Source organism: Lolium rigidum, unplaced genomic scaffold, assembly GCF_022539505.1.
Source record: "Lolium rigidum isolate FL_2022 unplaced genomic scaffold, APGP_CSIRO_Lrig_0.1 contig_10342_1, whole genome shotgun sequence".
Lineage (NCBI taxonomy): Eukaryota > Viridiplantae > Streptophyta > Magnoliopsida > Poales > Poaceae > Lolium > Lolium rigidum.
Genome location: NW_025899792.1, coordinates 7,213 through 79,301, shown reverse-complemented (window position 1 = coordinate 79,301; position 72,089 = coordinate 7,213). Strand labels below are relative to the sequence as shown.

At 46.3% G+C, this 72,089-nt stretch overlaps 3 protein-coding genes across 14 annotated transcripts; 1 reads left to right on the top strand and 2 right to left on the bottom strand.

Annotated features, from left to right (window-relative positions):
* The first annotated feature begins 38,490 nt into the window (after positions 1–38,490).
* Positions 38,491–39,337, top strand: LOC124680219. Its single transcript, XM_047215311.1, has one exon. The coding sequence runs from the start codon at positions 38,545–38,547 to the stop codon at positions 39,085–39,087; it is 543 nt and encodes a 180-aa protein (XP_047071267.1). The 5' UTR covers positions 38,491–38,544; the 3' UTR covers positions 39,088–39,337.
* Positions 39,338–42,434: 3,097 nt separating this feature from the next.
* LOC124680227 (pentatricopeptide repeat-containing protein At1g09820-like) lies at positions 42,435–56,878 on the bottom strand. 12 transcript variants are annotated; one of them, XR_006995445.1, is made up of 6 exons: positions 55,141–56,878; positions 53,899–53,973; positions 53,212–53,383; positions 52,809–52,862; positions 42,973–43,013; positions 42,435–42,819 (listed from the first exon to the last, which is right to left on the bottom strand). XR_006995445.1 is itself a non-coding variant. In XM_047215320.1 (3 exons), the coding sequence occupies exon 1, from the start codon at positions 56,876–56,878 to the stop codon at positions 55,148–55,150; it is 1,731 nt and encodes a 576-aa protein (XP_047071276.1). In that variant the 3' UTR covers positions 42,435–42,819; positions 42,973–43,013; positions 55,141–55,147. The 12 variants fall into 12 exon arrangements, 2 of the variants coding, with proteins under 2 accessions (XP_047071276.1, XP_047071275.1); XR_006995446.1 differs by lacking the exon at positions 53,899–53,973 and adding an exon at positions 50,791–52,199; XR_006995443.1 differs by lacking the exon at positions 53,899–53,973 and having other exon boundaries at positions 53,212–53,458.
* A 1,250-nt stretch (positions 56,879–58,128) lies between these two features.
* Positions 58,129–60,133, bottom strand: LOC124680223. Its single transcript, XM_047215315.1, has 2 exons — positions 59,111–60,133; positions 58,129–58,638 (listed from the first exon to the last, which is right to left on the bottom strand). Exons 1-2 carry the CDS (start codon positions 60,017–60,019, stop codon positions 58,600–58,602), a joined length of 948 nt encoding a protein of 315 aa, XP_047071271.1. The 5' UTR covers positions 60,020–60,133; the 3' UTR covers positions 58,129–58,599.
* Positions 60,134–72,089: the final 11,956 nt, after the last annotated feature.

Below are 72,089 nucleotides of genomic sequence, written 5' to 3'. Positions count from 1 at the left end.
TTGCCCTCTTGTAATAACACACCTCCCAAACCAATTCCACTAGCATCACATTCAAGCTCAAAAGTCTTATTGAAATCAAGAAGTTGGAGTAATGGAGCATGTGTTAACTTATCTTTCAGAATCATGAAGGCGTCTTGTTGTGCATCGTCCCACACAAAGGGCACATCCTTCTTTGTAAGCTCATTTAGCGGCGCAGCAATGGATCCAAAATCTTTCACAAAGCGCCTATAGAAACCAGCGAGGCCAAGAAAACTCCCCACTTGTGTGACCGTCTTTGGCTGCGGCCAACTCTCAATTGCCTCAATCTTGGCTGGATCAACTTCAATTCCCTGCGCAGTAACAACATAGCCAAGAAACGCAACTCGATTGGTGCAAAAGGTGCACTTCTCAAGATTACCATACAAACGTGCATCACGTAAAGCATTGAAAACAGCACGTAAATGATCCAAATGTTCCTCCAAAGATTTGCTATAAATCAGAATATCATCAAAGTATACCACCACAAAACATCCAATAAAAGCACGTAAAACTTCGTTCATCAGTCTCATGAAAGTACTAGGTGCATTAGTTAAACCAAAAGGCATTACTAACCACTCATATAAACCGAACTTAGTTTTAAACGCTGTTTTCCATTCATCTCCTAATTGCATACGAATCTGGTGGTAACCACTACGCAAATCAACTTTAGAGAAGATAATAGAACTACTCAATTCATCAAGCATATCATCTAAACGAGGTATAGGATGACGGTAACGAATGGTAATATTATTAATAGCTCTACAATCAGTACACATGCGTGAAGAACCATCCTTCTTAGGTACCAAGATAATAGGGACAGCACATGGACTAAGAGACTCACGAATGTAACCTTTATCTTGGAGAACCTGAATTTGTCGCTGGATCTCTTTGATCTCTTCAGGATTGGTACGATATGGTGCACGGTTGGGCAGCGAAACTCCTGGAATCAAGTCAATTTGGTGTTCTATCCCACGAATAGGTGGTAATCCAGGTGGAACATCTTGTGGGAACACATCAATGAATTCCTGCAAAAGGTTAGCAACCACAGGTGGCAAAGAAGGAGGCATATCCTCAAATGAAAACAGAACTTCTTTGCAAATAATAGCATAGCATTGAGTAGTGTTCACATAAAGTTCAGCAATATCAGATTTGCTAGCAAGCAAACAAGGATTTTTCAAATGAATTTCAGTAGCATGGTTTAAATCAGATTTAGTATTAGTCTTATGTGGCACAAAATCTGCATCAACAATCTGATTTTCACTCTTATGTTTCTCCTCGTTTTTTACTCTACTAGCTCTAGCAAGATCATCTTTTACTATTTGTTCAGGAGTCATAGGTTTGAGACCAATTTTGTTTCCATCATGCATAAGAGAATACTGATTAGTTCTACCATTATGAACAGATTCTCTATCAAATTGCCAAGGTCTACCAAGTAACAAAGAACAAGTTTGCATAGGTACAACATCACAATCAACAAAATCAGAATATGTACCAATAGTAAAATGCACACGTGTACTTCTTGTTACCTTGAGCATCCGAGAGCTCTCAAACCATTGAATGTAGTATGGATGTGTGCGCTGTCTTGTAGGGAGAGAAAGCTTCTCCACCATGTCAACGCTAGCCAGGTTATTGCAGCTCCCTCCATCAATGATGATCCGTATAGCTCGCTCTTTTACAACGCCTCTTGTTTGGAATAGGTTGTGGCGTTGATCATGCTCAGCTTTGCTCAATTGCACGCTCAACACATGCTGTGCGCAACTAAGCTCCTGTACTGATCAGCAGTGTCAGCTTCCATTACCTCCATCTCTCTCTCGTAGATCGAATTGGCACCATCACGTGCAGCAATAAGGGCCAATGTATCTTCATCAAAGTCGCTTGCAGAATCATATTCGCCATCGTCACGCACCAACATCACAGGCTTGGTTCTGCATTCTCTCTCTATGTGTCCAAATCCCAAGCATTTGCGACATTGTATGTCGCGGTCTTCCCCGTGGAGGCCATCGAAGAGGAACTCCGAGGAGGACCAGTAGATGGTGGTGGCGTAGCAGCAGGTGGTGCTCATGATGCAGGCGCGGTGTACTTGGAGGTAGTAGGAGCTGGTGCAGTACCACGAGATGGTGGCGCTGATTGTCGCGGAGACCACGACGATGTACGACCTGCTGAAATATTAGCTCTTCTCCATGGTGGTTGACGATCCTGCACTTCACGTTCAGCTTTGCAAGCAAGATGAAACAAGCGAGTAATAGTGTTGTACTCCTTATAATCTAAAATATGCTGAATCTCTTTATTCAAACCACCAAAGAAACGTGCAAGCATAGCCTCATTATCCTCTACAATACCACAGCGAATCATGCCGGTTTGCAATTCTTGATAATAGTCTTCTACAGAATTTTTTCCTTGTTCTAAGCGAGACAATTTTTTCAGCAAATCACGTTGATAATGTGGAGGAACAAAACGAGTACGCATAGCAAGTTTTAACCCAACCCATGTAGCAGGAATATTTCGTTGGATGTGCTCTACAATATTCAGACCACAAAATAGAAGCAAAATCTTTGAACTCACAAGTAGCAGCACTAACACGCAAGTGATCAGGGTATTTTAAACATGCAAAACGTTGTTCTACCTCCAATTCCCATGTAAGATATGCATCAGGATTATATCTACCCTTAAATGGCGGAATATTCAGTTTCAGCATAGCAACATGATCATTATCATTACGTATCGGACGTGGAGGTGGGCGAGCGTTGCGGTTCAGTTGTCGTGGACGACCAAGTGCAGGTTGTTCGACTTCCTCGCCATCCAGCACGTTCTCCTCGACCTGCTCGTCCCCGTCCCCGTCATAGTCTTCGTATCCTTCATCAGAAGGCGCGTCAGGTGCGGCTGCTGCAGAAGGAGCGGTACCCGCAGGCACATCCACACGAGGAACGCGGCGTGCGTGTCGCTGCACGTTGTCGCGAGGTGGCGGCAACCGAGTCAAGAGCTCCTGGAACTTGGCGTCGAGCTTGAAGTTGAAAGCTGTCTCGAGGCCATCCAGCTTGTCCAGCGCGTCGGTGAGTTTGGCGTCAACATCGCCAATGCGCGCATCGACGTCGCGTGCGTGTCCGTCCAAAAGGTGGGTGAAGTGAGCATGCAACTGCTCACTAGTCATCTTGGCCGGGTCAACAGCGGCCGGATCAACTGGTCCTGACATGGTTAGTACACAAAGCACAAATGTATATGCCTAGAAACTACGGAATATGGTGGTTCACGCGCAATTCGTCAAGCAAAATACAAAGCTCTTACAAGTTCTTACCAAACTGGAGAAAGGCGATGTAACAACCAGCAAGGATCAGCATCTCCAAAGATTGCCAAAGCGATTACCAGGTGTCGACACAGTGCACGTGGAGACAATATGTAGAGTTGTAGGAAGGCTAATATGGTAGCAAAACAGTAATTGTCAAAACAGAAATGCAGTATTCAAAGTATGCTCAACGACGGTACTGTGCTGGTCCTAGGCTAGACCGTACTAGAGACGCGAGCCTAGAACACTAACGTGGTCACGGCGCGGCACACAAGCAACAAGCAGTGATGAGGTGGCGATGATGTGGCGATGCGAGGTGCGAAAAATCACTATGATGGCAAGTGTCTCAAACTGATCCCCGAGGTCTAAAAACAGTATAGCCTCAGATTTTTTTTTGTGAAATTTCGGAGGTGCTCCGGAAAACGCGCAGGCGCAAAAAAAATGTCGCTATAACAACCAGTGGCGAAAAGTGATCGCCAAAGTGAAAAACCAATGTAGCCAGAAATATTTTTTTTTGCTCTCCTTGCAATTCTTTACTGGCGGCCGAAACTTATCTCACGGAAATTTTTCTACAACACAGGATGAAATTAGAAGGCAATAGCTATTAAGGAAAACAATAAAACCTAATTCTACACGGACTCTGTCGCGGCAGAGAAACAGCACGAATCTGTGTCACGGTAGGAAACAGGGTATATGGCAGATGTATATGTCTGTGGCAGAAACGATCTGGTGGGTGTATATGGTGGGTGTATATGGAAGTGGCGGAAGTATATGGTGGGTGTATATGGCAGTGACAGAAGTATATGGTGGGTGTATATGGCAGTGGCGGAAGTAAATGGTGGGTGTATATGGTGGCGATCTGCGTATGGTGCGAGCGGCCGACGGCGGCGTGACTAATATGACCAGAACTCGAAACTCTAAAAGAACTAGACGCTAAGACCAGCAACTCGACACGAAGATGCAGACACAAATTCAACTATGCAAACTGAAAAGACAATGCAAGGCGTGGCAGGGGGTTTATGGGACGATATGATCTAAACCCTAACTGTATTTTTTTTTTTGTCTTTTTCGTGGTTTATGGGTATGATGGCAAATGCAATCTACACTAGAAAAACTGTAAATTCTCACCGAGCAACCTGAAATTTGATACCACTTGATAGGGAAAAGGTGTCCGATCTTTCGATGAGAGTATGATAGCGTCGATTTGTTGGTGGAGTTTGTGCTTGACGACCGACTACACGTGCAAAGCTCGTGCGCCAATGCAATCGCTAGGACAATCTCCGGGAGTTACTGATCTTGCGGTTGCGCGATCAGCCTGACCAGCGAGGGTCTTAATTCCTACCTGAAATCGAGAACAAGTAAGAACTAAAGATGCAATCAGAATATTGCGAATATAGATGAAAGCTTTATTGAAAAGGTGGGATTCCGAATAGTCGGTCTTGTTCTGGGCGTTGGCCTCAAAAGAAGTACACGAGAGTTGCAACAATGGCTAACTTTTAATCTAATCAAAATCCGAGTCTAAACATGACGGCTATGGGGTATTTAAAGGAGGAAAAGGTGGGGTTTCGGCCAGCCATACGTATGGTGGCCGAACCAAACCCTAGAAGGCCTTTCCCCCTTCAATACGGACTCTAAAAAGTGGCTGACTTAATTCCTGCGAAAATAACATGGGCCTGGCCCAAAACTAAAGGTGACGCAGCACCATAACATGCTATGGACAAAATTATGAAGTGGGAAACTCTATATTTCGTCCATGTCTTCATCTCTTCTCATGGTGGCTTCAAAGTTCTGAAATCTCCACTTGCGGCGTCATCTTCAATCCTCAAATGCTTGCTGCCATCTCCTCCATGCGTGATCATGCTCCAATGCTTGTCCTCCTCATCCATGCTTGGTCCATCATTCCTAAGAGTAACAAACATATCTGATTTAGGCAGCATCATATTCTCATGTATGCGAGGAATAGTTCCAAGAAACGAAAGTACCTGATAGTTAAGTTGTTTGGCACGAGCTCGAGTGATTGATCCTTGTATTTGTGTGGCTGTAGGTACAACGGTTGTATCAAGAGATGGGATGTCCTCATCAGATGAACTGCTTATGCAGTGTTGATTATATGCATTGTTGTGCATGATTTGATATCTCCATGGTCAATTTGGAGATAATTAAAGTCTGAATCCATTTCTCGATGATGATGACTTATAGTTTTGGTTTAAATGGATGGATTTGTGGTTGATGTGACCACAGTAGCCTTGCTACTGCTTGGTTGCTCACACAGTTTGACTAGTTCTTGTGGGCTACTCATCTCTGCTTGCACAGTAGGAAATCATACATGCTATGAATGCCACTGTGTTTGCCTGTGAAGAAATAAAGGGTTAATCTGATGGTTTATTGGCTAGGATCTTATTAGGTGGTCTTGGTAGCTTCTAGTACCTGTATATCGGTATATCCTCTACTGGTTGCTATCTGTGCATTTATACCTGTCTATTTCACATGAATAGTATCTAGATGATTCGGGATCTAGCTGCTCCTCCTCTGCCAGGAATCCTTGGTCAACACCAACTGATGACAACCCCATGAGCATCTGCTCATGCCTATGCTTTGTGTCATGCAATAAAATGGATTGGATCCACTTGATCCTCTCCAGGTACTTATTATACTTTGTTCCAGCTCCTAGATGGTTATGCTCAGGTTCTATTGAGTTGTTGCTTGATGATTTGATTACTTGCCCTGCTCCTCCTAGCTCCTGGTGATCTTGCTTAAGTTCCCATCTTCCTAACTGGTTTTGGTTGGTGGGTTTTGGATGAATGGATGGTTTCTCTGGTAGTTCTTGGTGTTCTTGAGCAAGAACTGAGATGAACTATGCATTGTTCATTGTTGGTTCTTGGTGAATGCTTATCTGGTCGACTTGTGAATTGTTTCTGATGGTTTCTACCCTTTTATATTGCCTGTTGGTTTGCCTAGGCTGTGACACATAGGCCTGGCCAAACTTGGTGACTAAGCCATGGTCTTGGCTTGGTTTGGATGCACAACAGCTATGTGAGTTGTGTGTGTGCTTTGGTGAAACTTGAGCCCATGATTGGCTTCAGGTTTGGTCTATTGGTGTCTATCTTGGTTCTGGCCAAGTTTTGGACAGTGACAAGTGTCCTGGACACTTGGTTTAACCCCATGTCTAGTTCTTCTTCTTATTTGCAGGTTTCCAAGACAATATGATCCAGGGACAAAGCATTACAAGGCATTTAGTTTAGGTTTTAGTATAGAATCCAATTCTTGTAATCTTCTTTTATTTTGGTTTATTATTCCATCCAATTCTTGTATAATAAATGTTGTAAAGACAATGTATTATGTGTGTATGATCAATAAAGCTCAAGTTTTGCTTATGAGCTCTTGTGTAATATTAATATTTACTTATGAATTCTTTGTGTATGTGTGATGTGAATTGAATTATCTGTGTATAAATGATGTGATTTGAATTATGAATTCATAATTAATTTATATATTGTTTATCTATTACTTCTTGTGTTTTAAATCAAATATGAATTGTCAATTCAAATCATCTCCCAAAATCAACAAGTTACAAAAGAGATCATGTCAAAATTCTTAACACTCACATTACTAACCCTAATTGCAATGAGAGAGAACCTCGATCCCTCTTAGGTTTTTATGCAACAAGGCGCGAAAATTTCCCTCGTTTTGCGATGAAATGCACATCCCAATTCTAAATACCCTTCGATGATCCTATGTTCTGGGTTATTACAACCTTGCCTTTTCCGGCCTTGATGGCCTCTTTCAGCTCGGTGTCATGACACAACCGGAGCTGGATCAGTTCTTCTTTCAGCCGGGCGGTCTCGTCCTTCTGGGCCCGCAAGTCAGCTTGATGATGGAGGGAGAGGTTCTCTTTCTTGCCTAAACCGGAATGGCAGAAGTTAGCAAGATACAAAATGAGGAGTGCAAACACAAAGCACAACAAAAGAAACCTTGGAGAGCTGCAACGTGGCTGATAAGTTCGTCCAAGGGAGAGGAATCCGGCAGCTTGGCTCAAGAAAGGGGAAACCGGAAGAGAAGAATAAGTAAAGACAAAGCCGGTGCGGAAGAAGCCAGCCAAAGAAGGGAACATAAGTAAAAAAACAAACCGTGGCATTGACTGTGCGTGACTTGGAGTGCCTTGAAGGTGTCGAAACAGCCCGGTGCTCCCATAGCAGATCTTCATACAGTTTCTTCTGGGCCTCCAGCACCTCCTGCAGAAGTCAAAGCAAAAAAATGAATTATGCCGGTTTTTTGAAGAGTTCCGCGCTAAGCATTGCATACTTAACCCGAAACTTGGGGACTATGTATGCCGATTTTTTGAAGAGTTCCGCGCTAAGCATTGCATACTTAACCCGAAACTCGGGGACTATGTATGCCGTTTTTTGAAGAGTTCCGCGCTAAGCATTGCATACTTAACCCGAAACTCGGGGACTATGTATGCCGGTTTTTTGAAAAGATTCACGTCAAGTGTTACTCACTTAACCCGAAACTCGGGGACTATGTATGCCGGTTTTTTGAAGAGTTCCGCGCTAAGCATTGCATACTTAACCCGAAACTCGGGGACTATGTATGCCGGTTTTTTGAAAAGATTCACGTCAAGTGTTACTCACTTAACTCGAATCTCGGGGACTAGGGGAATATGCATATCACAAATAAGTTGGAAATTAATTAACTGTGTGGGAAAGATAACTCGGAACAGAGGCTTATGGGGACGCTCTTATCCACGTCATACCAGGCCATGTCGGTGTCGCGCATGTAACGCTTCAACCGGGAAAGATGCTTCATAATTGGCAGACGCCCGCGAGGGTCAATTACCGCTTGGCCATCTTTACCGAACCCGGAAGTGACATCAGTCATATCCGCGTTGTTCCAGGCATCAGCGTATTGCTCAAGGGAGACAAGGCTGTCTTCACTCCGAGTCCTCTCCGTGATCCTGCCGGTATGCAACACCAGTTTGTCGTTGATGGAGGTCGCGGCCTTGCTGACATGAAGTGTCATGGATTTGGAGCCGGAAGGAGGAGCCATAGAGGTCTGTGGGGCGCCGGAAAGTTGCGACGGTGTAATCTGAGTTGTCCTGCGTGTAGCAACCTTCTTGGTCGACCTTCTGGAACCTGGAGCAACCGGAGGTTTGCGTGGAGAGGAGAGCTTGTTGTTGAGCGGCTTGGTTGGTGGAACGGGAGGACTCGCTGTCGGCTTAGAAGTTGTCGGCGAAGGTGAAGGAGGAATCATAGTAGAAGATTTCGTAGGAATCTCGGAGGTCTTGTCATCATGGACCGGCGGAACCACAAAGGGTTCCGACGATCCGACTTCTTTCGAACCGGCGCCCATGTTGCAGGCGTCGGGATCTTCGTCTCTTTCCGGCGGTGGAATGAAGTCCGCCCCATCACGGTGATCGTCGTTGTTTGGGGCCATGTTCCCCTCACATGTAGTGGGCTTGTCGGGAGTGGAGCGGGCCCTGCCGGCATCAGATGCTAGTGAGAGGACCCGCCGGTTTGGCGTCTGGCCTTGGAGGGGCTTGGTACAGTCAAAGAGGCTTCATCTTCATCTTCAGGAGTGGAGCTGGTTATCTTGGGAGGCAGTGGGGATCTTCTAGGCGCGCTCCGGTTAAGTTCGAGCCCAGCGCTGCGAGTAAGAAAAGATGTTTAGCAGAAGAACAAAATCTATATCGGAAAAAAGAACGGTAGCTTTTCGGGTTGGGTTCTTATCCTCTAGAAGTCGGGATGCCCCTGGCTCTCTTTCGGGCTGGACCGGTACTTGAAGTTTTCCGGCGATTGGTGGTAGTTGGAGCGCTGGAACCGGCATCTTGGGCTTGTTTGCCACGGGAGGACTTGGCAGTCGCCGACTTCTCAGAGACGAGAGGGGTGGCATCCTCCACCACCTGGTCATCCGGATCAGCTGAAACCGGTTCGCGGGGTACGCAAAGGAGATTGGCATAGGATCAAGTACCTCTAAAAAAATGCAATCGTCATCGCTGTCGGAATCATCGGCACGAGCTCTCGGTGAAGAAGGTGCTGAGGGCTTACCGGAGCCCGAGTCGGGGAGGGCTTCCATCTCGTGAACCGGCATGTTCTGCACAGAGTCTGGATCCTCAAGGTCCCACTCGGTCCGATCCGGAGTAAATTCGGCAGGCTCTTCCCGGTGTTGGCGCCTAAAGTTCTGAAATAGAACAAGTCAAACATTAGAAAAAGTATAAGTGAACATTCCGGAAGTATTATTCCGGAGTTCCCCAAAGCCTTACTTGGGGTGGAGGGTTCTCGCGACAAAAGGGCTTTATACCCCATTTCCATTCAACCGGCATGTGACTCTTGGCGATGGCCTTGACCTTGGCCAGAACATCCCGTTTGGAGAGCTTGAAGGTGGTAATCTGGGTGGGGTCCAATTGCCCACTCATCTGGCAAATCTTGTGAACACGCTGCTGAAGAGGAAGAACCCGGCGCGTGATAAAAGTGTGCACGATATCATCAGTTGTGAGCTCTTTGTACTTTTGGAGCTCCACAATGTATTTCATAATCCAGACAGTTTCCTTGTGCTCCTCCTTGGGATTATATAACCAGTTCTTTCGGGAGGGGTCGCCGGGAACATAAGCCGGGAGGTTAATCATGTCCTCCTCGCCGCTATTCTTCACGTAGAAGAAAGTCCTTTGCCACTTCTGGCAATATTCTAAACCGACCATCTTGACGTGAGGGCTCTTCTGGCAGGGGCAAACTATGCACGCACTGCATTGCACTATCGGTTTCGGGAGCGGCACTTCTGGATCCTAAATAGAATTAATCCGGAGGTTGTAGAGCCGCACCCAGAGCTCCAGGGAGAGCGAGAGGCCGACATAAGTTTCATAGAATGTGATGAAGGACAATAAGAGGAAGACCGCGTTGCCGGGGAGGTGGTGCGGTTTCAGTTCATAAAAGTCCAAGAAGGACCAGAAGAATTTAGAGGCCGGAAGACCTAAACCGCGGACGAAGTGCGCGGTAAAGACCACAACCTCACCGGGTTCCGGTATAGGCACCCTCTCTTCCTTGGGAATCCGGCAAACGACCTACTCCGGTATACGCTTTGACCGGTATAACCATTCAAACTCGGCTTCCGAGACATCTGAACCGTCCAAGCGGCCGCGGGAGTGTAATCCGCAGCGCTTGGTCCGGTACCAATGTACTCGGAGGTGACTATCTCTTGTTCGGCCAATTCCATAGTGTAGTCGGTATGCTAAAAACTAAATGCCCTCAAGTCTATGCGTAATGAAAGATCTAAGGAGCAGCAAAAAAGAAAAGAAATCCATAAGAAAATAGGTTCAAGAACTACCGTAAGATGCGAAGAACGCGATGAACACGATGGAAGAAAGGAGATCAGGACAAGTTCTACTGACCGCAAACGGGCGGTGGAGATTTCCTCGGTGGCGGCGTTGCGGTCGCCGGAGAAGACAAGGTCTGAGATGGGTGGCAGCGGAGGAGCGCTCGAGACGGTGCTCTGTGAGCGGCGAAGCGTCGGAGGAGAGAATGAGGAAGACGATGGGAGATGGGAACCGTCGCCCCTTAAATAGGGAGAGACGGTTCATGGGCCGCGAACCGCTCGGCCCACGACGCTTCACTGTCCTGGATGCCACGTGGAGGTTGAGTACACGAGCAGTTGAGAAGCCACACGGAGGGCCACAAGGATCTAGTGTGGCGCCATAACTGCGTGCGAGAAACGAGGGATTTGACCCTCGCTGACCACTGCAGCGTCAGGAACAGTGTGCATGTCTCTGACAGGCATAACTTCCGAGATATTCTCGACTTCGCTGAGGAAGTGTAGAAGCGAAGGAACCACCAGATAGGGGTCGGATAAGATTTAGGAGTTTTGTTTCATCGGACGACAGGATGAGTCCGGTGAGCAGCCAGATTGTTGATATAAATTGAAACCGGAATGATTAATCTTGTACGCATTGTGTAGGAACCTGGTGCGACCCGTCAGATGGCTCAGCTGGGCCAAGCCAGCTTCGGGGACTACTATCGGGGGAATGACCCCTGGTAGGTCAATACTATGGCAAATATGGCAAGATAAGATACTTATAAACCGGATCAAAAGGTAATCCGGATCGTGAAAGTTTGGCTTAAGAGAGTGCTGGGTGTTATGTTCCGGCATACCAGGAGGGGTATGTCGGAGTAAGGGGAACCGGCGATATCTAAGCCAGAGACTCTCCCAGGAAACCAAAGTCTAGAAACCTGAAACGATACCAGTCCGGTTTACTCCGGCTATATCAATTTGGATCCGGCATAACCTGAACGGCAGTATGTCGGCACCCTAGTCAAAGATTCCCTCTAGGGCCAAAGGACACGGAGGAGCTAAGCAGTTCAGCTTTAAACGAAGCTCGGAAGCCAAAGCAGCTTGATGACAAGCAAAGCAACCGTAGTCCGACCAAGGGGCGTCACCAGACAAGGGCAGCAGAAGGGAACGTCACACCTGAATCCAAAGAAGCTTTATAAAGTAGGCTTAGCTAGGCAAAGATTCCACTAGGGTTCCTTCCTTTGTAAGCCACCCCTCCCCTATATAAGGAGGGGGGCATTCCCCTTGTGCGGGAGGGACCTCGATTGGCTAGTTTTACCGTACGCTTCATCTTCAACCTCTAGCTCTAGGCTAAGTTCAAACCATGTAGCTCCCTGTGAGAATCGAATACAAAGAGTATGTTGGAGTAGAGCTTCTTGTTCATACTCTCCCTTACTTAATCTTCCCCTCATCCGGTCCCCTCGGTACACATCGGCCCCAAGATAAGCCTACCCATGGCATCTGTTGTATCACCATGAAGACACTCATGATGTTACCGTAGCCCTAGAGAATGTCCGCATAGTAGGGATTGGTACTACTATTCTGGGTACCGATGCCTATTCTGCAAACACGACATCGCGAGCGGTACCTGGCAGTACCACGGTACTACCGATGTCATGTAAGTAATTAAATGAATGGCATTTGAGCGGTCATATGGACAGCACTACCGCGATCCACGTAAAACGTGTCTTAACGATACTTCCACGCCAGGTGTCGGGTATTGGTCTGAGTTCTCGAAAAGGTAACTCCCGACTCCCGAGCGAAACCATGGCGATATCGCGGGTGGTACTACTGCTCCTAGAGGAGCATCAATAGTACCACAATAGTGATTCTAGTGTCTAGGTATCGGATGTCTGGGCACTGGTATTACAGCCTCCGTGGAGACAACTGTTCTCTCGGTGGACACACCGGTACTACTGGCCTGCGAAAAATTGTTGAAACAATTCAGACCAAGACTGAAATAACTTTTGGACCTGAACTCCGAATAAGATGAAACCAATCTTAAGAACAAGTAGGGTAGTTTTTTCTATGAATTTAGAGGTTAGAACCTCCTCTAAAGAAAACCGGTAAAAACTCCAATATCGAGAACACAATAAGTTCTTCATACGCAATCCTTTTTCGATGAACTAGAGCTTGTTATGGAAATAACCACAAGCTCTAAATCACCATATCGATAAGAACCAACTAACAACCAAGAAAGATGATGGCAATAATGCAAAGTTTGAGCTCTGTCTGAACGATGCGATCAAGTTACTCATTCGAGATCCCTCTAGAAAGTACGATAACCATCCTATAAATCAGTCTCCCAACTAGCACCATGAGACCGGTAAGAATGCGGATTTCTCCCACATAATCCACTATGGGAGAGCCTCTTCATCGCCATATATTCATATATCCATGAGAGCAAATGGAAGGCAAGTTTCAAGCATATGATCTCTTCTAGATAGCTCATATTGAACTTGCACCTCCTTTCTTATTTCTTCATCATGTTGATGTCTTGAGGATACACATGAGAGCTCACTCAATCTTCTTTTTCAAGACATACTTTACACGGGCTAAATTTCTCTGGTGGTCAATCTTTGGATCACTCCTTAAATAACGCCTTGTTCAACACTTATATTCTTCAATTTCTTATTCTTTTAACCTTGAAGCCAACATATGGTTCAAGAAATGGTTATGGACAAATCCTAAAAGTAAGGCTCAAAGCAAACATTAGTCTATAGAGATTTTCATCAATCACCAAAACCACACATCGGGGCTCCATGTACTTTCATTTGTGCATCTAAATCCCAACACAGACGACCATGCCACCCCTCGTGGTCATAACACTGCACCTGCCCCAGCAGAGTAATGAGGGCATCAAGGCCGCCTTTCTAAAGACGGTGGCCACCATAGGCAGTGGTCGCATAGGTGGTCACCATGGCTATAAAAAGCTAACCTCTCCCACGAGAGAGGAGGAGAATGATCATCTTTTCAACACAGCACACTCATAGAGATATCCATAGCTCACATTAAGTGAGGCTTGAATACATTTGTAGTTCCTAGATGACCCAAAGAGGCTTTCCCGGCTCACCAATCGCTCTTAGAGACTGTTCCATCATAGTTATAGTCCACCCACCATCGGCAACTTCACCTAGCAAGTGAGAAATATAGCGGGGTGGCCTAACCGATCTAGCCGGACATCACTCAAATCACACATCGAGTAGCTCGCCACACCATAATATAAATCTTGACTAGGATGTATGGATTTTTACGTGAATTCCCCGGGGCCTAGACCTATACACATAGTGTGTGTGTGTGTGTCAAAGTTGTTAGCCCATTAGATTGCTGCCACAAGCCCTGTCAACATATAAATTTACTACCAGGATTGGAAACCTTGGTGATTGGCACGCCATGTAGAAGCTTGGTGCGTCAGCTTCAAGGTTCTAGATGGGTTCATATTTCCCCTTCACCACCGGCTACAGGAATGTTGTCGAGGAAAACTTTCATTCCACTCACAAGAACTCTTAGGCCGACCCTGGTGGTTTCTCCGCTTTGGCAGCTTGAAGTTTACCTTGGGGTCCAGATCCGTGCGTGGGCGTTTCTGCCAAGAAGAGCCTCGACGCCGAAAGTGCCCGTTGCACCCAAGGGCTTCCCCAAACTCGTGAAGGAGGTGACATGTGCTAAGGGATACCTCCGCAGCAATCCAACATCAAGCTTTGATGCTAAAAAAGGTCATTGGAGCCGGAGTGGGACTCCCGCCCGTCGCTAGTACCGGCCAACGTAGTCACAGCGACTCCATGCAAGGGGCTACCCATGGTAGGCTTGGTATAGTAGGACCATACTGGTCCTGCCATGCAGTTTGGTCTCACCGATGAAGAAACAAGAGGGTGAATCCTCCGCCCTGCCTCAACATGGATATCGTGACGACTCGCCACCTCAACTGTCTAGAGACGAGGCCAGCGGTTGGGACGACCGAAGGGGGCAGAGCCAGGTCCGATAGCCGACTCACGGGCTGCACACCCAGTCGCAAGAAGCATACATCGGGTGACATGCGTGTTACCAACAAGCAGATCCTGGCGGGGGGGCACCCCTCAAGGACAAGCACTTCATCAACCTCGCTAGCAGGACATGCCCCGTGCATGGACGCGAAGTAGGCATAAACTTCTTGAAAGTTGTGCCCCAAGCGGCACAAAACCCAACGAGCATCCCCTATGGTCATCCCGGCCCTCTTAGTCTACACCAAAAAATGGGAAACAAGATCGGAATGTGAGCAGGATCACAAAAAGGCCGCCCATCTCTTACCACACCACCGTAAAGATCTCCCACTAAAGTAAACATAAAAGTGGAGTACCCCCTCCCGTGTTCTCAAACTACCATTTAAGAGATGGCAATAGATGCAAAAAAATGTTTGGGCTATGTGCACTATACTTAGCATCTAAAGTAGCTTTTCATAACTTGCCATCATCTTTGGAGTACCTTTTAAGCCAACGGCCAAGTAAACAAAGGTTTCCATTTGCTAAATCTGGAATTCCTAATCCCCAAATTATTTCTTCTCACAAATAAGTTTTCAATTGGCTAGATGGAGTTTCATGTACCTTCAAAATCATTCCAGAGGCAATTTTTGATCTAAAGCCTATTTTGGAAACTTAAAGAAGGACAAAAGGAAAATGGGGATGTCGGCAACGAGAGGCTTTGATCGGGGTAATTATGTCAGCATATGACAAAATCTTTCCTCTCTAGCCTGCAATCCTTTTGTGGATCTTATCAATGAGAGGTTGCAGATCTTCCCTTCTCAATTTATCATAATGTAAAGAAATGCCTAGGTATGTATTGGGAAAAATACCAACAGTACAACCCAAAATGTCAGCAAAAATAGGAACCTGCCACTCCTCTAAGCCAACGGCCAAGTAAACAAAGGTTTCCATTTGCTAAATCTGGAATTCCTAATCCCCAAATTATTTCTTCTCACAAATAAGTTTTCAATTGGCTAGATGGAGTTTCATGTACCTTCAAAATCATTCCAGAGGCAATTTTTGATCTAAAGCCTATTTTGGAAACTTAAAGAAGGACAAAAGGAAAATGGGGATGCTGGCAACAGAGGCTTTGATCAGGGTAATTATGTCAGTATATGACAAAATCTTTCCTCTCTAGCCTGCAATCCTTTTGTGGATCTTATCAATGAGAGGTTGCAGATCTTCCCTTCTCAATTTATCATAATGTAAAGAAATACCTAGGTATTTATTGGGAAAAATACCAACAGTACAACCCAAAATGTCAGCAAAAATAGGAACCTGCCACTCCTCTAAGCCTAAAGGAATAAGCTCACTCTTACTAAAATTAATCCTCATGCGAAAAACTTGTTCAAAACATGTCCGTTTGACATTGGTGGCAAGAAGAGCCGTCTTTCTGTTAAAGTTCCCTTGGTTCATTGAGGATTTGTTTTTTGCTCTAAAACTCCACTTTGACTGGAAAAAACGTCCAGTCAAGGTTCACCATTTTGTAAAGTGTGAAGAGCATGTCGTCTAGACTTCAATGCTGGCATTGGTGGAAGGAATCCATCAAATGATTTATACTTTCACCATACTATACAGAATACAAAATGAAATCTCCTTCCGGTCAGTGCACAACCGTAATTCCATCCCCGATGAACGAATGAATGCCTAGGTACAAGAAATTCCATCACCCAAATCATCATTTTGGCGTCGTGCATCACCGTACTATACACCACCATTAATAAGCACATCACTCTCAGTGCACAACCTTAATTCCATCACCCAAATCGTCAACAAAAGGATTTCATCCTCCTCTAAGCCTAAAGAATGAGCTCACTCTTGTTGTACATGCCACAAACCTTTTCAAAACAGGTGTGAACCTGTTAAGAGTCATCATTTCTATTAAAATTATCTTGATTCATCGAGAGTTTTGGGCACTAAAGCTCAGCTTCAACTAGAAAGAATTTTTAATTGAGTTTTCCCTTTTTACTAAATTATTATGTAAGAAGTATGAAGCACGTCATCTAAAACTCAACGTTGGCATCCATCTAGCGATTTATATTTTCACCGCACAATACATAACACAAAATGAAATTTCCATCGGATTCGGTGCACAACCATAATTCCATCCCCAAGTAGAACCATGGTACGTAGTCACCAGCTCGAAGAAAGAAAAAAATATCTCCTCTCGCCGTAAGCCATGATTCTACCTAGTCTAGGGTAAAAAGTAAAAATAAAAATCTAGGGTAAAATAACGGGCGACCATAGCGCGAGGCCAAAGCTAGGAGCAACACGTAGCACATTTCACACACTAGACGACGAGAGACGATAAAACCCTCCTCCGCGCGAAAGCGACGCCGAATCCCAGACTTTTCCACCAGCGTACGTAGGACGTAGCCTTTCTGCGCCGAATCCCGGATCTGCGTCGATTTCGAGAGGGATTGCGAAATCCGTAAAAAGCGTTCTCAGACACAAGTAAGAATTGACAAGTGGACGGCAGCAGCAGTACGATGCAGCCCGGCAGCTAGCGTGTGCGGCAGGGGAAAGAAAGACAGACGGGTACCCAAGATCTTTTGCTTTGGAGTGTTGTAACAGATGAGCAACAGAGCGACGGAGAAAGGTCAGAGAGCCCGTCGCGTGTGGTACGCGACTTTCTGTGCTCCACGACGCCAAGCCTCTTTTTTTTTTTGCGAGGACGCCCACCTGCAAAAGCTGAGAGTGATGTGCTTATTAAGGGTGGTCCGTAGTGGTAGCATCGTAGTAACATGAAGATGGACATTGTTTTGTCACCATCCATCTTAGGGCATATGTTTTACAAGTTTTTTTTTCGATATATTAATATCAAAAAGATACCACTTACACCCAGCCTCTGTAACAACGCACCATCCTAATGGCACTACAGATGCACACAACCAAAAAAGGAAAAGAAAACTAAGAAACAAAAGTCCTGTATCTCGGGTCTAACAACATCAATACATCCACCGCCAAGACAACACCTGAAATACAGACTCTCCAAAAACGACGCCTCCAAAAAGGGAACAGTGCTCTACCACCGTCGTCACCCGATTAAAGATCTTAGGTTTTCACCCGAAGATAGTCCCCGCTCTCAAAACAATGCCACCAACAAGGTCATTGCCAGACACAACTAGCTAAGGCCAGACCTTGGTTTTCACCCTGAAAGGACTCTGAACTTCACCTATGTTATCACCCTCACTTTCCTACCGCTGCTGTGAAGTCTGGAACACCAAGCAAGTCCCTCAACAGCGCGGAGACTTGAACCTCCCTTAGCTAGTCCTCCCCTCCGGCCTTCATGAACTTCTCTTCTTCCGACTTTCATCATGGATCCATAGTCACTTGGTGTCAACACAGAAAAAGAGTTTCGCGCCGCTCCCTCCGTAACCAATCGGTCGGAATAAAAGCATGGGTGCGCACGACCGAATACCACCGATCCAGCAAACTCCAGGCAAAAAACACTGTTACATTCGCCGGCGGAGCCTTCCGGAACTCAACACTCCGGCCAGATCACGAGTCCAGGCCTCCGGTAGGTCTTCCTCTTCACGCAAGAGAGACCCTAGGACCACCACCTTTATTCAGGTCGGATCCCCACGTCGGCGACCATCCCGGGCTGGCCACTCCAACCCTCCACCGGCGACACCGTCGCAGGCTTCCATGCTTCTCCATCTCGCCGCCAGAACGCGGTGATAGATCGATAGATCCACCACCACCAACCGCAGGTCGACCCTCTCCGGCGAAGAAGAGGGCCACCTTCACCGTCGTACCCAATGCTGCTGCCCTGGGCGACCTCGTGTCGCGGGTGAAGCCCGAGATCGCCTCCACTCACCGACGAGAGGCGGGAGGGGGGGAATTGGCGCAGGCCATGGGCCTGGCCGTCACCCACCACCAGCCCCTGCCGGAGTGCTACGGAGAGCCGACGGGAGGAGGGAGACCGCAGCGCAGGCCGCCACCACCCATCCCATCCGCGCCGGCCGGTCCACCAGGGGAGAACCTTTACAAGTACTCTGTATTATTTGTAAATGGAAACAAATCATACAAGAAATCAAATAATTCAAAGTTTAACTTGATCGAGCCGCAGGCACAATTGATACTTTGAATCTCCACATATGATCTATGAGATGATGAGTATTTATGTCACAAATTTATGCCTGCATGGTGAGAATATGAGCAAAATCCCTAGTACATGGTGATCAACATCCGCAAAAAGACACTAACACTCATATGGACCAACATGACCATTCATAGTCTTGCGGTCACTCTTCATGACCATAGTGTGCATGATTACACAACTATGCATCACCTCCCACATTTAATCTTGAGGCCGAACAATTGTAAATCAATTGTAGTACACAAAATGCCCGCTTGATATTCCTGCTTGCAACTATATATCCTGGTTGGTTGGGACGTTGGCATGTGTGGTACCCGCCCTGTTTTTACCTACATAGCGAGGGGCATGTCTTCCATCTGGAGCGACGTTGGCATGCCCTATGTCCTCATGATGTCGGACACGGTATTGAGCCGTGTTGGACGGAATAGGTCTTTGGAGCGTGCGGATGGACGTGACTTTCTTTTCGACGCATCGCAAGTCCTTTTGGATGACGGACAGAAGATGCACTTGGCTCTTAAATTAGGTCGTGCAGTTGGAAATGACAGGTTCAAAAGATCGGGAAGAGAAATATACGAAGCAAGTGAAAAGTTTAGATAGAAAAAAGAGACTGCAAAATGCTACGTAAAAATCCGTGTAATATGCGCTATGCATTGTTCGAGAACGTGGACCATCATCCGCAAGCAGGAAGGAAGCATGCGGCCAGTCGGATGATGGAGGCGAAGGGGAGCAGGATTTCTACGGATAGCTGTCACCTCCGCAAGACTAGGTATGCATGGCTCGCCCACTTGCTCTTGGTGTGCACCCTCGTGAAACAAATATCACGCCAACTTGCAGCGTGCGCGATCCTTCACACGTCAAAGGAAGCAGACACAGATCTTCATCAGAATCAAACAGATATTCCGAGCGACAGGATGATGATGGCGTCCGCGCGACCAGCTGGCAGCTCCATGCCATGTCGATCAGAGTCTCGTCGACCGTCGACGGGCACGGCCCACCCTACTCCGGCGCCGTGCCAACTTGTGCGCAGTGGTTGTATGAGATGGCTTTGCCAGCCGTACACATTGATCTATCGGCGTAGAGTATGAATATCGACGGACACTCGGTTGGAGAGAGCGGGGTATGCATGCAGGCCGATGCAGAAAGCAGCATGCCATGGGTATCACTGCCCCGAAAATATACTACTCCGTACCTCCATACCAGATTATAAAACGTTTAGACCATCTTCATCGGCGCACTCCAAATAGTTATCGGCATCTTTTATTTGGGATGCTGGCATAACATCTTTCATTTGGAGAGCTGCTCCCACACCGACGCTACCCATATGACAGCCTTGATACATGATTTGAATTAAAAAGTCAAACAAAAGCATAGAAATTAAATAAGTTTTCGAATTTAAAGTTTGAGCCAACACACTGCCACCAAATTCGAATAGGTTTTCGAATATGAAGTTTGGGCCAACATACAGCCAACGAATCGCCGTCTTCGACTGCAAAAAAACAATTTCGACTTCCAAGCCAACTAATCAGATGAACGGGGTCATGGGCGGCTCAACCTAGACGACTTCCCCATTATCGGCGAGCCCCTGCGGCAGCTCCGTCGCTGCAACAGGATCCACGGTTGCCGGGGGAGGTATGAACATCGACGGTGCCGGCGGAGACATGAACGTAGAGGGTGTCGGGGGAGACGCCGACGCAGCTCGCGCCGCCAACACCTCTTGGCCGATGCGCTCGCAGTACATCTCGTGCCACGCCTGCGCCAACGAGTCCATCTTCTCCATTTCGTCCATCAAGATCTTGGATTCTTGAGACATCTTGGCCAACGAAAGCTGCGTCGCTCCGTTTGTGGCCTTCATGACATCGGCGTGAGCTTCCATCTTCGCCGCCTCCACCTTCTCCCTCTCCAACTCGATCTTCATGTCTTGCTTGTCGACGATTGCCTTTCACATGACGGCGGCCCTATCCGCCGCTTCCTTGCTCTCCATTGAGAATGCAGTTATCATCTTCTCGAGGGAGGCGTCCATGGCGGCCAATGCCGGTGCCGCATTCCTCTCGTCCTTGGCCTTCTTGTTGCCAATGGGGCGCCCGATGGAGGCGCTGCCTGGATTGACCGGCCCTTTTGCCTCGTCCTTGTTTAGTGTGTGGCGGAGGTCGTCCCATTTCTTGCAACCTTGTAGCTTGTTGAAGCAATGCATGAATGGGAAGTCTTTGTCCGCGATTTTGTACTTGTACATCTCGAGGGCGTCGAGCATCTAACAATACATGATGCAATAACAAGATATAGAACAGGATGGATCATCAATTAGATACACTATAATGCATTATGAAATATACATCACCAAATGAGCGTAGATCATACCCAATCCACCATCGTCTTGTAGCTCTCATTCCGGCCCTCAATCTTCTCATAGTATCCATGGAACTTGTTACACGCCGCCTTCATGATGTTCAACGGTGGGAGAGGGCGCCATCGTTCCGGTTCATATTGATGGTGGCGTAGTCAGCATACTTCTTCTTCTCGTTGTAAGAATCGAAGATGCGCTTGTAGTACTTGCCTCCGGTTTGGTTGGCGCCGGTGATGGGGCAAAAGCTCACTTGCTTCCATGCCTCGATGAGACATTCATCCTCCAAAGACCTCCACCTCAGACCATGAGTGCCGCCGGAACATCTGCCTGTCGTTGTCCTCGTCGTGGTCACGCCGGTGTTGGTGTCGATTAGCTCCACCTGGACCTCCTCCTCACCTTCGTCCTCCTCGGCCTCTTCTTCATACTCGTCGACGGGGGTTCGTAGGCTTGGCCGCCTATGAAGCTGGTGAGGATCTCGTCCCCAGCGGCAATCGACGCAACAAGTTACCTACTTTGGGTCGCCGCCGGTGTCTACGATGCACATAACACATAAAAAGTAAGGAAACTCACCTCGTCCTCGCCCATAGACACGCCGGACGTGCTGCCTAACACCTGGTGGGTGCTCCTGCCCTCGTCGGGGAAGAGGTGGCAGGGAAGGCCGGTGCCGTCTGTCACGTGTCCGTTGATGCTTCCTGGGCAGCGCAGGTCCAACGAGGAGTTCAGGTCGACGGGAAAGCGGAAGGCGCCGCTGCCCCTCGGTGTCGAGCGCGTTAGGGTCGAAGGTCATGTCGCTATCCGCGTACTCGGGGGATTAGCGGGCGCGGCCGTCCATCTGCGACCGCCGCATCTGCGAGAGCGACGGCACCTCCGCGTAGTACCCCGGCGAAGACGGTGAGCTCGATAAGTTGCGGACGACGGGCTGCTGGCTCCATTTGGGTTGGCCACCGCCCAAGCTGAGGCACACTTCCGCAGCAGCCACCGCTTACGCTGCGTCGAGAGCAGCGACGCATCGCCTTTTGCGGTCGGCCGTCGCAAAGGAGCAGCGGCGTTTCTCCTCCTCCCACCCCTCCCGCGACATTTTCGCCGGTTTCTCCTTCGACGTCACGGCGCGCGGCTTCGGCGGCGCCTTCGTCGGCGCCTTCGCTGCCTTCGCCGGAGCCTTTTTCTTCGGCGGCTGACGTGGGCATTACCCTTCGGGTAACCAGTATTGCCCTATCTGGTATTGACAAATTGGAGGCCCATGAAGATACCTGAAGGCAAGATGGGCCACTAGGACGGCGCACTAGAAGATTCCTTAGCGGGCAAGACAAGGAAGCGAACAAACAAGGAAAGATTGGATTTAAACTGTTGTAAACCTAGTCGTACTCGGTTAGGACCCTTGAGACCTGGCCTCCTATATAAAGGCCAGGAGAGGGGCTGCCGAGGAACGGAATCGATCTTAGCAATCTTAGCCAGAAAAAGCTTAGAGCTAGGTCACCATAGCAATAGCCATCTCGACGAGATCTCAGCCGAACTATTCGGCACCCCATTGTAACCCATTATCAGCATAATCAAGAACAGACAGGCAGGACGTAAGGGTTTTACCTCATCGAGGGCCCCGAACCTGGGTAAATCGCTCTCCCCGCTTGTCTGTGAACCGATGTCTCGTGTCAGCTTGCGGCGGCGAGGGTTTTTTGGGTTGGAGGCTGGATGGAAGATGGAGCGGCGGGCGGGAGAAATGAGCGACGGGGGGATGAGGTTTTGGTGGAAAAGATGTATAATTTTGAGATGTGTGGCTGACAGACGGCTCCCACGCCAAAAAAAAATTGCCTCGCAAGGCGTCGGCGCGCCCGATTCACGCCCTTCGCCAAGGGGCTGACGCGGGGTTGCCGGCATTTCTATTGGACTCGAAAAAGCGCCAGCGCTATTTGGAACGCGAGGGTGTGAGCCTATTTTCGCTACCGACCCCCAAAACGCTATCAGAACCGTTATGGAACACGCCGGTGGAGATGCTCTTAAAACTGCTAAAACAATGTAAACGACGATCAGACGTCAACATAGAACCGGGGCTTCCCAACAAAACACAAAGAATCTGTGAGCACACGGTCGTAATATTGAAGCAAAGTTAGAGGAAACATATGTATCCAAGATATACGATGAAAAAAATACTCAACATGAATCTATGACAAGTCAGTAGTGCTCACAACACACTATTAGTACAAGTACTAACTCATTTTAGCAAGCAGTAAGTACTATGTACTCTCTGGCCAAAAGTGTACTAGTAGCAACATCAACTAGCTGGAAAGCCCTTAACTTGAAAAAACATGAGCCAAAGTCATCGAAATAGTTTTCTATTATTATAAATATTATAAAATGGGGGATACAAACAAATTTTCTCTAGTGAGCATAGAGACGCTCTTACATAAGGTTAGTGCTTTGTCAACCTGGGCCGTGGCCCGCCCTTTGGTTTGATTTTATCCAAATATCTAATATTCTTTTGGCCCAATACCAGAAAATAACCTACTATTTGTGCTCATTTGGCCCACCCTATGTGCACCGGCCCATGCTTATTTTTCTTCCTTTAACTTCTTCTCTTTCATTTCTCTCTTGGTTTTGTTTCTTTCTTTCTAAATGGAGGCAAAAATAAAAAAAAAGTTAATTCTTAATGGTGTAACACAACTACTTTGACTCGAACCTCCGTGTGCTAAAAAAGCACGTGATATACTGCATGTTTGGCAAATATATTTTGTACCACGGTAAGAAGATCTAATTCATTTTACGATTTGTACAAGGAGAGAAAGGAGAGGGACAATAGTTAATTAGACCCATTGTTATAAGGAGAGAAATTTTGGCATGTTACGCCACAATTTGCAGCACTTAACTCCAGAGGCGAACACCGAGCTGATTGAGTGGTGCCTCGAGTCCCTCGACATCATAGAAAGGGCTTCGATTTGCTTGTCCTTCTGATGGTGTGGTCATTGCGAAAGGAGCAAAACTCCAGCGTGTCTAACAAGGTTAGGTGGAGAGGGGTTAATTTGGAGATATGATGTTAGATTAGGACACAGTTGGGATCGGGGTTTTGTTTTCCTGTCTTGCCCAACCTACTATCCCGAACTTGTACAACATCAACATGATGCTGGACTCGTTGTACCCTCGTGTTTTTCTTCGTGTAATGCAATCAACACGTAGAGCTTTTGCATGTTTGGAAAAAAGGGTCATGTAATGGATGTCATTTTTAGAGATTTGAAATCACTCTGCTCATATTTACATTTTTGTTTATTTTGTGTAGCTCAAACTACACATTGTTTTCAATTGAAAATTTGCTCGTTTGTGAAGTACATTGCTGGCTACATCATAATTTTTTAGATCTTTTTAAAACCCAAAAATATTATTTTCATTTTTTAAAATAAAGAGATCACTAGTACCATGTGCACCAAATCTCCGTCCGTGCATTTCTCCTTGCAGTGATAGCAAAGATTGGCTGCCACGTTGATCTTGTTCGTATACTTCCTTCTTCGCCCAAATCCAGAATAGACATTATATAAGGGCATCTTCAGCGACGCAAACGGTCGCTGAGCGACCGTTTTTGTCCGTCGTGATCGAAAATGCGTCTGGGGCCTCTTCCAGCGGAGCGACGCAAAGTGAACGGGCCGTCCGCGGAGACGCAAACCTGGCCCAAATATGCGTCAGGTTTGCGTCTCCGCGGACGCTCGGCGGTCGCACCGAGTGTCCGCCGAAAAAGACGTAGGACCCACGCGTCAGTGGCTGGAGGGCGATATTATTCCCGCCACTGGCCACTCCCCTGATACGCGTACAACACGCGTCCGTTGGGAACCCCAAGAGGAAGGTGTGATGCGTACGGCGGCAAGTTTTCCCTCAGAAAGAAACCAAGGTTTATCGAACCAGGAGGAGCCAAGAAGCACGTTGAAGGTTGATGGCGGCGGGATGTAGTGCGGCGCAACACCAGAGATTCCGGCGCCAACGTGGAACCTGCACAACACAACCAAAGTACTTTGCCCCAACGAAACAGTGAGGTTGTCAATCTCACCGGCTTGATGTAACAAAGGATTAGATGTATAGTGTGGATGATGATTGTTTGCAAAGAACAGTAAAGAACAATAGCAGCAGATTTGTATTTCAGATGTAAAGAATGGACCGGGGTCCACAGTTCACTAGAGGTGTCTCTCCCATAAGATAAATAGCATGTTGGGTGAACAAATTACAGTCGGGCAATTTACAAATAAAGAGGGCATGACAATGCACATACATGATATGATGAATATTGTGAGATTTAATTGGGCATTACGATAAAGTACATAGACCGCTATCCAGCATGCATCTATGCCTAAAAAGTCCACCTTCAGGTTATCATCTGAACCCCTTTCAGTATTAAGTTGCAAAACAACAGACAATTGCATTAAGTATGGTGCGTAATGTAATCAATAACTACATCCTCGGACATAGCATCAATGTTTTATCCCTAGTGGCAACAAGACATCCACAACCTTAGAACTTTCTATCACCGTCACGGATTTAATGGAGGCATGAACCCACTATCGAGCATAAATACTCCCTCTTGGAGTTAAGAGTAAAAACTTGGCCGGAGCCTCTACTAATAACGGAGAGCATGCAAGATCATAAACAACACATAGGTAATAGATTGATAATCAACATAACATAGTATTCTCTATCCATCGGATCCCGACAAACACAACATATAGAATTACAGATAGATGATCTTGATCATGTTAGGCAGCTCACAAGATCCGACAATAAAGCACATGAGGAGAAGACAACCATCTAGCTACTGCTATGGACCCATAGTCCGGGGGTGAACTACTCACTCATCACTCCGGAGGCGACCATGGCGGTGAAGAGTCCTCCGGGAGATGATTCCCCTCTCCGGCAGGGTGCCGGAGGTGATCGCCGAATCCCCCGAGATGGGATTGGCGGCGGCGGCGTCTCGCAAGGTTTTCCGTATCGTGGCTCTCGCATCGGGGGTTACGCGACGAAGGCTTTAAGTAGGCGGAAGGGCAACGCGGGGGCCACACGAGGGCCCCACACGCCGTGGCCGCGCGGCCAAGGGCCGGGCCGCGCCGCCCGTTGTGTCGGCCCTCGTGGCCCCACTTCCTTTCCCCTCGGTCTTCCGGAAGCTTCGTGCAAAAATAGGACCCCGGGCGTTGATTTCGTCCAATTCCGAGAATATTTCCTTTGTAGGATTTCTGAAACCAAAAACAGCGAGAAAACAAGCAATCGGCTCTTCGGCATCTCGTTAATAGGTTAGTGCCGGAAAATGCATAAATACGACATATAATGTGTATAAAACATGTAGATATCATCAATAATGTGGCATGAAACATAAGAAATTATCGATACGTCGGAGACGTATCAGCATCCCCAAGCTTAGTTCCTGCTCGTCCCGAGCAGGTAAACGATAACAAAGATAATTTCTGGAGTGACATGCCATCATAACCTTGATCATACTATTGTAAACATATGTAATGAATGCAGCGATCAAAACAATGGTAATGACATGAGTAAACAAATGAATCATAAAGTAAAGACTTTTCATGAATAGTACTTCAAGACAAGCATCAATAAGTCTTGCATAAGAGTTAACTCATAAAGCAATAAATCAAAGTAAAGGTATTGAAGCAACACAAAGGAAGATTAAGTTTCAGCGGTTGCTTTCAACTTGTAACATGTATATCTCATGGATAATTGTCAACATAGAGAAATATAACAAGTGCAATATGCAAGTATGTAGGAATCAATGCACAGTTCACACAAGTGTTTGCTTCTTGAGGTGGAGAGAGATAGGTGAACTGACTCAACATAAAAGTAAAAGAAAGGTCCTTCGCAGAGGAAAGCATCGATTGCTATATTTGTGCTAGAGCTTTGATTTTGAAAACATGAAACAATTTTGTCAACGGTAGTAATAAAGCATATGTATCATGTAAATTATATCTTACAAGTTGCAAGCCTCATGCATAGTATACTAATAGTGCCCGCACCTTGTCCTAATTAGCTTGGACTACCGGGATCATCGCAATACACATGTTTTAACCAAGTGTCACAAAGGGGTACCTCTATGCCGCCTGTATAAAGGTCTAAGGAGAAAGCTCGCATTTTGGATTTCTCGCTTTTGATTATTCTCAACTTAGACATCCATACCGGGACAACATAGACAACAGATAATGGACTCCTCTTTAATGCATAAGCATGTAGCAACAATTAGTGTTCTCATATGAGATTGAGGATATATGTCCAAAACTGAAACTTCCACCATGATTCATGGCTTTAGTTATCGGCCCAATGTTCTTCTCTAACAATATGCATGCTCTAACCATTAAAGTGGTAGATCTCCCTTACTTCAGACAAGACGGACATGCATAGCAACTCACATGATATTTAACAAAGAGTAGTTGATGGCGTCCCCAGAAAACATGGTTATCGCACAACAAGCAACTTAATAAGAGATAAAGTGCATAAGTACATATTCAATATCACAATAGTTTTTAAGCTATTTGTCCCATGAGCTATATATTGCAAAGGTAAAGAATGGAAATTTTATAGGTAGCACTCAAGCAATTTACTTTGGAATGGCGGAGAAATACCATGTAGTAGGTAGGTATGGTGGACACAAATGGCATAGTGGTTGGCTCAAGGATTTTGGATGCATGAGAAGTATTCCCTCTCGATACAAGGTTTAGGCTAGCAAGGTTGTTTGAAACAAACACAAGGATGAACCGGTCCAGCAAAACTCACATAAAAGACATATTGTAAACATCATAAGACTCTACACCGTCTTCCTTGTTGTTCAAAACTCAATACTAGAAATTATCTAGATTTTAGAGAGACCAAATATGTAAACCAAATTTTAGCAAGCTCTAGGTGTTTCTTCATTAATAGGTGCAAAGTATATGATGCAAGAGCTTAAACATGAGCACAACAATTGCCAAGTATCAAATTATTCAAGACATTTTAGAATTACTACATGTAGCATTTTCCGATTCCAACCATATAACAATTTAACGAAGAAGATTCAACCTTCGCCATGAATACTATGAGTAAAGCCTAAGGACATATTTGTCCATATGCAACAACGGAGCGTGTCTCTCTCCCACACAATGAATGCTAGGATCCATTTTATTCAAACAAAACAAAAACAAAAACAAACCGACGCTCCAAGCAAAGTACATAAGATGTGATGGAATAAAAATATAGTTTCAAGGAGGAACCTGATAATGTTGTCGATGAAGAAGGGGATGCCTTGGGCATCCCCAAGCTTAGACGCTTGAGTCTTCTTAAAATATGCAGGGGTGAACCACCGGGGCATCTCCAAGCTTAGAGCTCTCACTCTCCTTGATCATATTGCATCATTTCCCTCTCTTGATCCTTGAAAACTTCCTCCACACCAAACTCGAAACAACTCATTAGAGGGTTAGTGTACAACAAAAATTAACATGTTCAGAGGTGACACAATTATTCTTAACACTTCTGGACATTGCATAAAGCTACTGGACATTAATGGAACAAAGAAATTCATCCACCATAGCAAAAGAGGCAATGCGAAATAAAAGGCAGAATCTGTCAAAACAGGACAGTCCGTAAAGATGGATTTTATTGAGGCACCAGACTTGCTCATATGAAAATGCCCAAATTGAATGAAAGTTGCGTACATATCTGAGGATCACGCACGTAAATTGGCATATTTTTCTGAGCTACCTACAGAGAGGCAGGTCGAAATTCGTGACAAAGAAAGAAATCTGCTATCGCGCAGCAATCCAAATCTAGTATGAACCTTACTATCAAAGACTTTACTTGGCACAACAATGCACAAAACTAAGATAAGGAGAGGTTGCTACAGTAGTAAACAACTTCCAAGACTCAAATATAAAATAGAAGTACTGTAGTAAAAACATGGGTTGTCTCCCATAAGCGCTTTTCTTTAACGCCTTTCAGCTAGGCGCAGAAAGTGTATATCAAGTGTTATCAAGAGACGAAGTATCGACATTACCTTGGGCTTTACCCTTACCTTTCTTGTTCTTTTTCTTACTTTTTGGCTTAGGGAATATATGTCTACCTCCGGGTGTAGAGGTAAATTTTAAGGTGCCTTCTCCCATGTCTATGACTCGCTCCCAATAGTTTCAGAGTAGGATCTTCCGAGTGTGATTTGTCCTGTTCCTGCACATTCAATAACAAGATAATCAATTGATATTGTTCTCTCAAGAATGGTTGTATGCACACCCGCAGATATTCCTTTAGGAATTATAACAGAGTTATCAATAAGAGTTATTCCTTCTCCCCCTTCAACAAATCCCCAAAGTTTCAAAGATTCATGAATACTCTTAGGCATTAGGCAAAATTCAGACATAATATCACAATTAGCATGAAGAGTTTGGTCACCGATAGCAATTTTAATAGTATGATCCCATAATGAAGGTTCGTAGTTCATTAAAACTTGATCAAGACGGTTACGAACATATCCATAATTTTCATTCAAGCGAGATGCACTTGTCTCAAGAGTGTTTAATCTATTATAAATACTAATAAGGGCTGAATCAAAGTTATTAGCTGAATCATGTGATGCAACCAACTTCTTTATGGCATTAAAAGCTTGATCCCCATTGCAATGAAGGAAATCTCCTCCCACTACAAAGCATCCAAGGCATATCTATAGCGAATCATAAGACCAAAATAAAAATTACTAAGGAGCAAACTTAGAGTCATTTGAGGTTCAGCTTTACGATAAGAAGTAAAAATTCTGGACCAAGCATCTTTAAAACTCTCCTCATCCCCTTGTTTAAAAGTGAAGACTAATTCCTCAGGTGAGGAAGTAACAAGTGCAGAGCTAGACATGGTAACAAAAAGTAAAATGCAAGTAATTTTTTTTTTGTGTTTTTGATATAGAGTGCAAGACAGTAAATAAAGTAAAGCTAGCAACTAATTTTTTTGTGTTTTGATATAAGTGCAGCAAACAAGTAAGTAAATAAAGTAAAGCAAGACAAAACAAAGTAAAGAGATTGGATTGTGGAGACTCCCCTTGCAGCGTGTCTTGATCTCCCCGGCAACGGCGCCAGAAAAAGAGCTTGATACGCGTACAAGCACGCGTCCGTTGGGAACCCCAAGAGGAAGGTGTGATGCGTACGGCGGCAAGTTTTCCCTCGTAAAGAAACCAAGGTTTATCGAACCAGGAGGAGCCAAGAAGCACGTTGAAGGTTGATGGCGGCGGGATGTAGTGCGGCGCAACACCGGAGATTCCGGCGCCAACGTGGAACCCGCACAACACAACCAAAGTACTTTGCCCCAACGAAACAAAGTGAGGTTGTCAATCTCACCGGCTTGCCGTAACAAAGGATTAGATGTATAGTGTGGATGATGATTGTTTGCAAAGAACAAGAAAGAACAATAGCAAGCAGATTTGTATTTCAGATGTAAAGAATGGACCGGGGTCCACAGTTCACTAGAGGTGTCTCTCCCATAAGATAAATAGCATGTTGGGTGAACAAATTACAGTCGGGCAATTGACAAATAAAGAGGGCATGACAATGCACATACATGATATGATGAATATTGTGAGATTTAATTGGGCATTACGACAAAGTACATAGACCGCTATCCAAGCATGCATCTATGCCTAAAAAGTCCACCTTCAGAGTTATCATCCGAACCCCTTCCGACATTAAGTTGCAAAACAACAGTACAATTGCATTAAGTATGGTGCGTAATGTAATCAATAACTACATCCTCGGACATAGCATCAATGTTTTATCCCTAGTGGCAACAAGCACATCCACAACCTTAGAACTTTCTCGTCACTCGTCCCGCATTTAATGGAGGCATGAACCCACTATCGAGCATAAATACTCCCTCTTGGAGTTAAGAGTAAAAACTTGGCCGTAGCCTCTACTAATAACTGGAGAGCATGCAAGATCATAAACAACACATAGGTAATAGATTGATAATCAACATAACATAGTATTCTCTATCCATCGGATCCCGACAAACACAACATATAGAATTACGGATAGATGATCTTGATCATGTTAGGCAGCTCACAAGATCCGACAATGAAGCACATGAGGAGAAGACAACCATCTAGCTACCGCTATGGACCCATAGTCCAGGGGTGAACTACTCACTCATCACTCCGGAGGCGACCATGGCGGTGAAGAGTCCTCCCGGGAGATGATTCCCCTCTCCGGCAGGGTGCCGGAGGTGATCTCCGGAATCCCCCGAGATGGGATTGGCGGCGGCGGCGTCTCGCGAAGGTTTTCCGTATCGTGGCTCTCGGCATCGGGGGTTTCGCGACGAAGGCTTTAAGTAGGCGGAAGGGCAACGCGGGGGCCACACGAGGGCCCCACACGCCGTGGCCGCGCGGCCAAGGGCCGGGCCGCGCCGCCCTGTTGTGTCGGCGCCTCGTGGCCCCACTTCCTTTCCCCTCGGTCTTCCGGAAGCTTCGTGCAAAAATAGGACCCCGGGCGTTGATTTCGTCCAATTCCGAGAATATTTCCTTTGTAGGATTTCGAAACCAAAAACAGCAGAAAACAAAGAATCGGCTCTTCGGCATCTCGTTAATAGGTTAGTGCCGGAAAATGCATAAATACGACATATAATGTGTATAAAACATGTAGATATCATCAATAATGTGGCATGGAACATAAGAAATTATCGATACGTTGGAGACGTATCATCCCCCGCGCGAATTTGGAAACTAGACCGGCGCGAGCAGTCCAGAAGCGATGGACGTCCTCGCCGCCGCAGCTACCGCCATGGATGCGGAGCAAACCCTCGCACCCGCCGCCGCCCCACACTCCCTCGTAGCCGAGGCCATAGCCAGAATGGACGCTGCAGCTCCGGCGGAAGCAAAGCGGGCCGCCACCGGCGGCGGTCGGGAGGCAAAGCCGAAGGCGGCAAAGAAGATGCTCTCCACGGAGGAGAAAATCGTGGAGGCCGCGAAGCGTCGCGGGCGGCGCAAGAACCAGAAGATCAAGACTGCCGCGGCTGAAAGGACACGGATGTCGCCTAGAGGGGGGTGAATAGGCGATATAAAACTTTTACGAGATGGGCTTAACAAATGCGGAATAAAACTAGCGTTTACTTTGTCAAGTCCAAAGCCTATATACTATTGGTCACATATGTGCACAACAACTTATTCTAAGCAATGGTTCATCTATGTGCACCAACAACTTATGCTAAGCAATACAAGCAAGTATGTGATAGCAAGATATATATAACTTCAAGCACGATGGCTATCACAAGGTAAAGTGCATAAGTAAAGAGCTCGGGTATAGAGATAACCGAGGCACGCGGGAGACGATGATTTATCCCGGAGTTCACACTCTTGCGAGTGCTAATCTCCGGTGGAGAGGTGCGGTGGCTTAGTGCTCCCGAAGCCACAAGAGGCTCACCTTGAGGTGTGGTTGCTCGATGCACACCAACGCCACAAAGGCCTCACCCCAAGATGCGGTACTCACACCACACACCGAACGCCACGAAGGCGCCTCACCTAAATCTCCGGTGACCCTCGCCACAAAGGCCTAGGTCACGGTTCCACTAAGGGATTTCCTTCGAGGCGGAAACCGGGCCTTACACAAAGATTGGGGCACACTTCCACAACTTAATTGGAGGCTCCCAACAAATCGCCACAAAGGCCTAGAATCCGTCTAGGGTTCCACGAACCCAAGAGTAACAACCTTCTTGCTTTCACCACCACGAATCACCGTGGAGAACTCAAACCGATGCACCAAATGCAATGGCAAGAACACCACAAAGATGCTCAAGTCCTTCTCTCTCAAATTCCAACAAAGCTACAAAAGCTATTGGGGGAATAAGAGAGGAAGAACAAAGAGGAGAACACAAAATTCTCCAAGATCTAGATCCCAAAGATTCACTCACAAAGAGATGATTTGGTTTGGTCAAAGTGTGGATCTAGATCCTCTCAATCTTTCTCTCAAATAGATGCAAGAATCATGGGAAGGGGAGAAAGATCTCAAGCTTCAAAATGTCAACAACAATGGAGGAGAGAGAGGCTTGAGAGAGAGGAGGAAGAAGAAGGAGCTTGGATCCAAAACCAAGAGAGAGAGGGGGCTTAAAAAGGAGGCCCCAATTTTTCTACCCGTTGGAGGCTGCATCGCGCGAGGGAGAAGGGACCGGTAGTACCGGCCCTTGGTGGCCGGTACTACCGGCCAGTGTTGGCAGGAGGTGGCGGAGGGTGAGCTGCGGGCTGGGAGGGGGGAGGCCGGAGCCTCCGGCCATGGTACCGGCTGGGGTACCGCCGAACCTCCCCACAACCCTGGAACCCTACTGCGAGGCTTGGCGCCTAAGCGGTACCGCGGGCGGTACCGAGCCCGGAGGCTCCAGCCATGGTGAGGCCGGTGGTACCGCCCGTGCCTCCGGCGGCTGCCCCTCCTCCCCTTTTTCCTTTCTTTTACTTTTCTTTCTTTTAAACCCAAATATGAAATGCAAATATCTTGAGATTGGAGAATCCAAACGAGATGAAACCAATTTTGTTGGAAAGAGGTCGACAAGAGCTATCCCTACAAAATATGGAAACTAGTGGGGAGTGATTTTCTATTATTTTTAGAGGTGCAACACCTCAACATGAGAAACCGAGAAAATCACCAAACTCGAAAACGCAACAAGTGATAAACCTGAAATCCATTTTCGATGAACTAGAGCTTGTCATGAGGATAAGCACAAGCTCTAAAACATCACATGGATAAGATCCAAATAACAATCAAGAAAGATGATGCAAGGATGCAAAGGTTTGAGCTCTCTCCGAACGATACGATCGAGTTACTCACTCGAGAGCCCTCTTGATAGTAAAGCAACTAAACTATAAACCGGTCTCCAACTACACTATGAGACCGGTGAGAAAGAAACCCTATCAAGAGCAAACCTTATACTTGAGCATTCCACTTGAGCTCGATGACGACGATCTTGACCTCAACAAGATGGAACGCCTTTCTTGCTTGTGCTTGCTTGACGAAGTCTTGTGGATTGCTCCCCCATAATCCACCATGGGAGAGCTTCTTCTGGCGCATCTTCACATAACCATGACCACCATGTGGATTGCTCCCCCATAATACACCATGGGAGAGCTTCTTCTTCGGCGCATCTTCACATATCCATGATCACCATATGGATGGCAAGACTCAAGCAAAGGATCTCTTCGAGATGGCTCATCTTGAACTTGCACTTCATTTCTTCATTCTTCATCATGTTGATGTCTTGAGATAACTTGAGGGCTCACTTCATGTTCATCTTCAAGACATACTTGACACTTGATATCCTTCATCAATTTCTTCTTATTGCAACCTTGAAGCCAACATATAGTTCAAGCATTGCCTATGGACAACACCTATAAATATAACTCAATGCAAACATTAGTCCATTGGGATTGTCATTAATTACCAAAACCACACATGGGGGCTCCATGCACTTTCAGCGGCTGCCAACCAACAGGCCTGGCAGATGCAGATCAAAGCCGGCGTCGCGCAAGTAGCCCTCCATCCGAGCTTAGCAGAGGGCTACATGCTCGTCAAGAAAGAGGGGATGGCCGTCATCGCGCCTCCGGCCTCGTCGGTGAGCTCGGTAAGTTCCCAGCTGCGCCCTGGAACTCCCGCTCCCTTGCAGGGCCACGCGGCGTCGCGGTTCGCCTCCGGCCTGCCGCCGGTGAAGTTGACCGGGGCGGCGGTTCCCGACCTCAACCAGACGCTTAGAAGGGGTGACTCCTGCCCGGGCGTGACATAGAAGATGCGCCAGGTGCCGGAGGAGAGCATGCCGCAGCCCCGCATCCTGTTCGACGAAATGGCGCCGCCTGCCCCGATGATGGACGACCCGGTACGTGAGCTCTGTCAATGTGTGCGAGTGTCGTGTATCATGCGTCTGATGTCCGGTCGTTCGTAGGACTATTGGAAGGACCGCCATGATTCAGACATCCAGGAAATTATCTACGGCGGCGGCTTCGTTCGCGATGATCGGGCCGGGACAGGCGCGCATGATGACTGGCCACCAACGCAAGATGCGGAGGACATCGAGACCGCACGGTTGTTCGCCACCCAGCAGACGCAGCCAACACCCGTGTCCGTCGACGACTTCGACGACGCGCCAACACAGCCTATCCCCACGGACATTGCGACGAAGAAGAAGGGCAAGAGCTTGAGGACACAAGGCTTCATTGACGACGAGGATAAGTGTTTGTGTGAAGCATGGCTGACAACGACCCATGATTGTATCAATGGTGCCCAGCAAAAGGGCAAGGTCTATTGGGCCAAGGTCTTGCAACAGTACAACGAGACGAGGATGCACCCGCCCTACCATATCACAGGCCCTCGGACGGAAGAGTCCCTCCGGGAAAGATGGAACTACATCAAACAAGAGACAAGCAAGTTCCGCTCGGCGGTCGAACATGCTATTAACAACCCCGTAAGCGGCATTGGCGTCATGACAGTGGTAAACACGATACAACCATCATCATTCTACACAATTTGCTTCATTGCGTCAATTTGCGTCATTGTACATCGTTGGCGGCTATGATTGCAGGTATCTCGCGCCTTGGAGAAGTTCAGGGCGACGCACAAGAAGGGCTTCCATATGGTCCATTGTTGGGAGGTGCTCAAAGACAACAACAAGTGGATGATAAGCTTTGCGTCCTACCAATAAGCTGTGAAGAATAGGACAACGATCACCCTCGACGGCGAAGACGACGATCAAGGCCGTCCAGTCCTTCCACCTCGTCCACGAGGCCATAAGGCTACCAAGGCCGATCTTGTCCGGGAGGCGCAGGCCATTGCGTTCACGCAGAGCATGAAGAAGATAATGGCCGACAACCGTGCCGCCATGGCTGCTAGGGACGAGAAGAGGCGTCTGGAAAAAGAGGCCGCAGCTGCCATCTACCAGAACCTCGCCAAGGAGGTCCTCGATGTCCAAAGGCTGGACATCGAGGCCAAAAAGGCAGACGCCGAGGCCAAATTGCGTGCAGAAGACACAAGGATCATGCTTGCCGACTTGAGCAGCGTCGACAACGACACCAGGGCATGGTTCATGAAGAGGCGCGCCGAAATCCACGCGCGAGACGCCTGATCGCTGGCGTCATGCGCCCAGCACCTTGGCCTCCTTTTGGACTTTTTTTTTAATTGCTGTTCAGGCCTTGTTGTGCTCCTTTTGCTCCATGTTAGAGTATATGTCGGTTAGGGATAGATTAGGTAGGGATAGATTTGTTTTTTGTCTTCTACTCCAAGTCGGTCCCTTGTACTCCTATATATACTCACCCATGAGGCTCAATACAACATCCATCATATTCCGCATATATCTCTCCCTCTAACCTTCTACATGGTATCAGAGCGGCACACTCCTTGACCTAGCCGCCGCAAAGTTTCCGCGCCGCGCCGCCCCTGGGGAGGTCGATCTCCATGATCTACTCCGGGGGCCGCGCAACCCGTATGAGGGTTCGTTCGCCGATCCGTTGATCCGCTGCCCTCAAGTCTTTTTTTTTCAATCCGTAGATTGGTTTTCTTTTTGCGTCGCCGGTCGAGCGACCGGCGTTTTCTTTTTTGGTTTACCGATCATAGATCGGATTGAGTCGCCCATCGCCGTCGTCCACTTGCGCCTCTACTCCAACAATGGCATCGACCTGCACCGGCCAACCGCACGGCACAGCCGCACGCGCCGCACACGGGGCGCCCCTACGTGCGATGCAGCAGGTTGTTTCGCCTGCACGGTCTCCATCGCCGGTTCATCTTCGCCGTCATAACCGGGACTACATCGAAAATGCCGCCATCGACTCCGATCTGCGTGTCGTTCACGCCATGGCGCGTACAGCGCTGCCGTCGGTCTGATCAACCGATAGCGCGCACGTCTCCACCAAGCACGTCCCCGAGCACGTGCCTACCACTGATCGAGCTACGGGTTGCCGCTGCGTCGCCCCTTCGGGCCGCAGTGCCGCCGCCTTTGGTCCATGCTACCGGCCTCCAACGCGCCTTCCGAGGCATGTGCCGGTGGCCTCCCGCCGCTGCACCGACTCGCGCCCTGCAGCCATGCCGGCCCCTCAGGCCGTGACGTGACCGCACGCAGTTTACTTCGCCGTCCCCCGCGCACTGACGTCCGAGGCCACAACAACGCCGCCCCTTCGGCGCGGGTCACCTCCGTCCGCGCATGGTCTTCGTCACGCCGCCGGGTCTTCCTCGCCTACTTCGTGTACCACGCCGCGCCTCTCCACCCCAGGTCGCCGCCGGGCTCGCCAACCACTCCAGGTCGCGCTGGGCTCGCCGACCACCGCAAACGCCCGTCTAGGCGTCCAGCATGACCACCCCGGGTCACCGCTGGGTTAGTCGCCTTCTACGTCTTCGTCCACTACATCTCCGCCGCAAGCGTCCTCGCATCTTTCCCGACTACGACACCTGCTACTCTACTCCGGCAACTGTCGTTGAGTCTTCCTCTGCTATGTCTACTCCGACATGGCGCGCCATTTGTACTGGTCCCATCCTACGCATGCACGGTGCTGGCAACACCGCCGCGTGCCTTCGTCCCCGACGCGTCCCCGGGCCTGGCAAGCTCGGATCGGCGCCTCGCCTTCCTCGACTTCGTCTTGCGTACTCAGTTCTGGCAAAACCGGAGTATGCCTTCGTCCCCGATGTGCGCCTAGTTCTGGCAAAACTATGGTTGCACTTCGTCCTCGACGGCTCCGACTGCATCGACTTCGGCATCGACAACCTCCACGACTGCCTCGACACGTCTCCGTCACTCTCCTCTCGCACTACACGCTTGCGGCTACATCAACATCGGCACCCGCCCACGACATCGCCACGGCAATCCCTCGCGCGGCTCCCTCGACCAAAGGTTGCAGCACCCACGCTCACGGCTACCTCGACATCGGCACAAAGGGCTACCACCTCGCCTGAGACTCACCAGCTTCCTCTACAGTCCAAGCTAGTGCGCCGCGACACCGTCCACGAGGCAGCTCACTGGTTCTACTTCGGTTTCTCTCCAGTCTGATCGTCCGCGACGTTCCAGTTGTTCACGACGCTACCGCTACGACTGCGGGGGATGTTAGAGTATATGTCGGTTAGGGATAGATTAGGTAGGGATAGATTTGTTTTTTGTCTTCTACTCCAAGTCGGTCCCTTGTACTCCTATATATACTCGCCCATGAGGCTCAATACAACATCCATCATATTCCGCATATATCTCTCCCTCTATCCTTCTACACTCCACTTTGCGCCGTACGAGCTGCAAAGTGTGATGAACTTATTTCAGCCCTCAATTTGCGGCTGTATTTTGGTGCAAAGTCGACGCTATTTCATGGCCTGCGCCGAAAATGCGTCTCCCCGCTGGAGGCGACGGACAATTTGGACGTCCGAAATGCGTCGCGCCGGCTGGAGATGCCGTAATGGGGTAAACTGTAGTTACCCCCTTCACATTCCCGGATTCCCCAAACTGTCCCTTGTTGGATCCCCTCCCTTTCAGTTCGCCACACCTCTTCTCGCTGCTCCACGCCGTCGCCGCCATGGCCGACCGCCTCCTCCTGCTCGCCCTGGTCCTCGCCTCCGCCGCATCCGTCCTCATAGCCTCCCCAGTCGACGCCGCGCGTCCGTGCGACACCCTCCTCATCTCCTCCAACTCGGCCAACGCCAACCCGAGCAACGACCCCGACCACAGCGCACCCCTCGCCACGACGGTCATCACCGTCTTCCGCGTCCGCCGCTTCGGGCCCCATCTCCTCCGCGCCCACGGCCACGCGCAACCCCACCTCAACCGCCACCACCACCTGCACTCCATCCCCGCGAACATCCAGATCCGCCACCCCGAGCTGCCAGAGCTCCCACACTCTGCGGCAGGCGCCGCCGCCAGTATCCAGGAGCGCCTCAATGGCATCCTGATGGTAGTCGTCGGGATCCTCACCGCCGCTTCCGTGTACCTCGTCTGGTCCGTAATCACCGGCACCGGCGCGCTCTCCCACTACGACGACGAGGCGCCCGACTCCGGGAGCCCCAAGAAGGTCGGCTACGTCATCATCTCCACCGAGGCCCACGGAGGCGGTAAGAACTAGGGCGTACGTAGGGTTTGGTAGATCCCCCAGCAGTGGCAAGTATTGCTGTTCATCTGTTGCATAACAGTTCATGAAATGTCTCTGTGATGTGTAGCTGGGGAGTAGTAGTAGTAGTGAACTAGTGATGTAGCCTCCATGTGTGTACGCCCTTGATGCGCAATTACATTTGTGAAATGTGCTTTGTTTGTAATCAACTTATTGTTCGGATGCTTGGCGATGTTGTGAATTGTTACTCTCATGTATTTCGTTAGATGGTACTGTCACTCTTGAGAATCGTTGACGATCTGTTTCTTGGTCCATTCAAGTGTCAAACAGCTCTCTTGTATTTCTCCGCATTGGTGCTGCTACCTGGTATAAGCACTTCCAAAGTTCCATTTTCCCACTACCGACAATAGCTAATCGCTTACTTGCTTGGTCATGTATTCATTGGTATGTCTTATTGAGTTATTATCTGAACTGTTGATGGCCATGGATGTACAGTCTTTGCTTTTTAACCAGACAAGGTTATCTGATGTATTGCTCACTAGTTGTCTTGTACTTGGTTTGGTCACTAGCTTATATGTTTGACAGGAAGGTCAGAGTCATACTGTACGTATACGTAGTATATTTGGTTGATGATCAGAACCTGACCATGGCATTGCCGCTTAAGGTTTGAACTTGGTGAGCGGGGCGGCAGCACCTTCGGCCATGCCTCTCTGGAGTGTTTGTACGACACCTTGGTGTGCTTTTCTGTAGGAGTACCTTCTGAAGGTTAGATATAGGGTCAAGGATCTTGACTTTGCTGTTGAACTCGGATCATTCTGGTGGCCCTCCTCAGCCTGCTCTTAGCTTTGTCATAGTGGCCAAAAGAGGAGAAACTTACAACATTATGGGTGAAGGAGGAGAAGGTAACAGTGATCTTCAACTATGCTGCTTGGCTGCCTGATTATCCTACGGTTTGTAGAGTAGTATCAACTATATGTATTGGTCTTCTCTTTTCTTTTTTGTGCGGTTGGCAAGTAGTATTTGATTATTTTGCTGCAACGGATCTTGTGTGGTTGGTCATATTCATTGGTATGAATCATTGAGTTATCCAAACTGTTGATCTTTTCGAAAAAAATCCAAACTGTTGATGGCCATGGATGTACAGTCTTTGCTTTTTAACCAGAAAAGGTTATCTGATGTGTTGGTTTTAGACACGGCATAAAATTGCTCACTAGTAGTAGTCTTGTACTTGGTTAGGTCACTAGCTCATATGTTTGACAGGAAGGTTGGTATACGTAGTACATTTGCTTGATGATCAGAAGCTGACCCTGGCATTGTTGCGTAAGGTTTGAACTTGGTCAGCGGTAGCATCTTCGAACTTTGGTCATGCCTCTGGCAGTGCCAGACCCAAGAATGTTTCGAAGCCTGCAAAATTAAAGGCTTAGGATGTTAATTTTTTCCAAATTGCCAGGAGAGAACACCTGATGTAATGTGATGTTCTGCCAGCAAGCCAAGGATGCTAGATCCGCGAATGCTCTCTGGAGTGCTTGTACAACACTGGGTGATGGAGGAGAAGGTGATCCAACTATGCTGCTTGACTGCCTGATTATCCTACAGTTTGTAGAATAGTGTCAACTATGTATTGATCTTCTCTTTTTGTTTTTGTGCGGTTGGCAAGTACTCCCTCTGTTCCATAATGTCAGAGGTTTTCGCAAACTGTTTTAGTTTGCCAAAACGTCCTATATTATGGATCAGACTGATAGTATCTGATTATTTTGCTGTCAGGATCTCGTGCCCATTGCATTGCTCTCGTAGTAGAGGCTGCAACCTGCGTACACGTTAGTACTTGCCCTTTTCCAAGCAACATGGTTTACATAAGATGCATGATAACATTCGTTACAATTTTCGGAGCTGTTTCATTGTTGCTCTCATTTTCCCTGAGATGCTTGAGAATCCTTTCACATCTCATTTTACTGTACAGTAGACAAATGTTTATCTGAATTTATTGCGTTCTTTATCTTGGATCTGCCTGTGCATGGTCTGTGCATTCAGAATGCTAGGATTGTTAGGATTCTGATGGCCCCTCTGCTCACTCAGTTGTTGCTCACTCAAGTTCCAATAGGCATTTGTATGTTTCGATAGCAGTACTAAATACTATTAGGTAGTGTTATTCTTGAATTTGCCTGTCGTGCAGTCATGTTGTATGGTATGTTGTTGTATTTTCGTCAAGTGCAGACTCGTAGTTGGTTTTCTGCAGATTTCATTTTCGTCAAGTGCAAACTCAGATTGTTCTTCTGCATAGTTTTCATCGTTGAAACTCAGCAGTTGAAGTCTTGAAGATTGAAATACACTGGATATGTTGAGTCTTTCTGTTACAATTTTTTTTTTTTTTTTTTGAGAATTTTTCTGTTACAAATTCAGCTAATGCTAATTGGCTATTCCAAAGCCGAGCATTTTCCGGTAGACTAGCACCTTTCCAGACTGGACCAATATTTGTTTTCTACGATCACATTATTCTACACAAGAGCAACTCTAGCAAACTGATCAAACCCTTAAAATAACATACTCTTGCAGTTTTAGTTGAAAAAAAAAGAATTCAGCTAATGCTAATTGGCTATTCCAAAGCCGAGCATTTTCCGGTAGACTAGCACCTTTCCAGACCGGACCAATATTTGTTTTCTACGATCACATTATTCTACACAAGAGCAACTCTAGCAAACTGATCAAACCCTTAAAATAACTTACTCTTGCAGTTTTAGTTGAAAAAAAAAGGCCTGAACAGACCCCTTAAAATCGTGTGACCCTTAAATATTTTTAAAAGGTTCTGAAAATTCACACCTGAGACCCTTTGTATCTAACATTTCGGAGACAAAACTGTCAGTGCCTTGTATACCCGACGCCTCCCGCCGATACATGCCGAGTCCTTGACCGTGTCGTCGATCGAGTCCAGCCAACACCCCCGGAAGGATCGCCTCGTTGTTAAGGAATTGAACCAAGGACCAAGGAATTGGGCAGAGCAGGCTCCTCCCAAAGCTGGTTGGTGCCACTGAAGGCTCGCGGATGGAGCAGGCAGCTACGGCCTCACAGGCGGACGATGGGCATGCTGGCAGGCGGTGGGAGGGAGGCGGCCGAATGAGGTGGGTGAGATAGGGATCCTAGAAGCTGCTCCAAAGATGAGCTAGCCAGCAGAGAACAACGACAGAGTAGCTGGACAGACATTGCCACTGTCATTGCAAGTTCCGTAGAATCATACTCCCTCCGTCTGATGAAACTTGTCTTAGATTTATCTAAATTTAAATGCATCTACATACTAGATAGTGTGTAGATACATCTAAATTTTGACAAGTCTAAGATAACTTTAGTATGATGGAGGGAGTACAAAATACTCGATACTATGCATATTTTTGGTCATCAACAAAATTAACAACAACCAACAATTCTCATTCCGCGAACCAACTAAAAAACGTACCACAAGTAATTAGTTTCGACATAACCAGAGGCCCCGTCCATGACTTCAACCAAAGTACTAGAAGCAAGTAACAAACAAGTTGCATTACAACTTTAACCAATTAAGTGCAAATTCTGAAGATACCAGGCAACGAGACAAGCACTAAAACTCCACTACAGTTGATGAGAAATAAACGACCAAGTTTCTTCGTATAAGATAGAAGATGAATGGAGCGAAGGGGGTACAAGAGACATCCCATCACCGAGTTACACATAGCGTTCTGGTGTTCCACCTTCCACGTGAGGGCTCTTTATTCGTTTCTGCACCATTGATAGAAGAGGTTGGGAAATTAGAACCAGGGAGCATAAACATGGTGGGATGTAAGAAACCTGACACATTTATATTTTTTTAGAAATACAGCTGATTAAAGAACATTGCTACATAGAAAGATAAAGATGGGAAGTCTTACTTACAGATATGCCATGGAATATGGAAGCTGAAGGTGTAGCCCCACCTGAAGACATAAATTTAGGATAAGGATGTAGCACATGGACAAATATACTGTAAGTTAAACTAAAATTTGCATATAAAGGAATAAATGGCTTAGCATGTGCAGTAATGAACTAATGATCATCATAACCAGGGAGTACCACTCCCAATTTTGCCAATAGGTAGTTTGTGGAACATCGTAGCAAGATATTATCGAACTTGGTAATTATCTGTGCTCAGGACATCCAATGAACCACAACGAAAATTATCATTATCAGTTCAGTTCTGTGATCTGCATGTCATTACTAAGTTCATGCGATTTATCTGTTCGATAAAGTTAATAGTTGCACAAATCATGTTGTGATTTTGTTGTCAGACTGATTTAGTTTACATGTATGAGAAAATGCTACTTATGAGTATCATGCCCCTGTATCGTCTTAAGAACAAGAATTTTGTTAATCGGTACACTGGAGACAAAATTTGTTCATTCCTTTATTGCACATTAAAAAGAGACATAGATGAAATATAATTAGCTGGAGAAATGTTCTAGTCATATAGTAAGTTGATGACTCCACTAAGTACGTTAAGGACTCCTTCCATCAGTATAATTTAAGTACTAAATAATGTAGGATTGCACATACCGCAGATTAGGTTCGCCCAAGTGGGCGGACTAAACTTTCATCACAGATAATAGGGCAGATTTTGCCGGCGTGCTCCAGGATGCCCACACTGTAAATGGTCTCCAATGCCACCATCTTTGGGTCATAATAGCCCAGTGACAAACCTGTGTTGAGAAAAATCCGACCATCCTTCGGATTTACGACCAAAGGTGTAGTATTCTCCGACGAATACTCAGGGGAGAACCCACTGAGCTCTATATGATGTTCTATTAACCAGGTGCCGATGTCCTTCATCCTCCATATGTCAATCACATTCATGCTTTTGTTTGAACAAGCCACACAAAGTGCACCCCCAATCTGGAGGATGGACATACGGCCTTTCTCATGGCTGCATGGAGGACCTTGCAGAACCTCAAATTCATCTGTCTCAACATTGAACGCCACAATTTCACAGCTTAGAGAAAATTGTCCAAGCTCAGGGTCTACCATCCAGTAGATTTTCCCACTGGCGTAGACAGGAGGAACATCAGCAATTGGTCTAGGAGGAGGGTCTACCAAAATCCACTCCTTGACATCCACATACCGAAATTTACACTGCAGTTCATACTCTCGTGTTTCCAGGTTCTTCTCTTTGTAGGTAATATGCACCAGTACATGCTTGTTAATAGCTGAGTCAAAACCCAATCCCATACGCCCAGCAAACAAAGTGCCATCATCAACGTCAGGCTCGATGTACTCACAATAACCCATAACAGGATTGCATACATAATCCCATGAACTGCAGCTCCCTACATTCAGGCCGTGACAAGGCTGGGGGTTACATACAAGATTACCAAGTAAGTGTGGCACACCCGCATCAACAAAGTCCTTCAGATCCATATAATGTCCAAAACGAGGATCCAAGACGACCATGATCCGAGGGCTCTTGTTCAAATTAGCATGAATGACATGCGAGTGAATGAAACAGTCTGCCATGATCATTGCACGCCATTCCCTGCAAACCAAGCTCAACTCGGACACCGAGCGTCCGGGCAACCACTTGAGGATGTCAGACCAAGCTTTAGTGATCGGTGATGACAAGACCATCTCATCAAGTGTTCGTCCCACTGGACCGAGGTACTCCTCAAACAGACAAAGCGGCAGGTTAGAGTCATCTTCACAGCTACCAATGATGGTTCCGTCCGGTGTGAATAAAATCTCTGGGGTGTTGCTGTCAAAGTCAACTCCAAACACTTTGCAAGATCCAGTCCCGAACATGATCTTCCTCTGTCCATCATCTGAATGATACATGGCAAGTGGGGCAATGCAGAGAGACCGCAGTAGCATTCGCTCAGATTCTGGCCAAGCCATTCGATCAATGCAACAGAGCTTCTCCCACCTGCCTTTCATGTAATCTCTTAGCAGGAAGACATGGTAAGGATCATCAGTATCAGGTTCTCCATAGCAGAAACATAAGTAGCCATCCAGCTCCGTCAGCACCGGTGAGGCGTTCACAAAACCTGTCGGCGGTGGCAACGAACCAAAGGTCTCACTGCAAGTATTGAAAGTGGTAATGCTAGCATCAGTGCAGAGGAAATGCAGATATCCGTTGAAGAAAACAGCCATCTTCTGCTCCTTGACATGGCACAATGGAGGCTGTTCAGCAGTGGGCCTCCAGTATGCAGGTGTGTCAAGCTCAAATACCTCACAGCTTGACACTTCAATGTTCCGAAACAAACGCACTACTTTATGCTGCCTGGTAATCGAGCAGTAACCAAGGCCATAAGCTACCTCAAAGAAGTATGGTGCTTCAGGTTGGCCACGTGTGGCAATCCGCAAAGTCATCTTCAATGGCAACTTGCTGTCAGGTAGAGCTAAGACCTCACCGGTACAAGGGTTACAAACAAAGTACCCACCATGGTCAGTGCACCGCATCAGGACGAGGCCATGGCAGGGCTTGGTGTTAGGAACAAGCAAACCATTCGACGCAAAATCGTCCGTCATGAGCCTCTCAACGGGGCCACCGGGCTTCCATGAATAGATGTGGCCATCATAGAGGGAACCTATCGGAGCAAGGAGCAGCCTGGGGCGTCCCGGCCTGTTGGATCTCCGGACGTGGAGGTCCACGAAGTAGTCCGACGAGAGAGTCGCGAACCACTCGTAAGAAAGGCAGCGGAAGCGGGCGGCCGACTTAGCTGGGAGACGGGCGAAAATCTCTGTGAGGATCTCGGGCAGCGGCTGCCTCAGACGGCTCCATGCCGTCGCGGCTGCCTCAGACGGCTTCATGCCGTCGCGGCAAACACTAGGAGGAGGGCAGCGGCTGCACCATGCGGCGACGGCGGCAGTCGAGGTGGTGGGATGAGGTGGATCTGGAGGAAGGAGATGGGGAGTAGATGTTCCGGATGTGTTAGGGCTTATGGCAAGGTTTCTTAGCCATATCAATTTTAGTAGTGTTATAAGAGAGAATTCCTAATTTGGCCCTCCCCTAAATTCCAATTCCCCATTTGGCCCTGGAAATATATTTCTTCCTTATTTGACACTATGTGTACATAGTTTTCCTAATATGACACTGCCATCACACCAAAATATACCCTTAATTGGTATGCAATCCTAGACACCATAAATTTCATAGCTAAGGGAAAATTGTCCAAGATTAGGGTCTTGCTATCCAGTAGATTTTTCCACTGGCGTAGGCAGGTGGAATATCGGCAATTGGTCCATGAGGAGGGTCTACCACTACTGGTTCTCCACGTACCGAAATTTGCACTGCAGTTCATACTCTCGTGTTTCCAGGTTCTTCTCTTTGTAGGTTATATGCACCAGGTACATGCTTGTTAATATCTGATTCAAATCCCAAACCCAATCGTCGTCGCACTCGTTGTTGTGCACGCCGCCCCTCGTCCCCAAGCCGGAGCCACCCCATCGAGGCACCATGCGTCATCGTCGTCGCGCGGCGCATCCCATCGTCCCCAAGCTGGAGCCACAATCGCCGCCACGAATGACATGGTTGCGTTGTCGTCTCACGCTGTGCCACCCAATTCTATTGCCGCAGCTGGGAGCGCCCCAAGAAGGAGAAGAAGCCACTACCTCTGCCGCTGAAGAAGTTGAAGAGGAGCTGCCGACATTTCTGGCGGACTATCGGATTCTGTCACTGTTGCACGACTCTGCCAACCTGGAGGAGATTCCAGGTCTCAATGCCACCCTATGCGAGTCGGCAAACATCATGTTGGTGGCCACTGAATACGTCGAGGCGTGGTCGACGCGGGACTCCGACATAATTGACATCTCCGACGACGACTGTGGCAGTGGTCTCTGTCTTCGATGACGATGACAGCAGCGACGATTACGACACATTCAACCAGTACAGCTATTCAACCAGTACAGCTAGATCTATGATTTAGTTTAGGTTTTTAAACTAAACTTCCTTTAAACATGTATAATTTCCTAAGAATTTCAATGGAATTTGCTGGCTTTCATTTATATTCATGAGTTTTTTTTGAAAGTTCCTATTGGGAGCGCCACTGGGGCCAGCACCTCCTAATACTCCTTCACCTTGTGCTGGTGCTCCCGATAGCGGCAATCCGGCGTTGTTGCCGCAGACCCTATTAGGGGCGCCGCTGGAGATGCTCTTAGTGCTCACGTGTCTTCCAACTACATTAATACTGTGAGGTTTTGAAACACCACTGAAACCTCTAAAATACATGCTACATAGAGAATACCTTTTGTTAGCTATGGCCCTAGAAAAGTTGCATTGTGTGGACAGAGGTGAGGGCCTAACCTGAGGTAGGCATAGACGATGGCTGCAGGGAGGATCTCTCTTGTTAGGGTTATAGACTAAGATAGAAGCACCTTATATAGGTCAAGAACTGGACCGGGCTAGATGGGCCACAACATAGAACAAGAAGACAGCCCAACAGGTCATACAACAGATTCACCATCCAACACTCCCCTTTAAGATATGTGATAAATGTCAACCATCCCTATCTTAGCATCCCCATCTTAGCACAGGCAAGATTGCACTCCTTTGAGCCTAGCCCTTTTGTCAAACCATTTGTTGTCCTGATTTCACATAAGCCAATAAGATAATCCCTGCATCAATCTTTTCTTTAATAAAGAACCTGTCTATCTCCACATGTTTACTTTGCTCATGCTGGGGTTGTTTGCTATGTTTATGGCAGACTATTATCACACCACACTTTCAAGCTTTCTTGCCTTAAAATTTTCAGCTCTCTTAGAAGGTTTCGTACCCACAACATTTCACCAAGGCCCGACATTCGGTACGTTGATTTCGAGACAACTGATTGTTTCTTGCTTCTACATGACACCAAGTTTCCTCCCAACAAAAACACACCCTGAGGTGGATCTTCAATCATCTAAGCAGCTAGCTCAATCTGCATCACAATATCCATCTTCATTTAGGTGTCCATTACTTTTAAACCATAATCCTTTTCCCGGGTGCCCTTAAAGTATCTCAAGATTCTTTGAGCTGCTTCCAAGTATCCATTCCTCGGGTCATGCATATAGCGACTCACTACACTCACTGCAAATGATATATCTGGTCTCGTGTGGCATAAGTACATTAGTCTTCCAACAAGTATTTGATATTTCTCCTTGTCTATGGGTTCTCCAGACTCCACTCGACACCCAAGCATGCCTATATCATCTAAGAGATACAAGATATACTTTCTTTGAGATAGTGATATCCCTTTTGACGATCTTGCAACTTCTATTCCAAGGAAGTATTTAAGCTTTTTCAAATCTTTCACCTCAGAGGCTTGACTCAAGCATCCTTTCAGTTTTACGATTTTCACATCATCATCTCCCGTGATAATAATATCATCAACATACACTGCAAGGATAGTGATTTTCTGCTCAGAATATCTGTAAAATAAGGTAAGGTCTCCATTGCATTGACCATACCCCATGCCACACCACACACCACTTGTCTAAACCTGTCAAACCAGACCCGTGGAGATTGTTTGAGCCTATATAGTGATTTCTTGAGTCTACATACATTCCCTTTAGTGTCAGGTGTGACAAATCCTGGTGGCATCTCCATATACACCTCCTTTTGAAGATCACCATGCAGAAAGGCATTTTTGACATCAAGTTGATGCAAGGGCCATGCGAAATTTGCTGCAAAAGAGATTAATATTCTGACAATGCTCATTTTTGACACTAGTGCAAAGGTCTCATCATAGTCAATACCATAAGTCTGACTATATCCTCTTGCCACAAGACTTGCCTTATATCTCTCCACTTTTCTTTCTGCATTTTGTTTTACAAAATAGATCCACTTACATCCTACTGCATTCTTTCCTTTAGGGAGATATGTCAACTCCCATGTTTTATTTTTCTTCAAAGCCTCTAATTCTTCCATCATTGCACTGCACCATCTCGGGTCCAACCTAGCCACCATCCAATCCTTAGGAACAGATACAGTTTGCAGCGAAGCAACAAAAGCCCGAAAAGAGGGTGACAATGCCTTGTAAGAAATATAATTTCCTATGTCATAGTCATCATAACTATGTTGTTTTTGGGGCCCAATTTTCCTTATCCCTTTTCTTATTGCAATTGGCAAGTCTAGGCTATTATTGGACTTAGTCTGAGAATGATTCTTTTCAGCAGAATCTACGCTTGTGCTTCCTTGATTTTCAGGTCCAATGGGTTGCTCCCCTGGTCTTGTTACTCCTCCAGTGCATCTACTTGTTCCCTTTGTACTTGTCTTCTGGAGTACACAAATGGATTCTGCAGCCATCTTTGTGGTGGTACGGGTCTAGGTGGTGTAGGTGTACCAGGAATCTCCGCAACAATAGAAATTTGATGATGTTGCTGTTGGTCACCACTTTGTTGTTGTTGGTCTCCAATCTGCTTCTCCCCCTCTTGAGCATCACCTAGATGGTGAAGCCCATGGAACAAGCCACTAAGACCACTCTCACCGCCATAAAATGGTTCCGACTCGTGAGACGTAAAATCCATGCTTACAAATGTCCTCCTGTCGGTGGGACTCCAACACTTGTAACCGTTCTATCTGGAGAAATAGCCAATAAAAATACATTTGATAGCCCGGTGATCTAGCTTGCCAACAGATGGTCTGTGATCCCTTACAAAACTTGTACAACCAAAGAGTTTGGGTGGCACAACAAAGTCATTGTTATCTAGAAGGAGTTGGCAAGGAGATTGCGTACCTAGAATCTTTGAAGGCATTATGTTGATCAAATACGTAGCAGTCATAACTACCTCACCCCATAAGAATTTGGGAACATTCATGGTAAACATAAGAGATCGAGCCACTTCAAGAATGTGCCTATTCTTCCGCTCAGCAACTCCATTCTGGGGAGGGGTGGGTGTCAGGACATGAAGTCAGGCAGGTGCATACCTTGTGAAGATAAGAAAGCAGCAAAAGGTTTGTTGATATATTCAGTACCATTATCAGTTAACATTGAATTGGTTTTTCACGTAGGCGCAAAAACTCTGAAAATAAGTGAACACTTCATCTTTGTGATGCATAAGATAGATCCAAGTCATTCTGGAATAGTAATCAATAAAGGTCACAAAGTACTTCCATACATCCCATACATCAGAGTGCACTAACACAAATGGAGATACACTTCTGATCCCTCTAAACATAAGAGGTTCTTGTATGCTTAGCATATTCGCAAGCATCACAACATAATTTGGTTTTGTCCACTCCATCCATTACATCAAGAAAAACTCGAAACATTTTATCAAACGTCATGTGGACCATTCGACGATGATGAACTAGTGTCATACTCTCCTTTCCTCTAACAATCGCAGCAAGCACAAAACTTGCATCATGCTACATCTTGTCACGATCTATGTGCCAAAAACCTCTATGCCTGGTTGCAGTCCCAATCTTCTTATTGCTCTCCCTTTCATGAATTAAACACATATCAACTATTATACGGTAATCCTGCTGATCAATTGAGGCATATAGACAACAGATTTGCAAGAACATGTAGAACTGATGACAATTTTATGTTGGGTGTACATTGCACCGACCCCTCTCCTTTTATAGATTGTGTTGTGCCATCTGCTGTTTGAATAGTACCTCTATGTGTGGGAGGATACCGAGTATAAGAGTCAAACTCACTAATATTTCCAGTAACATGTTTGGATGCTCCAAATCAAGCATCAATCTGAATTAACATTATGAGTACCTATAGACACTATCAATATTACCTTCATCTTTGTAGACATAGTGAGCAAAGTTTCCAAAGGTTGCTTCATTTTGTCCTTCTTTCTTTCATTGACCCTGGCTGTTGGCTCTAAAGCTGCTGCCATACCTCTACCATATTGTTGTCCACCACCTCTGACATATTGTTGTCCACCACCTCTACCATCACCTCTTCCAGCTTCCTCTACCATATATGTACCCCCCTCTCCCCCCTATCGGGTGTAGCAAAGGAGGTACACTGTTGCTTCAAGTGTCCCTTCTGTCCACAAGTATAGCAGTCTCTCATCTCCTGTCTCTCGATAGTGTAGAAGGTCGAATGAGGGACATAATCGCTGCCCTTTGCCATATTCAGACGCACTTCCTCTCTGGACATAGCTGCAATGGCTTCTTTGAGAGAAGGGGTAGTGGTTTGATGCACTAAAGCAGCCCTTCTTCCCTCAAAATCTTGATTAAGACTTTTCAAGAACTTCATAACCCGCCGGCGTTCAATCCAGCTCGTAGCAGCACTCACGCATTCCCCATGGGCAAGTTCTAGAGGATCAACATGATCTAAATCTCCCCAAAGATGCTGCAGCTCAGCCACATATGCCATTATAGTTTTGTCTCCTTTTTGCAAGTCATGCACTTTATCCTCAATCTAAGCAATCAACATAATATTTTCCTTTCCAGAATAGAGATTTGATAGGGTGTCCCATACCTCCTTTGTGAGTGCTCTACAGAAGCAGCAATATTAGGAACCAAAGAGTTAAGCAACCATGCCACAATCAGCGAACTTATGGCATTCCACTTCTTCCATTCAGAACTGGTCTTGTCTGCTGGTTCTGCAGCTTTCATCCTGCCCTTTCGAGTTCAAAATCAACAGCGCCCTCCTTGACCACCGGAGATAGTTGGTCACTCCTTCCAGCTTGATTTCATTAGCCAGCAGCTCAAGTTTCTGACGGATGTCGGTATGGGAAACGATTGCCCCCCTCCAGATCCTCCTCCATCTCCTTTCATCCTTTGGTAGTGCTAGCTTCTCCAGAGCCTTGGTCAAATCCCCGTTGTCCCCTATGCTTGCCTTCGTTGCTGTGGTACTGCCTTTCGCACCCCTAGCCAGCTTGACACCAAACTAACCTCTCAGAAACATCAAAGGGCTTACCCGCAGGATGTCCTCTTCATATCCTTACTTGTCACTGCCTTTCCCTCCTTGCCGCCGCAGCAGCCTGCTCCCTTCCTCTTCCCCCAGCCACCGCAACAGCCTGCTCCCTTCCTCTTCCTCCTAGCTACCGCAGCAGTCTAGGCTTCCAGATCAACACTGCCCTCAGTGCCCCTTGCTCTGATACCATGTGGACAGAGGTGAGGGTCTAACCTGAGATAGGGATTGATGGTGGCTGCTGGGAGGAACTTTCCTCCCTATTGTTAGGGTTACAGAACTCTGAGATAGAAGCACCTTATATAGGTCAGGAACTGGACTGGGCCAAACAAGAAGACAGCCTAACATGTCATACAACAGATTCACCAACAGTTATCCAACACATTGCATAGTTAGCTGATAGAAAATGACTATGTATTGGTAATTAGTAGATATATATGTCTATTTCAACAAATTGACACAATGCAGGTTTTACGTGTGGTAATGAAATTTGGATGCTATGAATAGCAATGAAAGATGGTTTCGTTCGGTCCAGAAGTGCATCCAAAATAATCACTGATAAAATACTTCACATGTCGTCAACAAAGCAAGATCCAAGGATTCTTAAAGCTCCTAAAACTCCGACATTTATCCAAATCAATCATGGAAAATATTGGATACTGTCGCAGGTGAACATACAAGATTTTTATCAGCGAATTTGGCAGTTCATATATCACAGATTATAAACATTAAATCAATTGCATATGGCGCAAACTAACTAATCAATGAAGAAGTGTGAATGACAGGGAACTCTTTAGTGATCCTACTATGTCGATGGTTGGAGCCGCACCCGCAAGTTGATGGAATCATGCTTACAACACTGTTTGTGAAAGAGACAAAGTGACAACATACCTCAAACGATCAAATTATCTAATCTGGGACAATCAAAAGTCCTGGGTAGTATGCCTGCAGTAAATGATAGGAATTAGGAAACAATGAGAATAGTTCAGCCATCGTATGAGTATGCTGATAATTTTTTTACATGCACTATTATAATTGTAATTTGTAAATAACCCTATTCAATTATATACTTGCATACTCCTGTGTAATTCCTTGTTAGCTGAATGATCATTCTGCTCTGTTAAATGTGCATTTTTTCATGCAGTGCTTCTAACTAGGAATGAATCAGGTCACATTGTAAAGTACCAACCATGAGCCATCCAAATGATTGTTGGAGCAATATACTTAAGCAAGAGGAAAACAGTGAGAAGCATCACTAACAAGGATTACATGATTGTTGGAGCAATATACTTACCAATAAACCAGCACAGACACGGTGAACCACTCTACGAGCGTCATTCAGGTGAAGAGGTCTGATATGGGCATCCGCTGGCTGGGCAGCGCGAAGTTGACCTGGTCGAAGCAGGGTGGAGGGGAGCTGCAGTGGCACGCCGGAGCCGGTTCATCGCAGGCCGCTGCAGGGGTGTCTGGTCGGTGAATGAAGAAAGAGATCATGGGGGTGAAGGAGAACACCGATCGAACGGTTTTGGACTTCGGGTCTACTGCAATAACAAATCACTAACTTACCCTTGCGCTAAGTATCTAGGGACGTTTTGACATTTGTGGAAATAGAATTTTGGAAGAGCATAGAACCACTTCTCATGTGTTAATTATGATATGCACATAAAAGATAATGATGAATGCCTAATGCCTTATCGCTAGATATCTTGATTTCAAATCCAGGAAACTATCCGGACAAATCAAGGAAATATCTGTACCCTGCGGATAGTAGCTGCTCTGAATCTGAGTTCAAATCCAACAAAAAGGTAAACATGAAAACTTCTTTTCTAGGGAAACACGACCAAGTCTTCTACTCGAGGACTAATTATGGCCAGTATGGACCAAATAAATTGGCCACTAACCTTAAAGAAATAACATTATGAGAGATGTCTAAAAGTAAGTTCTAGGTAACTGATTAATTCAGTATCCAGAGGCACAGTACCAGATGAGAACTTTCAGATTCATGGATCTGCTAGATGGAGTTGCACAGGTGTTCATCTCCAGACTCCAACTTCCTCTGTGATGCTAAATAGGACACATGAGAGAGTTTCATGCTAAATGAAGCCAAAATAAATTCTAGTACTACATTATCACTAAACACTAATAAGCATGTATAATCAGATACTCAAGTTTGCTTAGTTCGCTCTAGTTCACTTCCTTCAATGCACAACGTTGTGCACACCAAAAAGACCAGGTCTAGAGAATGCCAACCATTAGGACTTACAACTGTCAATTGGATACAAGGTAAGGCGTTTGCTCCAGTACAACCCCCTCTCCTCAAACTCAGCCAAACTAAAACACAAGGACGGATGAGATCGCTCGATACCCCTTCCCGCTTAAGGGCTTGATTGTCTTTTATGACTAATTAATGAATAATTAATGAATACATTAGCCCAGTAGAAACCTGTATGGCCCAACCGCATGTGTATGGATCTGTACATGTAGGTCGTGTATTTATATGGAAATACTGTAGGGTGGTGATGGACGGTGGCGCGGTGGACGGCGCCTTGCTTTTTTCCCACAATACAGTCTGTCAACAACGAAAGACATGTCCGGCCCTGCTCCTGCCATAGCCCGTGAGGTGCAAAACAGAAATCCTACTACAGGAGATGCTGTTAACGTCAATGACTACGGTTCAGGCGATTGCCTTCGCCGACGCAAGTGACGAGGAGTGATGTGGAGCGGTCAGCCTTGGCACGGGGATCAACTGGCCAGCGAGGATGCAACTCCTGGCATGGGAAGAGGATCGTGGCGGCAACAATCACAATCGCGAGCGGGACATGGGCGACCGATCAGGGAGGAGCAATCTATGCGGTATACAGTATATACTGGCTTTGGACACGGGCTTAGGAGAGCCAATTAATTAATTGGCTAATGACACTGGTACCAAAACTGAGTTTAAGTAAGGGGGTTGTACTGGAGCAAGCCTCATAAGGTAATAGTTGGACCAGGACGGTGTTGATGGCTGAACTATACCAAAGAACAGAGTAGCTCCTACATTATACCACATACAGCCCACATGATCATATCCAAACCTTTACCGGGTGGGCAAACTATGACCTAGCAGAAGTAGTGACCACCAATTTATCATTTCAACAACAATCCGACTTCCCATTTGGTTGCTTTATTTGTTAGGTATTTAGTAGGTATACACAAGCTATGTTAGTACATTACTAGAACATACCATGTGTTCAGGTAGATGAAAGGTTTTGAGAGGATTCTGAGCAAGTGAGTCCTCTAACATCGGGGACATAACCTTTCTCCATCATCCCCTCCTTGATTGTTTCATAGGTAACCTCATTTGGAACGAGACCTTTCTCCAACATCTCATTCAGGAGCTCATTAGCCTCCTCCATCTTCCCCATTCTACAAAGGTACTTGATGAACACATTGTATGTGACCACATTTGCCCGTTTCCTATCTTTCTCCATCCTGGTCCTAATTTCATAGGCAGACTTGATGTTCCCCTTCTCACAGTATCCATGTATTATGGTGTTGTAAGTCACATGCTTTGGCTCCACGCCAACCATCACCATTTCATCCAAAAGCCTTACGGCTTTCCGTACGTCCCCTTTGCAGCACAGGGCACCAATGAGTGTATTGTAAGTAACAATATCAGCACAAACACCTTTCTCCTTCATCTCATCGAGAAGGCCAGAAACACTCCTCCAATCCCCATTATGGGTAAACCCAGCTATCAGGCAATTGTACGATCTTACATTTGGACTAATCCCCTTACCTGCCATCGCGTCCATCACTGCCACTGCATCCTTCATTTTGCCGAGCCGACGATATCCATCGATCAAAACAGTGTAGGTAACGACATTAGGTTCAACACTCCTCTGCACCATACCATGAATCCAATTCTCAGCATCTGCCATCATGCCCTTCTTGCAAAACCCATTCAGCACACTGTTCATGGTAGCCACATTAGGCGCCAGCCCCAAATCCTGCATCTCATCCACTAGCTTCACCCCTTCCTCTACCTTCCCCTCGCCACAGAAACCACAAACAAGTGCAGCGTATGTCACCGCGCTCGCCGCAATCCCCTGCTCCTTCATCTCCTCAAAGACTCTCAGCGCAGCAGCAAGGTTCGAGTCACTGCAATACCCATTAATCAACACATTGAATGTTACCTCATCTGGCGAGATCCCAGCCTCGATCATCTCCTTCAAGAGTGTATCCACATGGTACATCCTCCCGGTACGACCCCTCTTGCAGTATCCAGCGATGAGAGTATTGTAGGTGACGGCAGAGGGAGTCAGCCCCCACGCCCTGATGTCCTTGGCCACATCGCCAGCCTTCCTGAGCTGGCCGTCCTTGCAGAGCCCGGAGATGACGATGTTGAAAGTGAAAAGGTCCGGCGATACCCGCCGCCGGAGCGCCGCCCTGAAAGCCCTCTCGGCGAGGTCGGCCCGGCCAGCGTCGACGAGGGCGGATAGAAGGCGGTTCACCGAGAAGACAAAGGGGCGGTGGCGCGGGTAGTTGTCTCCGGCGAAGAGGAAAGCCTCGTACGCTGGCAAGGGCTGGGAATCCGTAGCGAGCGTACAGACGAGCATGTCCGCGATGAGCGGCGGGGCGGTGGGGGAGGAGGCGGCGGGGAGGGCGCGGAGGATGGAAGGCGGGGAGTGTAAGCGAGCGGCAGCGAGGGCGTGGAGCTCGGAGCGGAGCAGCGGGTAGAGCCTGTGGGAGGCGAGGCGAGCGAGGAGGAGCGCGTGGAGCGGGAGCGGGAGCGGCGCGCGGAAGTGGGCGCGCGACCAGCGCGCGAGGGAGACTAGGTGGGGCAGGGGAGGGAGCGGCGCGGTGCGGAGGAGGAGGTGGAGGACGCCGTGCGCCGCCGCCGCCGTGGTCGTGCCCGTGAGAGCCTGCACGCGGGCGAAGCGCCCGGCGGCTAGGTGCCGGAGCAGCGTGCGGAGCGGCATGGAGGGTGTTTGCTAGAATGTTAAGGGGATGATTTTTCTCGGTTTGGAGATGGAGCGGTGACTGACGCGAGCGTTCGGCTCTCAGGATTTTCGAAACACGCACATGATTGATCACAATGCCATCGCATTCTGAATCTTACATGATTGAAACGACATGGAAATCTTTTAAACATGTTCAGCGTCAACACAAGTGATGCTTGGAAATGTAGACCTGTAGTGCAAATGAAACATCGAGAATACTTTCTACAAAATTGTATTTTGTTAAGGCGTTTGCTCCGGTACAACCCCTCCCCTCAAACTCAACCTAAACTTAGGCAAACTCAAACACAAGAATGGCTGAGATCGCTCGATACCCCTTCATAATTAATATTACAAAACCCGTATAGCCCAACTAAATTATACTCCTTTCTATCATATGTATATATACTAATACATAGGTATGCCGGTTCATCGCTGGCGACGGTCACGGACGGCGAAATGGTGACGGTGGATCCGGCCGGCACACACCTCGGAATGGCCTTGTAGGTGTGTGCCGGCAAGGGCGTAGGCGCTGCGAGGTGGATCCGGCCGGCACACACCTCGGAATGGCCTTGTAGGTGTGTGCCGGCAAGGGCGGAGGCGCGGCAGGGCGGCGACACGGCAAGGTGGCAGCGCGTTGACGCGACGGACAGTCTAGATACATGCTCGTCGAAGTAGTTTCGGGTGACGAAATTTTAATGTAGGCTACTGGGAGTTGCCAGACTTGTTGTCGGACAAGTATGAGCAAAAAAAACTGCCGGACTTGTTGCTGGACATGTCCAGCTGCTTGTCGCGCAAGCGGCGATGTGGCCAAGGAGACGCCGACTTGCCTGCCGATGGTCAACAACGGCGAGGTTGGGTGGCTTAGGGTTGTGTGCGGGATAGAGATTGGAGACTACATCACGCCTATACATGGATCTGTATACCTATACATAGATATACATGGTTTTGGATATGGGCTTAGATGGGCTCTACAAGTTTAGGGGGAGAGGGTTGTACTGGAGCAAGCCCCGTTCGTCAAACAACATACACGGAAAAAAAATCCCAATTCCCTTTGATACAACGAGGCCCTAATTCCCTTTACATTTTGCCACATTTTACATTTGTTATTGCATATTTGCCCTATGCCCACCACATGTCAGTGACACATGATGTGGCAAATATGCAAAGTGCAAACAAAAGTGTGGCAAATGTACAATTCCCCCAGAGTTTGATAGTCTCCTAATTCCCTTTGATACAACGAGGCCCTAATTCTGACTAGGCACTCGATAGTCTAGTGCAGACGGCAACCAGTAGCATTGCATCAGTACATACACAGTATGATCAACAGGACATCTAAAGAAATAGGTACAGCCACAAGCCCAGATCACAGCTACATCTCTGATCTTCAGCCATCGACAATGAGGAGGAACAGCACTAAAAGAGGAATGACAGCCGTCGGAGTCCTACACAGGAATACACCAAACTGTGCCATGTCATGAAGCAAGCGAAAGACGGACACATGGAACTGGAAGCTCAGCACAAACTGCAGAGTGTAGACTAGCTGCAAGCTGGTAGCACAAACCCTAAGATCTGATAGGATTGGCACATCTCCTTTGTCTGCTCTATATATAATGGTTTGGCTCCGACATGAAGTAAAAATGGGTACTGTGGCGCTGAATCCATGCTATCAAGAGGTTAATATATGCTGGCCAACTGTGAGGCTACCACCGAGACTCATCACGCTGCACCGCCGGCGCATTCTGCAAGTAAAGGTTCAAACTGTGAGTTCAAGCATTGCTATCACTTAATAGTAATGGCAGGCAGTGCGATAATAAGAATTCGGCTCTAACTGCTCCCAGCAGTAAAGATGGATCGAAACTGAGTTGCTTTTAGCTATTGGGCATCAATGTTCAAACCATAATATTTTTACCTAAGAAAAACAGGCTCACCAAAACAATCAAATGTCACATAAACGAGATGGGCACATGGTTTTCATAGCACATCCTGAACATTTTGCTTATGTGAAGCATTTTCCAACGACAGACATCATAATGAGCTTCTTCATTTAACAAAAATAAAAATATAAATTCACACATTTGATAAGTTGATATCAACCAAGTATTCTGAACTACTTCCAGATGTTATATGCCAAGAAGACTAAAATATATAATAGACAAATTCACAGGCATCATAAAAAAAACGAAGTACAATAATAAGAAAATCATGGGATACCTTTGTTAGCTTCCTTTGTTTGAGTTTCACCTTCACATCAACTCCATTCTCAATTATTCCACGCAGCACAACCTCGATTTTTCCTTCAATTTTGTCCCCTTTTCTAGGTGTATAAATTGCATTGTGAATATCGTCCTCTATCGCACGCTTCGCAAGTAACGCCCCAACCGCCACACATGCCTTGATACCCTTCCTTGAACCAAGATCAAACTTCATGTCCTTTGATATGGAGTGAGCAACCGACACCACTCTGCTGGTCACTCGGTGAACGAAGCAAGCACGCACCGACCCCTTCGAGACATGTATGTCTAGGCAGAAAGGGTAGTGGTAAGGACCAGTCATCTGGTTAAACGTCGGCACTCGGTCCCTCTTCACCTCAACCATGTCGTCTTTTCGCTCTACAGGCTTGACCTTCAACTTTGGAACCTTCAAAGGAGGTGGTTTGCTAGGTTCCACCTTGTTGCTCTCTGATGGATTCTTGGTATTGGGTTTCTCTCTCTTCCATCTGCGCCGCAAGGGCAAATTGTTCTCCTCAAACTCCTTGGACCCCCTGTCCAGCTTGTAGAACAGCTTCTTGCGGTTTCTCATGTCATCTATCTCGTCATCCAAGTCGTGCACTTCTTCTTCGTGTTCCTGGAAGCTATCAGGACACTCATCACCCAGCATGGGTTCTGAGGAGAAGCCGAAGGAAGAAGGCCAGAGGTCGGAGTCCACAATGTCAATGTGGAAGCCGGCGCCAAGTGCGTTGGCATTGGAACAAGGCGAGGTTTGGGGCAGCTGGATTTGGTCCGGGGAAGTTCTGGATGGTTGAATGGAGAGTGAACGGAATATATGGAGGATTGCAGAGAGCTGCGGAGGCGTCTGACACGAGCGCCGCCTAGCTTGGAGAAGCAGGTGTCGAAGTGACATTTCAACAAACAACCTACGGTCGTGCTGGCTGGAGAAGCATAACCATGTGGGAGTGGTATTTTTCTCCGTTTTTGCGGGTTAGATATGAAGGGAACCAACCTCAGCAGTGGCTTTCTCGCTGGCGAGGACGGCCGACCAATGGAGCACACCAATCGCCGTGGGAGGAACACGGCGGCGACCTGACGACTTGCGGTGGTGGTAGTCGTCGGCTTTTTTTTTTTTAGTGGAAAGGTAGTCGTCGGCTAGGCAAACCCAAGTTGGCCCTAATGAGTACAGCCTAAGCTGGGCCGCAGATATCTCTTTTTTATTATGCGAGTATATGGATATCTCAGTCGTGGGCTCGTGGCCAGCCCATCAAACGACACAAGTGTTCGTTTACACTACTGTAAAAAAGAGTAACCTCAAAATATTACTGTAAAAAAATTGTTTTGTCTCATCAACCATTGGAAGCCTAGAAGAGTCCATTCATGTTATCCCTGATCCTCTTCACCCATACTAACGAGCCATTCCCAGAAGAATAGATGTTTTTATAGGATCCATATCTACAACAGTTCGTACTTTTGGTTCCCGCGAACCAATAATTATTAAGTCTCCCTCTTTCCAGATAAGATAAATAAAGAGACCCGCCAACTATATTTTTAGTGGATCCTAGAAACATATATCTGAAAAGATATTGTGATTTAATACTTTTTTTATATCTAACATTCATCTATTTTTTAATTCATTGAGCAATTATATATTGAAGTCAATCCAAGGCAAGTGTACGGATCTATTAGGGCAGAGAAAATTACAAAAACCCACCACAATTGTGGCTAGGTTATCAAAAAACCACCACCTTTCATTTTTTTAACAAAAAACCACCGGTTCGAATTAACAACATGACAAACTACCACCAGTATGTTGTAAGAGCCACTCTCAATGACTTAACCGAGATTATGATGTGTGAGGCCCACTGCCAGGCTGACGTGGCAAGGCTGAAACCGACAAGAACTAACATTAGACAGTTCTAAATTATGGGGTTTTTTGCAATTTTTCTAGGCCCACATGTCAGCCTCCCACTCTGAGATCTGCACAAATATCTGGCTCCTTTTTTCTTATTCTTTTTTTCCTTTTTTGTTATTCTTTTTTCCGGCAGGAGCAGCAACCTGACCGACCCTTGGCCGGGGCTCGCCCGCGCCGCCGCCCTTGTCCGGCGGTCGCCGTTGCTGCCCCTGGCCGACGCTCGCCGTCGCCAAACCCACGCCGAGCTCGCCGCGCCGCCGCCCCCGGCCGGCGTTCGCGGCCGCCGCCGCCACGCCGGCGCTCCCGCGTGCCGCCGCCTCGGCCGACGCTCGCTGCCGCCGCCCCATGCCGAGCTCGCCCGCGCCGCCGCCCTCGTCCGGCGCTCGCCGTCGACGCCCCCACACCGAGCTATCCCGCGCGCCGCTTCGCGCGGCGCTCGCCCGCGCCGCCGCCTACGGCCGGCGCTCGCTGCCGCAGCCCCACGCCGGGCGCTCCCGTGCCGCCGCCCCGGCCGGCGCTCCCGTGCCGCCGCCCCTGGCCGCCCCACGCCGAGCTCGCCCGCGCCGCCGCCCCTGTCCGGCGCTCGCTGATACGTCCATTTTGCATCACTATTTTATATCATAATTTACTGTTATTCATTGATATATTTCATATTTAGGGATGATACTTATGTTATTTCATCTATTTTGCATGTTTCATGATTATTGGAGAATCGCGCACCGGAGTCGGGATTCTCGCTGGAAAAAGCACCGTCGAATGCAATATTTCGGAAGATCAACAATTGACGGGAATTATACTGAAAATCCTATTTTTCCGGAAGACGGAGGTAGCCAAAAGGAGGAGCCGAGGAGGGCCGCCATGGGCCCCCTCATAGGCCGGCGCGGGCCCCGCCCGGCCGCGCCGCCATGTGGGGAGGGGGCCCACAGCCCCCTCTCGGCCTCCTCTCCTTCGCGTACTTCTTCGTCCCGAAAACCTAAGCTCCAGAGGATAGTCGCGAAGAGTCACAGCCGCCTCTGCGGGGCGGAAAACACCAGAGAGAAAAGAGCTCTCCGGCAGGCTGAAATCCGCTGGGGAAATTCCCTCCCGGAGGGGGAAATCGACGCCATCGTCATCGCCATCGAGCTGGACATCATCTCCATCATTATCACCATCATCTCCATCATCATCACCGCCATCTCCACCGCTGCACCTCGTCACCGCTGTAACAATTAGGGTTGGATCTTGATTGTTTGATAGGGGAAACTCTCCCGGTATTGATTTCTGCTTGTTATTGATGCTATTGAGTGAAACCATTGAACCAAGGTTTATGTTAAGATTGTTATTCATCATCATATCACCTCTGATCATGTTCTATATGATGTCTCGTGAGTAGTTCGTTTAGTTCTTGAGGACATGGGTGAAGTCTAAATGTTAGTAGTGAATTATGTTGGTTAGTATTCAATGTTATGATATTTAAGTTGTGGTGTTATTCTTCTAGTGGTTTCATGTGAACGTCGACTACATGATACTTCACCATTTATGGGCCTAGGGGAATACATCTTGTATTCGTTTGCTAATTGCGGGGTTGCCGGAGTGACAGAAACCTAAACCCCCGTTGGTATATCGATGGAGGAGGGATAGCAGGATCTCAGAGTTTAAGATTGTGGTTAGATTTATCTTAATTACTTTTTCTTGTATTTGCGGATGCTTGCAAGGGGTATAATCACAAGTATGTATTAGTCCTAGGAAGGGCGGTGCATTAGCATAGGTTCACCCACACAACACTTATCAAAACAATGAAGATTAATCAGCTATATGAAGCGAAAGCACTAGACTAAATTCCCGTGTGTCCTCAAGAACGTTTGGTCATTATAAGTAAACAAACCGGCTTGTCCTTTGTGCTAAAAAGGATTGGGCCACTCGCTGCAATTATTACTCTCGCATTTTACTTACTTGTACTTTATTCATCTGCTATACTAAAACCCCCGAATACTTGTCTCGTGAGCATTTACGGTGAATCCTTCATCGAAACTGCTTGTCAAAACCTTCGCTCCTCGTTGGGTTCGACACTCTTATTTATCGAAAGTACTACGATACACCCCCTATACTTGTGGGTCATCAAGACTATTTTCTGGCGCCATTGCCGGGGAGTGAAGCGCTATTGGTAAGTGGAATTGGTAAGGGAAACCTTTACTCTATGTGCTATTTTTATTTCTGCCTGCTGCTATAATTCATTATGGAGGGGTCTTATCTTGAATTCCTCTTTGGAAAATTGATACGTCTCCGACGTATCGATAATTTCTTATGTTCTATGCCATATTATTGATGATACCTACATGTTTTATGCACACTTTATGTCATATTCGTGCATTTTCTGGAACTAACCTATTAACAAGATGCCGAAGTGCCGGTTCTCGTTTTCTCGCTGTTTTTGGTTTCGAAATCCTAGTAACGAAATATTCTCGGAATTGGACGAAACAAAGACCCGGGGGCCTATTTTTCCACGGAGCTTCCGGAAGACCGAAGAACATACGAAGTGGGGCCACGAGGTGGCGACACCACAAGGCGGCGCGGCCCGGGGGGCCCGCGCCGCCCTATGGTGTGGCCCCCTCGTCCGGCCCCCGACTCTGCCCTTCCGCCTACTTAAAGCCTCCGTCGCGAACCCCCTGAGGCGAAAAACCACGATACGGAAAACCTTACTGAGACGCCGCCGCCGCCGATCCCATCTCGGGGGATTCTGGAGATCTCCTCCGGCACCTTGCCGGAGAGGGGATTCATCTCCCGGAGGACTCTACACCGCCATGGTCGCCTCCGGAGTGATGAGTGAGTAGTTCACCCCCGGACTATGGGTCCATAGCAGTAGCTAGATGGTTGTCTTCTCCTCATTGTGCTTCATTGTTGGATCTTGTGAGCTGCCTAACATGATCAAGATCATCTATCTGTAATTCTATATGTTGTGTTTGTCGGGATCCGATGGATAGAGAATACCATGTCATGTTAATTATCAAGTTATTATACATGTGTTGTTTATGATCTTGCATGCTCTCCGTTACTAGTAGAGGCTCTGGCCAAGTTTTTACTCTTAACTCCAAGAGGGAGTACTTATGCTCGATAGTGGGTTCATGCCTGCATTGACACTGGGACGAGTGACGGAAAGTTCTAAGGTTGTGTTGTGCTCGTTGCCACTAGGGATAAAACATTGGCGCTATGTCCGAGGATGTAGTTGTTGATTACATTACGCACCATACTTAATGCAATTGTCCGTTGTTAGCAACTTAATACTGGAGGGGGTTCGGATGATAACCCGAAGGTGGACTTTTTAGGCATAGATGCAGCTTGGATGGCGGTCTATGTACTTTGTCGTAATGCCCAATTAAATCTCACTATACTTATCATGTCATGTATGTGCATTGTTATGCTCTCTCTATTTGTCAATTGCCCGACCGTAATTTGTTCACCCAACATGCTTTTATCTTATGGGAGAGACACCTCTAGTGAACTGTGGACCCCGGTCCATTCTTTAATACTCGAAATACAAATCTGCCGCAATACTTGTTTTTACTATTTTCTCGCAAACAATCATCTTCCACACAATACGGTTAATCCTTTGTTACAGCAAGCCGGTGAGATTGACAACCTCACTGTTTCGTTGGGGCAAAGTACTTTGGTTGTGTTGTGCAGGTTCCACGTTAGCGCCGAAATCTCTGGTGTTGCGCCGCACTACATCCCGCCGCCATCAACCTTCAACGTGCTTCTTGGCTCCTCCTGGTTCGATAAACCTTGGTTTCTTTTCGAGGGAAAACTTGCTCGCTGTGCGCATCATACCTTCCTCTTGGGGTTGCCCAACGAACGTGTGAAATACACGCCATCAAGCTCTTTTTCTGGCCCCGTTGCGGGGAGATCAAGACACGCCGCAAGGGGAGTCTCCACTTCTCAATCTCTTTACTTTGTTTTTGTCTTGCTTTATTTTATTTACTACTTTGTTTGCTGCATTATATCAAAACACAAAAAAATTAGTTGCTAGCTTTACTTTATTTACTTGTCTTGTTTGCTATATCAAAAACACAAAAAAATTAGTTTACTTGCATTTACTTTATCTAGTTTGCTTTATTTACTACTGCTAAAATGGCCAACCCTGAAAATACTAAGTTGTGTGACTTCACTAGCACAAATAATAATGATTTCTTATGCACACCTATTGCTCCACCTGCTACTACAGCGGAATTCTTTGAAATTAAACCCGCTTTACTAAATCTTGTTATGCGAGAGCAATTTTCCAGTGTTAGTTCCGATGATGCTGCTGCCCATCTCAATAATTTTGTTGAACTATGTGAAATGCAAAAGTATAAAGATGTAGATGGTGACATTATAAAATTAAAATTGTTTCCTTTCTCATTAAGAGGAAGAGCTAAAGATTGGTTGCTATCTCTCGCCTAAGAATAGTATTGATTCATGGACTAAATGCAAGGATGCTTTTATTGGTAGATATTATCCCCCTGCTAAAATTATATCTTTGAGGAGTAGCATAATGAATTTTAAACAATTGGATAATGAACATGTTGCTCAAGCTTGGGAAAGAATGAAATCTTTGGTTAAAAATTGCCCAACCCATGGATCGACTACTTGGATGATCATCCAAACCTTCTATGCGGGACTAAATTTTTCTTCGCGAAACTTATTGGATTCAGCTGCTGGAGGTACCTTTATGTCCATCACTCTTGGTGAAGCAACAAAGCTTCTTGATAATATGATGGTTAATTACTCTGAATGGCACACGGAAAGAGCTCCACAAGGTAAGAAGGTAAATTCTGTTGAAGAATCCTCTTCCTTGAATGATAAGGTTGATGCTATTATGTCTATGCTTGCGAATGATAGGACTAATGTTGATCCTACTAATGTTCCATTAGCTTCATTGGTTGCCCAAGAAGAACATGTTGATGTAAACTTCATTAAAAATAATAATTTCAACAACAATGCTTATCGGAACAATTCTAGTAATAACTATAGGCCATATCCTTATAATAATGGTAACGGTTATGCTAATTCTTATTGGAATTCTTACAACAATAATAGGAATACACCCCCTGGACTTGAAGCCATGCTTAAAGAATTTATTAGTACACAAACTGCCTTTAACAAATCTGTTGAGGAAAAGCTCAATAAAATTGATATTCTTGTTTCTAGAGTTGATAGTCTTGCCTCCGATGTTGATCTTTTGAAATCGAAAGTTATGCCTAATAGGGATATTGAAAATAAAATTGTTACTACAGCAAATGCCATCCAAGTTAGAATTAATGAGAATATAAGATTAATGGCTGAACTGCGTGCTAGGTGGGATAGAGAAGAAAATGAAAAACTAGCTAAAAAGGAAAATGTAGCTAAAGTTTGGACTATTACCACCACTAGCAATGCTAATGATTCATATGTTGCTGCACCTCCTACTATCAATGGTAAAATAATTGGTGTTAGCAATGCTTCTACCCCTAGTGCAAAGCGCGCAAAATTACCTGAAACTGCTAAAACTGCTGAAACTGCTTGTGATAAAACTGCTGAAATTTTTTCCAACCTTGGGGATGATAATCCCATTGCTTTAGATTGTAATGATTTAGATTTTGATGATTGCCACATCTCTGAAGTTATAAAGTTCTTGCAAAAACTTGCTAAGAGTCCCAATGCTAGCGCTGTAAACTTGGCTTTCACAAAACATATTACAAATGCTCTCATAAAAGCTAGAGAAGAGAAACTAAAACTTGAAACTTCTATTCCTAGAAAGATAGAGGATGGTTGGGAGCCCATCATTAAAATGAGAGTCAAAGATTTTGATTGTAATGCTTTATGTGATCTTGGTGCAAGTATTTCTGTTATGCCTAAAAAAGTCTATGATATGCTTGACTTGCCACCATTGAAGAATTGTTATTTGGATGTTAATCTCGCTGATAATGCTAAAAAGAAACCTTTGGGGAAAGTTGATAATGTTCATATTATGGTTAACAATAACCTTGTCCCCGTTGATTTTGTTGTCTTGGATATTGAATGCAATGCATCTTGCCCCATTATATTGGGAAGACCTTTTCTCCGAACCGTTGGTGCTACTATTGATATGAAGGAAGGTAATATTAAATATCAATTTCCTCTCAAGAAAGGTATGGAACACTTCCCTAGAAAGAGAATGAAGGTACCTTATGATTCTATTATTAGAACAAATTATGATGTTGATGCTTCATCTCTCGATGTTACTTGAGTTACACTTTCTGCGCCTAGCTGAAAGGCGTTAAAGAAAAGCGCTTATGGGAGACAACCCATGTTTTTACTCCAGTATTTTTGTTTTATATTTGTGTCTTGGAAGTTGTTTACTACTGTAGCAACCTCTCCTTATCTTAGTTTTGAGTTTTGTTGTGCCAAGTAAAGTCTTTAATAGAAAAGTAAGTACTAGATTTGGATTACTGCGCAGTTCCAGATTTCTTTGCTGTCATGAATCTGGGTCTATCTCCCTGTAGGTAGCTCAGAAAATTACGCCAATTTACGAGCATGATCCTCAGATATGTACGCAACTTTCATTCAATTTGAGCATTTTCGTTTGAGCAAGTCTGGTGGCCTAATAAAATCCATCTTTACGGACTGTTCTGTTTTGACAGATTCTGTCTTTTATTTCACATTGCCTCTTTTGCTATGTTGGATGAATTTCTTTGATCCACTAATGTCCAAGTAGCTTTATGCAACGTCCAGAAGTGTTAAGAATGATTGTGTCACCTCTGAACATGTGAATTTTTATTATGCACTAACCCTCTAATGAGTTGTTTCGAGTTTGGTGTGGAGGAAGTTTTCAAGGATCAAGAGAGGAGTATGATGCAATATGATCAAGGAGAGTGAAAGCTCTAAGCTTGGGGATGCCCGGTGGTTCACCCCTGCATATATTAAGAAGACTCAAGCGTCTAAGCTTGGGGATGCCCAAGGCATCCCCTTCTTCATCGACAACATTATCAGGTTCCTCCCCTGAAACTATATTTTTATTCCGTCACATCTTATGCACTTTGCTTGGAGCGTCGGTTTGCTTTTGTTTTTTTGTTTTGTTTGAATAAAATGGATCCTAGCATTCACTTTATGGGAGAGAGACACGCTCCGCTGTAGCATATGGACAAATATGTCCTTAGGCTCTACTCATAGTATTCATGGCGAAGTTTCTTCTTCGTTAAATTGTTATATGGTTGGAATTGGAAAATGCTACATGTAGTAACTCTAAAATGTCTTGGATAATTTGATACTTGGCAATTGTTGTGCTCATGTTTAAGCTCTTGCATCATATACTTTGCACCCATTAATGAAGAAACACTTAGAGCTTGCTAATTTGGTTTGCATATTTGGTTTCTCTAGAGTCTAGATAACATCTAGTATTGAGTTTTGAACAACAAGGAAGACGGTATGGAGTCTTATAATGTTTACCATATGTCTTTTATGTGAGTTTTGCTGTACCGTTCATCCTTGTGTTTGTTTCAAATAACCTTGCTAGCCTAAACCTTGTATCGAGAGGGAATACTTCTCATGCATCCAAAATACTTGAGCCAACCACTATGCCATTCGTGTCCACCATACCTACCTACTACATGGTATTTATCCGCCATTCCAAAGTAAATTGCTTGAGTGCTACCTTTAAAATTCCATCATTCACCTTTGCAATATATAGCTCATGGGACAAATAGCTTAAAAACTATTGTGGTATTGAATATGTACTTATGCACTTTATCTCTTATTAAGTTGCTTGTTGAGCGATAACCATGTTTCTGGGGACGCCATCAACTATTCCTTGTTGAATATCATGTGAGTTGCTATGCATGTCCGTCTTGTCTGAAGCAAGAGAGATCTACCACCTTCATGGTTGGAGCATGGATATTGTTAGAGAAGAACTTTGGGCCGCTAACTAAAGCCATGATTCATGGTGGAAGTTTCAGTTTTGGACACATATCCTCAATCTCATATGAGAATAATAATTGTTGCCACATGCTTATGCATTAAAGAGGAGTCCATTATCCGTTGTCCATGTTGTCCCGGTATGGATGTCTAAGTTGAGAATAATCAAAAGCGAGAAATCCAAAATGCGAGCTTTCTCCTTAGACCTTTGTACAGGCGACATGGAGGTACCCCATTGTGACACTTGGTCAAAACATATGCATTGCAAAGATCCGGTAGTCCAAGTTAATTAGGACAAGGTGCGGGCACTATTAGTATACTATGCATGAGACTTGCAACTTGTAAGATATAATGTACATAACTCATATGCTTTATTACTACCGTTGACAAAATTGTTTCATGTTTTCAAAATAAAAGCTCTAGCACAAATATAGCAATCGATGCTTTCCTCTTTGAAGGACCATTCTCTTTACTTTTATGTTGAGTCGGTTCACCTATTTCTCTCCACCTCAAGAAGCAAACACTTGTGTGAACTGTGCATTGATTCCTACATATTTGCATATTGTACTTGTTATATTACTCTATGTTGACTATTATCCATGAGATATACATGTTACAAGTTGAAAGCAACCGCTGAAACTTAATCTTCCTTTGTGTTGCTTCAATACCTTTACTTTGATTTATTGCTTTATGAGTTAACTCTTATGCAAGACTTATTAACACTTGTCTTGAAGTACTATTCATGAAAAGTCATTGCTATATGATTCACCTGTTTACTCATGTCATTACCATTGTTTTGATCGCTGCATCCACTACATATGTTTACAAATAGTATGATCAAGGTTATGATGGCATATCACTTCAGAAATTATCTTTGTTATCGTTTTACCTGCTCGGGACGAGCAGAACTAAGCTTGGGGATGCTTGATACGTCTCCGACGTATCGATAATTTCTTATGTTCTATGCCATATTATTGATGATACCTACATGTTTTATGCACACTTTATGTCATATTCGTGCATTTTCCGGAACTAACCTATTAACAAGATGCCGAAGTGCCGGTTCTCGTTTTACTGCTGTTTTTGGTTTCAGAAATCCTAGTAACGAAATATTCTCGGAATTGGACGAAACAAAGACCCGGGGGCCTATTTTTCCACGGAGCTTCCGGAAGACCGAAGAACATACGAAGTGGGGCCACGAGGTGGCGACACCACAAGGCGGCGCGGCCCGGGGGGCCCGCGCCGCCCTATGGTGTGGCCCCTCGTCCGGCCCCGACTCGCCCTTCCGCCTACTTAAAGCCTCCGTCGCGAAACCCCGAGGCGAAAAACCACGATACGGAAAACCTTGCGAGACGCCGTCGCCGCCGGTCCCATCTCGGGGGATTACGGAGATCTCCTCCGGCACCCTGCCGGAGAGGGGATTCATCTCCCGGAGGACTCTACACCGCCATGGTCGCCTCCGGAGTGATGAGTGAGTAGTTCACCCCTGGACTATGGGTCCATAGCGGTAGCTAGATGGTTGTCTTCTCCTCATTGTGCTTCATTGTTGGATCTTGTGAGCTGCCTAACATGATCAAGATCATCTATCCGTAATTCTATATGTTGTGTTTGTCGGGATCCGATGGATAGAGAATACCATGTCATGTTAATTATCAAGTTATTATACATGTGTTGTTTATGATCTTGCATGCTCTCCGTTACTAGTAGAGGCTCTGGCCAAGTTTTTACTCTTAACTCCAAGAGGGAGTACTTATGCTCGATAGTGGGTTCATGCTGCATTGACACCGGGACGAGTGACAGAAAGTTCTAAGGTTGTGTTGTGCTTGTTGCCACTAGGGATAAAACATTGGCGCTATGTCCGAGGATGTAGTTGTTGATTACATTACGCACCATACTTAATGCAATTGTCCGTTGTTAGCAACTTAATGCTTGGAGGGGTTCGGATGATAACCTCGAAGGTGGACTTTTTAGGCATAGATGCGGTTGGATGGCGGTCTATGTACTTTGTCGTAATGCCCAATTAAATCTCACTATACTTATCATGTCATGTATGTGCATTGTTATGCTCTCTCTATTTGTCAATTGCCCGACTGTAATTTGTTCACCCAACATGCTTTTATCTTATGGGAGAGACACCTCTAGTGAACTGTGGACCCCGGTCCATTCTTTAATACTTGAAATACAAATCTGCTGCAATACTTGTTTTTACTATTTTCTCTGCAAACAATCATCTTCCACACAATACGGTTAATCCTTTGTTACAGCAAGCCGGTGAGATTGACAACCTCACTTGTTTCGTTGGGGCAAAGTACTTTGGTTGTGTTGTGCGGGTTCCACGTTGGCGCCGGAATCTCCGGTGTTGCGCCGCACTACATCCCGCCGCCATCAACCTTCAACGTGCTTCTTGGCTCCTCCTGGTTCGATAAACCTTGGTTTCTTTCTGAGGGAAAACTTGCTGCTGTGCGCATCATACCTTCCTCTTGGGGTTGCCCAACGAACGTGTGAAATACACGCCATCAAAAATCTACTACTACTGCAAAGGTAGTGGATGAGGCGCCAGGTGAGAAAGAGGTTCCATACAAAATAGCTACGAAAATTATTGAACGTGTTGTGGATAACCGCTATGAAGGGGATGGAACTGTCCATCCTGGTGATCATTTGCTGTTTTTACATGAATTATGCGGGTTATTCAAATGTTCAGGTATTGCTATGGATGAAGTTAGGAAGAAACTATTCTCTATATCGCTGTCTGGTAAAGCAACGCACTGGTATAAATTGCTGAAGAATGGGGATTCTCTTGATTGGGAGGACATTGTGCCTTTATTTTATTCCAAATTCTATCCTCCAAGTGAAATTCACAAAGATCGGAACCGCATATATAATTTCTGGCCTCATGATGGAGAGAGTATTGCCCAAGCTTGGGGGGATTGAAGTCTTTAATGCTCAAATGCCCCATTCATGAGCTTCCTGGTAATATTATTATTGATAATTTCTATGCAAGATTGTCTTTTCAAGATAAGACTTTGCTGGATACTTCTTGCTCTGGATCATCTACACGCAACAAAGAAGAGTTTAAAATGGACCTTCTTGATCGGATCCAGGAGAATACTGAAGGATGGGAGAACGACAAAGATAGAGAGTCAGGTATAAACTATGATTATAAATGCATTGAAGTTTTATGGAT

Coding starts and splice junctions, on each gene's coding strand:
- LOC124680219 (XM_047215311.1), top strand. CDS start 38,545: ATGGCCGACCGCCTCCTCCTGCTCGCCCTGGTCCTCGCCTCCGCCGCA.
- LOC124680227 (XM_047215319.1), bottom strand. CDS start 45,873: ATGAAGCCGTCTGAGGCAGCCGCGACGGCATGGAGCCGTCTGAGGCAG.
- LOC124680223 (XM_047215315.1), bottom strand. CDS start 60,019: ATGTCACTTCGACACCTGCTTCTCCAAGCTAGGCGGCGCTCGTGTCAG. Junction 58,639..59,110: donor AACAAAGGAAGCTAACAAAG/GTATCCCATGAT, acceptor CTTTACTTGCAG/AATGCGCCGGCGGTGCAGCG.